Below are 60,948 nucleotides of genomic sequence, written 5' to 3'. Positions count from 1 at the left end.
CTTAAATCCACCTGTTTACCGTTCATCAACATTGCCCCCCCCCCCCACTCACATACAAGTACTCGGCTAGAGGTACCTGCCTCAGATTTTCATATTGGGGCATCATGGTCTTCCTGTTTGTTTAGATCCCATTATTTATTTAGCCCGACTGCTGCTTTCAGTACAGCTGGAGCTTGGCCAGGTACAGTGCCCACATTCTAGGAGAAGGCTGAGGAAGCTGCTATATCTGCTGTAGCATCCTTGCAGAATGAATGCAATCACAACCAGTGGGATGTGTCCTGTTGCATGAAATGCTTTTGTCACATTCAAAAACCACTTCCTGCCCCCGCCCCCCCCTCACATACACACCATTCACATCATCTTGACAGGGGTGGAGAAGTGGGTGGCAGAGGACTGTGTGAGAGATCAAAGATATGGTATTTGTTCTGTTTATTTAGGTTTCTAAAATGATTCATATGCATCTCGGAATTGATTGAATGTCCACTTGTTGTTTTATTTAACCAGAAAAGATTATGTTAGAGCTTTGAGTTTTCTTCTGTATTCAATCTTCAGCCCTCTTGAGACAGAGCAGAGTGAAAACATAATTTGTTCCATCACTTTTAGCGGGGAAAATTGGAAAAAGGCCTCTTGCGATTTGAATTTTTTAACAACCGTTCTATAAAGAGGAGGCCATCTGCAAGGTTTCATCCAAATGGATTGCTTTTTGGTTGACTGGCCTGATTTGCCCCTTGCCAGCTAGAGAGGCATGTTATTTTCCAAAGACAGAAGGTTTGATTTTGACAGGTTGACAATAAGTAAGTCACAAGTTGCATTGTGTATTGGATTGTTCCCTGCTTGGCTGTTAGCCTTGGCAGCAAGCAAGATTTTGTTGCCATTTTATACAAAAAGGTGCATTATGTTTATTTGGTGTATCCCTGACTTAGTTCAAAGCACAGTGATACCTTAAAAAGACTTACTCAATCAGTTCCGGTTGTATTTTAAGCTTACCGTTTTATGACAGGAGGATAGGGGGAACTTAAGAGCAATTTCCCTACCTTTGAATCTGAAACAGAGACTCTGTCATATTATATTGCAATCGTAACCTTTCCTTTCACACAGAGCTTTCTGATGCCTGTAACATCAATTGCAACAAAAATGTTTTCTGCATGAAAAAGCCAATTTACATATAAAAGGCATATACTTTGTACATCTGGAAATACAGTATGCACTTAGTAATGATGTGAAAGCAAACACTTTCACCCATAGGTGTCACAGAAACTAAACAATTCAGTCTTACAGCTTTGTCCTACATTTCCTTTGTAATATTATTGGCTCAGAAGGATAAGAAGAAGAAGAAGAAGAAGAAGAATACAAAATATCCCAAACTTAGAGTATTATTGTGTGGGTGGACTCATTTGTGTCCAAATGATATCAGAGGATGCAGTAGTGGATGGTATTTGGTGGATGTGTTGGAGAAGAGCAGAGAATGTTGATCCTCCTCTTTGGTTGCTGTCCAAGGTTCCCACTGTTGCCCAAAAGCCTAGTGTTCCTTCTGGACCTTGGCCAGAGTTGGCTTGGTCTGCAGACAGACACAAACCTTGTGAGTAATCAGCCCCAGTTTTGCACTACCATGCTGGATCCGTTAGGAATAAGAGAGAATTGGTGGACCAACCACATTACCTCAGCATGAGGACAGCAAAGTATATCTTTCCCATGGCTCTATGATTCTGTCCTATTTAGGAAACCACCACCGAACAGGCTGTATTTCATTAAATTCTTAGAATTGACGGCTATGTAATCTGAGCTACCTAATTATTGATCACAGTGTTAGCTGAAATTTTATGGGAACATAATCACTTGGAAAGCACTTTATCTTTTTCCTAAATATGCTGCCTTTCAATTTGTTGAATGTTCAGAGTTTTGACAAGCTATTCCTTTTTTGCAATATTTATATCCAACTTATTTTTCATAAGTTCCGCTTGATTACCTGATACGGTCAATAAATTATTTTATAGTTTGTCCCACATTGGCTTAATTCAGGCCTGACCAACCCTGTTCCTGGAAACCTACCATCCTGTGGGTTTTCTTTTCAACCCTAACTTGTTCTGTTAAATTGCTATTTTGGGCAGAGTAAGGGTAATGTTTGTATTAAGGGTAGGCACAATAAGCTCAGGCTTCAGCCTATACCTTTTTTTTTTGGTGCAGAGAATATTATGTTTTGATTTTGGTTTGTTTTGATATAATGACTTTTTACCATTATTTTACCATTTTTTTTCATAAATGTATGGTAAAATTGTTGTTAAGACTGAAAAAAAAAGAAAACTAACTAACTAACTAATTTGACACACCTGATTCTACTAATTAACAGCTCAAAGAGATTTCTGGCTGTTGAATGAGGTGTGCTTTATTAGGGTTGGTGTGAAAACCTACAGGAAGGTAGATCTCCTGGAACAGGGTTGAGCAGCTCTGGCTGAATGATTTTTGTGGGTTGTTTTATATTCCTTCTGAAATATGTCCTCTGTGAAATATCGTGGGGCATCCCGATAATGTACGGCTCTATAAAATGTAAAGATTTGACTGATTTAGGTGTCGTTTATTGCCTTCATCGACAGCTATAAAAAGCGGCTTGCTATGTTTTTAAGGAAGGCCTCAACCGATGCAGACATTTTGTGCTTTGTCTCTTGTCGCACCAAAACCGTCATGTCTGTCTGTAGCCTCTCAATCTATCTCGGCTTGAACACCCCTTTCACCTGATACAATATAACAGGTAAGGTGTCACAACCTTTACATTCTGAACACCGTAAAACCTTTTGGTTGATACAATCAGCTCAGGTGACTGTAGCAGAAAAGCACCAAATTATAGCAAAGTCCTGGACTCTCATGGTGGCAAGCAATATTCCAAGCTACATCCTCAATCATTGTGTGTGCATTGTTATGTTATGAGAAAAAGGGAAGAAACGAGGAGAAAATGGATAATAAAAGGAAATCAAACGTTTGTTCATATTACAATGAGAGTGGATGGAAGAAATGATAATAATCCGTCAGTTCTTAAAAAATGTATTGTATTAATGTCAGATTTGACAGCTTCAAAGTAGTAGTTATTGCAATTGCCTGCTTGTTATTGGTTCGCAGTTGTGCCTTGTGTCATTTTTTTCAAATTAAAAGTTTGCAAACCATTGTACGCAAGTGCTGCAAGATTCAGATACTCATTCAAATACTATTTCTAGACTTGATTTTACATCAAAAATAAAACACATCCACTTAAACTTCAGTTTAACTGCTGTTCATTGAAACCCTTAAAGACCTTTTTTATTTCTACTTTTTTACTTTTCACTTTTAATAAGCTGAAAAAAATATAAATACAACAGATGAATAGCTTTGTTCTTGAGGCAATCTAAATCTAAAATCAATTTTAAATAAAAACCTTTTACTATTTCGTGTATGTGATGTCCCATCACACCAGATAAATAAAAAAATATGAATAAAACTTGAAAAGTGTCAGAGCCATAACTTTTCTGATATATTACAATAGAAAATCCTTGATTGCAGGACAGGGTCGGCCCTAGGATTTTGGTGGCCCTAAGCAAATCTGTTCGAGCGGGGACGGGGGGGTGTGTGGGGGTGGGGGGGTGGTGCTGTCCGTGCAGACCGTGTCCCCCCCCCCCCAGCGGTTGTGGCCCTAAACAACCGCATAGACCGTTAATGCCACGGGCCGGCCCTGTTGCACAACGTACAATAGGTTTTTACATTACACCTCCTCCTCTTGACCTCCCAGTTCCTCCTGTTACGCTGAATGACCGTGCGGGATAGCCGTAAGTGCAGTAATATTTTCAGCAGTACTCTGACGGGGTCTTATACAGGGTCCAAATCGTATAAAATACATTCTTTTCAACTGTAAAATGTACTCAGTCAGAGTTGATTTAACAATGACTGTTTCGTTGGCATGCGCGGGGACTCAAGCAGACAGCACCGCTTCACACGTAGCTGAATCTGTGCATGCCATCGCACCCCAGCGGCTGCGCGAGGTCGGGACCTCAGGACAGGTGTGCTTACAGGCTGAGCGCGGCAGCCCCGTGGGATCTGCCGAAGAGATCTGAGCGCGCCGGGGAAGCTCTAATTACATTGTCTCTCCTGACGGGATGTCCTCTCAAACCCAGCTTCTCTTTCAGGTGCTGCCAACACCCCCGCCTTCACCCCCCTCCTACCTCTCCTCCAGCTCTGATCTGCAGTCCTAAACTTGCCCGCGCCGCGCTGGAACCCCCTCAGCCGCTAACGACGAGCGCTCACTTCCAAGCCCCGGGAGCCTGGCGCAGATGGAAGTTTGTGTATTGTTCTCCTAAGCCCGCCCTGGCGACGGCATGCGCGAGGGACTGCCATCCTGCGATTAGAGAGCCGGTCCTCGTGTGCAACAATGGCAATGTGTGCACGGTTCAGCGGTGGCTCGAGCCTCTGTTCTCTTCTGCTGTTCAGTTAAGAGGTAAACACTTAGCTCCGCGCATGTGTGTGCATATCTGCGCTTTTGCACGCATGTATTCACGGCTTCGTTGGCAAAACCACATGAAGCAGTGTACTGCGTAGCTTCTGGCACAAGTTAGCTGACTCTCAGAGGATCTTTGATCTCAGGTGATCCAAAGTTAATGGCAAAGGGAAGAACTTGCACAAGTGAAAATGAAAGTTACCTAGGAGTTCTCTAACAATCAAGAAGGAAAGTAAGGCAAAATAGGAATCCTAAAATGATCTTTAGTAATGTCTTGAGTGGTAATCTAATACAGGATGCCTCATTGTGCAGCATAATGACCAGACAGTCACTCTTAGCCACTCGTATTTTGAGGAAGAAGATTAAATAAGAATGGTCTATTCTCAGAAAAAAAAAAAAAAAATTCTTTCAAAGGGCTCGGAGATGAAAGGGGCAAGATAAAGACCTTTTAATTAATGTTCCCACGCTTATCCCCTGCTGTGTCACTATTACTGTGAGGCTCGGAGGGGCAGTGACTGGTGGGAGGAACCCTGTTCCCGAGAGCAGTCGGCTGCACAATCCCTGATTACAGAAAAAGAAACAGAAAGGAAGAATCGGGCTCTTCACAGTAGGCAGGGCATTTGATGGGGGCACTGATTCAAGATGCAGTGGCCCCTTAAAAGATTAATATACTTGTGCATGGCAGTGTCAGGGCCTTCACTGTCACCGTCTGCTTTAAAAAAAAAATTAATTACCAGGCAGACAAAGTTCTTCTCTGAGGGTGTGCATCCTTGGAGATGATTGACTTCACATTCTATTAGCTTCTGCATGGCAGCACGATTAACTGCAGTCTCAAGGCCGGTGAGCACATTAGAGAACTACAAGTGCATATGTAAGGAGGGGTTGTAGTCAGGTAGCACGGAAGATAAACGCATGAATATTTTCCTGCCGCGATGATACGCCAAGAGTGAAGCTTTAAGGAATATGCTTGCCCCGCATTCCACGCATGTTGATTTCTGAGAGATGGCTCTGAACTGACGAACGGTATCTTTATAACGGTGCCAGCGCAAATCCCCCTGGGGATCTCACTGAATTGGGTTTAATCTCTGAAAGCGGTCCTACAGCACATCTGTGTCTTTCGCGTCTCTTGTTCATTGACCTTTCGAGGTATAACTGGGCCAAACAACTTGACTCCATACAGGAGCTGAGTACGCATCCACTAAATATTTCATGGTGTGGGTCTGGCTGACTAAACTGCAGTCTCTTCATACCCACGGACCATAAGAGGGCAGCTATTTAAGTAAATGCTGTGGGAATTGTGGAGTACCATTGACCTCAGCGTTCGAGCACGAGAATATGAACCGGCTCCCCTCTTAATGATCCATGTCATGCGCGTTAGATCAGACACGAGATGGGTATCAACCTTAATTGGAAATTGAAAAGCCCACCGAGGCTTGGCATGGCATTCTTGATACGTCAGCACAGGAAACGAAATGAGAGGAGGTACGGTGGTACTTACTGGAAATGGCTGCCCGCACTGCTGTTGTAGCAAGCAGCTGCAAAAGCATAAGGCTGTTGACTGTAAAACCATTTAACTTGCTCTTCTTTTTCACGCACGCTGTGAACTAATAGCCTGCTTGATTAAGTGGCACAAAAATATACATCTCCATGAGAGAGCAGTAAACCTGCTCAGCATCTTTTTATAAAGTGTTTATTATTTTGCACATGTACTTATTTATTTATTTTTTTTACACAATAATCTCATTATAAAAAAAACATTACAGACTTTCATTTCAGTGACAATTCATATAATTCATTAAAAAATATCTATACATTTTTAAAGGGTGGGGGTCACTCGGGACAAAGAAACACTGTGTACACTGTGAAGTACAAAATGATTTTCATTTACTGTTCACTGCTATCTTCCACAGAACAGCAGTGTAGAGGGGCTTCAGCTGGTTTCAGAGTACTGTCCATGACGACATGATAGCAACCAATGTAACTGGGCACTGAGACTGCATTGGAGTATATTTGCATTGCATTCTTTTGTTAAACAGACGGAAAATAAGAGGTGAGCCATAATTTAAATGTTCTGGCCCAATCTCGCTACCAACACCTGAGGCTGCAGCATGGCTCATAATTCCATCTTTAGAAAGATCAGGCTTACGGCAACTAGGTGTAATCCATCAAACTGTCCGGAGCTTATAGCAGGTTGATTTCATGTTACAGACAGAGTGCACTGCGTGAATGTTTTAGTGGGCGCACTGGTAAGGTCACACCTTCAGAACATCCCCACCTGACCCAGTGGGATATGGCATTGTCCAACCGTTCTTTATAACCATTCGGACACCCAGTCAGCTTCTTAAATAGTTTTATAATTCCTCAGGTAAAATCCTTTCCTTTACTCCTGCATTTGTTATTGGTTCATTTGGTTCTGTTTTCAAGCTGTCAGAAGTCCGCATCCACTGCCGTGAAAGAATAGGCTTTTTCTATTTCTGAAATTAAGCAGACACAACAGTTCACTTACGTCCCACGCGATGCCATTGTGTTGCTTGCAGCAGCTTCTAAATTGCTGTTAGAAAATTCCTCATTGATAAAAAATGGAAACTGCTCCAGATTCTGAAATCCCATGTTCTTAATTGTAGTTTAGATTCACCGAAAAGAGATTTATTTATTTTTTTTGTCAAATTTCGATAGTTTCTTGATCCATCAAAAGGTATGGTGCAGGGGGAACTGAAAAATGCTGTCTGGTTTTTAGAAAAGAGGTAACCAAACCTGGCTGCTAACCAATTCTGAATTCCCCTATCTGAATAAAATAATAGTGAAGCTTTACCAGGCAGGTTTCTCAGCAGCCTTCTTTTGTCCTTTTTCAAATGAACTCACAAAAAAATCTAACTCTTCCGGTATAAGAGCTTCCAAGAACTTCTGCATGCGCAACAGAGAATCCTCTGCCCACTCAAAGTCCTCCTCAGAGGTGTCATTGAACAACATGAACTGTACCCATAGAGCAAAGACGGATTTGCATGTGCTGCAGAGACATGCTCTTAGGCATGAGAGCTGTCTGTATACCAGTACCTTTCCAGTTGCCTTGATGGAGGAAACTAGCGGAAAAGTACCTAGTTATTAAACAAATACATCTGCCTATTCACCGAACACTTCTTCGTTCTTCATATGCTTTTTAATTGGCTCCAACACTGTTGCATTTTTCTGCGATTTGTATGATTTTAATTGACATTTTTGAATGGTCTTTTTTGTATCTCACCTTCTTTTTGGATGAATGCTGCTCTTCCCACAGTACAGCTTCCACATTTCCGACAACCAGTTTATACATGGTGTTCATAGCAGGAAATCCATTGCGACTCTAATCTAGTTAAGGAGAAACCTCTATTCATTATGGATGGGCGGGAGATACAGGTGGTGATTCAGCATAATTTACCCTAAAGCTATTTCAGGGGGTGGTTTGATGGCTGCTTCACATAACCGCAGAAGCAATCACCGGAGTCTGTTTTCATCGGAAGGAGGAGAAAAATCTCTGAGATGGGCAAGCTCAGAGGACCATGGGATAGACAAGTTCTACGCATGAACCTCCTGTCTGCGGTCGATCTGGTGGACATACACTTTCTGTTTCAGTGAATCGTCGGAATATCCCCAAGCCAAGCTCCTGGTAGTGGTCTAGGACAAATGTATTCACTCTGGGGGGAAGAAATGAGACATCATACAATTAAAAACAATTACTGCAGTATGTGATGGTCTTGCAATTACAACTCTAATGACGAACATATGTGGAGTTAATTGAAGCAGCACAATATCAGAGTTTATTGCAGCAGCACAGAGAAATATACTAAAACAAATTAGCATTTGCAATTAGAAATATGATGAAGAACTACTAAGCTTCACATTTTTTCTCTGTCACTGTTTTAAGTTAAGGTGATTCAATCTAAGCCTGTAAACACTGGCAGAGGAGATAAACATATTCATTATTTGAATTCATTTTAAAAATATGAATCAACTTTGAGCAGATTCAATAAAAATAGTTCCATTCTGTCATTGGAATCTTGCTTACATTTCCTCTTATCTTAAATAGAACTACCTTAATGAATACTAATTAACACTGTACGCATTTGTTTTACAGTCCTCTCCTGCCAAGCATAAACATGTTTCCAGTTTGAAAAATGAATTTAATTTAAATTAGTTTAATCCTTGTGGTGTCCTCAGGGTCAAAAATGACGCTATACAGAGTTTAACACCACCGAAAACCCCTGCAATTAAAAATGTTCAGTGTGAAATGACTTTTCCTGGAGTGACCCAACCTTTTTGAAGTCATTTTTATATTTTTATTAAAGTGGTTCACCATCAGGGTACAAAGATTGTATTATTGAGCCTTTTTAACCTTGCGGTAATAAAATCAGAAGTCATATTGAAAGTTAAGTGCCATCTATTACAGCAAAAAAAATCAATTATGATGTGCGATTTGTAGTAAAAATGAGTGCTGTACAAGAAATAGTCTCTCTGGACTGTGAAGTAGGAAAACAGTTATTCACTAATTTATTGATAAGTGAAAGGTTATTTCTACGTGAAAAATATTGGTTTTGAAATTCAATGAAGAGGCTTCATCACAGGGACCGGGTGAGGGTGGGTCATTTTTGTCCCTGTGGACATGTGTATCATGCGTAATAAGAAGACAACACAGTGGTTGAATACAAATATAAATCATGACCATTTTCTCTTCCTTGCCATATATTTTGTATTCTTGCTGGAGGTAATAATGTGACATATTTCGCAGTTTGCCCCTTAGTTTACGCATATCCAATATAAAGGTGAGAAACTATGTATTAATATAATAATTTATATGTATGAAGAGCAATGACAGAAGGGATTTATTTTCCCCCAAAACCGTTCAACCCCTACACACCCTATAATATAATAACACAGGCATAGCAAACAAATAAATCCCTGCATATTACAGTCGGTTCAACTCCAATTATACTGCAGTGCATAGCACTACTCTGTGTTCACCTTGAGTGCACAGTTAAATTGTTGAATCTTAATGGTTATTTTTTGACTCAAATGCTGTGAGTGGTGAATTAATTTTTTAACAAAAGGCACAAAAATCCCCATAGAAACAAAAATAACAGATGAGGCTCATTCCAGAGGTTACTTCCTAGCATTTCATAATTATGCGATTTTTATTTCAACCGGAGAACAACAAAGCGCAGCAAAGCAAAACAAAACAAACAACAAAAAAAAAAAACCTGTGTGTCTAAGACACCTGGTATATTTGAGACAAATCTGATGGTAGGATGGTAGGAAGGTAATTGCAAATGTTAAAAGCTAGATATGCACAGCAAATAATGTACTGAGATCACAGCGCCAGCATTTCTTGCAAACCTTTGATCCCACAGAGCATAGTGCTCGAAATAAAATCTCATATACATATATCTTTGGAGGTCATTTCATGTTTTTAGAGGTTCTCTAAAGTAACAAAAGATGGGAGATTTCTGAAGCTGGGAAACTCCTTTAAAATAAACTAAACAGTATCATGAATTTAAAAAAAAAACTTATTTATACATGTTTTCTGCTTTCATGGAGTTATCTCACTGAAATGAACAGGATGCTTCAAGCATTTACATGTTACAATACACGGTTATTGCACTTGCTTTGGACCTTAAATGTGTCATATTGATGCCCTGTGGCAAATTACCACCTGTATTTTGACAGGAACCTCTTGGCAAGTAGTATATTCACACTTCCCATGGCAACGAAACTCTGATAATATGAGCACAGATGCAAGAATGACCTGCAGATAAGGGGACAGGCCCTTGAGATAAACACTCACTGCAATCAGCTCCCTGAAATCTATGTGAATTATCATAAAAGCATACAATATGGAAACCATATGTTTAGCTTCTGAGATATCGTTTTAGCCCAAGGTCCAATTTATCACCACATCTTGCAACATAAGTTCATCATCTGACTATACAGCTGTGCCAATTTCAAATCTGCTGGTTATTTCATGCACAATGCATTATAAGTAGCTACGTCTATGAACTTCCAAGATTATGAGACAATTCCACTACCCCCTCCGCCCCTACACTTTTTCAGAAGATATTTTTTAATATCTTCTGTGTTTTATACACAGTCCCCCCATTTCAGGTCACCGTAACGCTTGGGACAAATGACTTCACAGGTGTTCCTGATTAGTCATGTGTGTTAAATTGCGGCCTTAGTGCAGGTATAAGAGAGCTTTCAGTATCTAATCTTGATTACCTTTGTTGTCTGTTATTCGTGTAAATATGAGGACCAGACCTGTACCAATGAAAGTCATGGAAGCAGGAAGAGACATATGCTAAACCTTAGGCTTATCAAAATTAATTGTTTTGAACAACATTAAGACCACATAATGAACAAACCCCCCCAAACGCCTGTACAACAAATCAGAAACACTCTTCAGCAGGCATGCGTGTCACTGACTACTGTCCACAGAAGACTTCACAAATATAACTACAGAGGCTACACTGCAAGATGCAAACCACTAGTTAGCCGCAAAAGCAGGATGGATTGGGTACAGTTTGCTAAGAAGTACCTAAAAGAGCCTACAGAGTTCTGGAAGTGTGGAGGCCGCAAGGAACTGCACCAAGATCCAAAGCATCCCCGCCCCCCCACCTCATCTGGTGGGGGTGTTATGGTTTGGGCAAGTATGACCTCCAAAAGTGCTGCCTTTTCTTCATTGATGATGTAACTGCTGATAGAAGCAGAATGAATTCTAAAGTGTACAGAAGCATCTTATATGCTCAAGTTCCAGCAAATGCCTCCAAACTCACTGGACAGTGTTCCATCCTATAGGAAGACAATGATCCCAAACATACTGCAAAGCAATAAAGGCGTTTTGAAAAGCCAAAAATGGGAAAACTGTTGACTGGCCAAGTTATTCACCCAATTTGAATCAAGCAGGAGCTGAAGATGGCTACAGTACAGGCCTGGCAGAGCATCCTCATAAAAGCTGAGAATATACAACACGGTCCAGTATCTCCAATAGGTGTTCAATTGGGTTGAGATCTGTTGACTGCGAAGGCCATAGCATATGATTCACACAATGTCCATACTCATCAAACCATTCAGTGACCTCTCATGCCCTGTGAATGGGGGCACTGTCATCCTGGATGAGACTACTCCCATCAGGAGAGAAATGTTTCCTCGAAGTGGTCTCTTCCAGGATGACAGTGCCCCTTTCCACAGGGCATGAGAGGTCATTGAATGGTTTGATGAGTAGGAAAATTATGTGAATCATATGCTATGGCCTTCGCAGTCAATAGATCTCAACCCAATTGAACATCTATGGGCTCTCCACCACCATAATCAAACCACCAAATAAGGGAATATCTTTTGGAATAATGATGTCCCATCGCTCCAGTACAGTTCCAGAGACTTGTAGAATCTATGCCAAGGTGCACTGAAGCTATTCTGGCATCTTGTGGTGGCCCAACACCCTTACTAAGACACTTTTCCTTTAATTTGTCACCTGTCTGTGTGTGTGTATATATATATATATATATATATATATATACATATACACACACACATATGTAATGTAAGTAAACAAGCTACAATTAATTACTTTTCACTGTGAATTATGACAAAGCACCCATGAGGATGGCTGTGAAAGGTTAATGTCCCACAACGTTAATGTTCATTTCACCTTCATTAAGGAATGCTTCTCATAGGGGTGGCAAATACTGCAGTAGTTGAAATAAACAACAGATAAATTAATACATTAATAACAATGGATGGCAGCTATACATTTCCTTGTATCTCAGGATCTCAAAAAAAGGAAGGGGGTAGACATGCCTGAATTGGTGGAGAAGGATTATTGTTCATTTTGAACAGGAAAACATCCCATTGAAAGGTAATGGCAAACCTTGGATTTTATTAACTAGCCATTCAATAACCATCACTATTTTAATAACTCAGTGACAGTAACCACAATTCACTGATGTTATATTAATTACTTTTTCCGAAGAATTTTATTGTCACTTCATAGCTGACGTAAGTGCATTATTGCTAATCCATTCTTCTTTGTACATTTCCCCTGGCTTCATTTCACTGTCTTCTGACATGTTCTTCACACTAGGAGAACACTGTTTTATAATGAGTTTTTAACAGGCTCTTTTTTAGACAAACTCAAGGCAGTCGAGGGAAAGGGGGAAAACAAGGCTAAACACAGAAATTAAATGCCTTTTCTCTATCAGGAAGTTGTGAAGTATAGAAAAGAAGAATCTTTTTTTGCATACAACAATAGGTGAAAACAAGTATCAGTTATTGTCACGTGTGATGTGAATTACTGTCATATTGTTCTACTTTATATCAAAACTATTACTTTTCTGATACAATAATAACATATTGTAACATTTTAGTATAACAGTATTTATAATAACATGATTACATTTCTTCTAAGACAAAATCTACATACATTTTGAAAAGATATTGCATTAGTGATGTTGTGTGAATAAATTAGGCAGTGAACAGTTTTTTGCTTCAAAGCTCCAACATCATTTTTACCCCTGCTGTTTTTCTTTTAATATCGACACAATAGATTTGCGACCTGTCCAGGGTGTATTTCTGCCTGTTGCCCAATGCATGCTGGGATAAGCTCCAGCACCCCCCGCGACCCTGAGCAGGATAAGTGGGCATAGATAATGGATGGATGGATGGCTATCGACACATCACAACAAGATGTCTCCCATTGAAAAAACAGTGTTAGAAAGTATTGCCACAATATGATGGCACAGTTTAGACCACCGTGGCAAAACAACCTGCTCTTCCATTGTTTTTCTGCTTAGCCATTGCTTATAATCCCTTAAAATTGATTTTACAGTTGTTTTCACCACATATTCTTCAATTTTTTTTGGAATGCACCCATAGACAAAAAAATAAAATTCATTTCGAAAGGCAAGCACTAAAAGCATAAATGCACAGGTGCATAAATCTTCATTGCTAAAGTACCTCTCTTTGCTTGGACATTGAAATTACTCATGTTGAAATTCAGACTGAGAGACAAGGCACCCGACTGCTAACAACGCCATTAAACACATCAACAACAGCACTTCTAAAAGTTTTCACACAAATCTCTTTTACATTAAGCAGTCATGCTGCGAAATGTGAAGGGGGGAGAGGGACATAAATTGTTTGCATAAACACATGGGTAACTGACTGCCTCAGTAAGCCTGAATACCCAAACCATGTCGATTTGAAGGGTTTCAGCTATTTTTTCAAATTGCGGTGAAAATGACTGTACTGTATTTTTAAAAGAATATATCAAAAGCCATCTCACTGAGTGGTCTGCAGCCAGTGATGGATTGGGCAATAATGATGATTGATGATGATTATGAGGATGACGATGATGATGGATAGGTAATGGATGATATTATATGTAAGAAAGAAGAAGTAATGGCATTTTGGTGGAGTCATGGAGCTAGCTCATTAATGCACATGGAAAAAGATAATAGACATGCATAGACAAAAAAAAACGTACGTACTCTCTCTCATACTCGTGCATGCACATGAACATACCGTCTGCTGTGCTGATATTTAATGCCCATGGAGAAACAAAATACAGAGACCCTTATGGGAGTTTAACAAAGGACATTTTGGATGGAAGTAGGGACATATAAGATAAGCACACGAATGGGTGATGAATGAGTGGGGTTTGCAAGTATTATAGTTTCAATTCAGTAAAATGAACCAAATTATATCATATTTTTTAGAATAGCATGATGGAAATTGTGTGCACATGTTAATATGAAGCCTTAGGGTCATGTCTGCAAGTGACAAATGTGGATTCTGATGTGGTATCTTGTCCCTGATAAAACCAAACTAATGGAATATTCTCACTCAGTCCAAAGGAACACTATATTCCAAGAATCCGCAGCTGTGCTGCAAGGTTTAAATATTGAAATTCATAATAAAAAGCAAAATCATTCTAATCCACCCCACTGAGGCTAACAGTTTCATGCCACTGTTATTGTCATTTTTTGTACGAACTTCCTCTTTTCATTCACAGGGGCTTTCATTAACATTTTTTCTTCATTTTTTTATTGTTGGGCAAGGGCTCAAAGCAACTGCACAATTGTCTGGGTAACAGTAAACCACATCGTGTGCGCGTTTTATTGTATTTTTAGCCATTATAAAACATGTACACAGACATTTATTTTTATTTTTGTATTCTGCAAACCCTATCTAGTGTGTAAGGGAGATGAAGAGAGGCAGGGCAAGATTATGGGCATGTAGGTCAGGCTTGTGTTGGTGCTGCTTGACTGATGTGGCTAAAACTTACAGACAGGCAGCATGCAAATACATGCCCACAGGAAATGAAGCAAAATGTAGGTCTTGACAAACCCCCTCACATAGTAGCTTACACGGTACTTAAACAGGAACCCTGAGACATGTGATGAATAAGTAAAAAACAAGGACAATGACAGATGCGTTCCAAAGTGTTAACTTATGTGGACCCACAACCGTTACATGCACTTCACAGAAAAGGACCATTTACAATGCATGATAAATCCATTCCAATCCTTCAGCTTCTCTGTGAAGTGTGTGGTTATTAGATCCCAGTGTCACAGCGAGCTTTAATAAGTTACATAATTAAAATGGTCCCTGTTTTATAATTCATGCGGCTGGTGTTTTCAGTCCTCTTGCGCTGCTTGAGTAACGGAGCAGGCTAAACATTTCTCTTGTGTGCTGCGTATTAACCCTAACTGAACATGACCTTTGGAGGAAGCAAGATGGAATCCATCTGTCTGAAACTAATTTGAGTTTAGGTTAAAAGCCAGATTTAAGAGTCACGATCTAACACCACTGGCCATAACTTCTTTTCAGCTTAGAATTTTAGTGCAGTGAAATGGTTTAATGCATTTATTTTAAACAGAATATAGTCCATAGCAGGACCATAGATTTAAGCTTCCTGAAGGGACCTTAATTAAATTATGGCCTAAATTATTAGAACTGAGACTGTGATACATCAGATAGCACTGAGGTCTCAAGTACTGAAACTAGAACAAAGCTGCTTGGTTGTAGAGACAAAAGCGCTCAGATTGCGGAACTGGTACTCCTTCAGCCAGATTTGTTGCTGCTGATCAGTGGGCAGCGGACACACATTTTGTCTGAGGTCCAGCTCATCTGATTGAGTTGGATACCTCAACAACGTAAACAACCTTTCGCACCCTGGCATGGAAATGTTGTTTTTAATCAGTGCCTATCCCCCTTTGTGAATTCATTCCTGATCCACTGCCCAATTTAATTTCACTTGATGTCGTGGGGAGGCAGGCAAGATGGAAAGACAGAGAGAGAGAGAAAGAAAGGGAGGGGGGGCTTTTGAACAGAATGGGGGCCAGTGGGGCTTTTCTAATAAGAAAAGCGGCCTGCCCCCTGGAGGCCCCCCGTGAGCACGGTTGCTGTCGCCCGTGCCTCTCTCAGCTCCCGCGACTCTGTGGGAGTGCCTCCCTTCCAGATTGAGACGAGCCGTCGCAGCGCGGGGGAGGGGCGGCGTGTCACGAGCTCCAGCCAGTGCGCCGGGCGGGCCAGAAAGGAGAAGGTGAGCAATTAAGGGCTTTTGAAGCAGACGGGGGCTACCAGGCAGGTAAAATGGCGAGCGACACATCCGAGATCTCTCCCATTTGCTACGGCAGTGCGCGGCCGCAAGTCCGCCGTTTCCGGCTGTGCGGAACCTCTTGCCGAGGCACATCGGCTTTAAGGCCTGGAGCCTCTCGAAAAACGACATATTCCCATGTCTAATCTTGCCTAATTTTGCCTTCACTTGATGGACCAATGGCGGCAGCCGCAGCCGCTAATGAATCTAAATCAAGTTACGCGGTTTGCGTTCAGGATGCTAAGTGAGACATCACACGGGGGCCCCGCGGGCCCTAAGCTCCACTGCCTTCCTGACTTCAGCGAGAGCTTTGTGGAATGACAAGGCGCGGGCATTTGCATGGTGCCGTGATGTCTCTGTTTGACGGAGGCCTGAGTACAAATAAAAGGGGACAACAATAAAGAGCAGTATTTATTTCCCCCAGTTCTGAAGTTGGAATTGATTGTTTTAAACTGATAACAGTTTTATACTCTATATAAAAAATGCCTAATGCAACCTTGGGTTTCCAAATAGTAAAACAATCTCTTAACATTTAAGTAGCTGGTATTCCCACTCTCCCCCATAAAATAGAATAACTTTTCAGGGCTTTTTATGTCTTTAATGTATTAACAGCTTGCAAACTCAATGTTCTCCGCTGCCAGACCCTTCAGAAAATCTGATAAAGTTATTGTAAGCTACAAGCACATCTCAACAACCTTTTCATGGGTCTCAAGCAAAGCTCCCATATCAGTACAAACCCACAGAAAAATTAAATTGGACTGGATCAAATATTCATTACCAGGTCTCTATGGTAGGCACTTACACATTTAATGGCCAGTTACCATAAAGCTTACAAGAGGCTGTAGGGAGTGGATGGATAAATTGCTTTATTAAATGATATTCAAGGGAAATGAGATGTACAGGGAGGAATAACTGCAGGGCGTGCACAGTCTAGCCTGTGCTGAAAACATATGGAACCTCTGCAATTCTATAGGGGAAAGTCTGATTAGCCAAAGTGTAAAATGGAGGCTAAAAGCCTGGTGACAGACAAGTTCAGTGACTCAGCTTTTTAGATTTATATATCTGCAGATATATACAGATCTTTTCTGGTGGCACTGCTGGACGCCGGTTGTGGAGGATTGTTGTGAAACAAGCGTGCACGTTTTTTTAAGCTTATACAGCATTACACTGGCACATTTATCCCTGGACTTATTGCCTTTTCAAACAAGTATGAATAAACATTGCATTAATATATCAGCAAGTGACTAAAAAAATGACCTCTCAATTTTATTTAGATATACAATCATACTAATTTGATGTTCTGTACCTGAAGTTACAAAAGGGTCACTGCAAGGTCAGTATAGTTTTGAAATCGCCAGTAGCTGGGGTACAGCGTGAGTGGAATATTAATTGCCCTCGGGAGATAAATAATGGCTCAAATTTTATTTTATTTATTTATTTTTGCCGCGCAGTTTGCTTGTGCAGTCGTTCCTAAAATTAAGCACAGGCTGGCACTTTGATTTGCTGTTCTGACCTACACTTTCTAACAGCTGTCTCTTCTGTCACTACAGTATATCGCATAGGGCTTCAACATAGCTTTACACGGCTCCACTGGGAGATTGCATACAGCACTGCAACCGCAATCAAAAGGCCCAGAGATTGAAGTCTTCAATGGAATAATGCTCCCGTCAGGTTTTTATTGAGTTTATGTACCTTCCTAAATGATTTAATATTGCCAAATAAAGAAAACAGCTTTTTACCAAGCCCCCCAACTCACTCATCCAGCCGTCTCCTAACAGATGGCAGTACATCAAGATATTTAAAGTTTAAAGTTGAAGCACAGATTTATGCAGTTTTCATCGCATTTCCAATAACCTTATACTTTGCGAGGAATATTCACTTTCACTCATAACTTGCAAGACATTTATTCATGACGATTTGCAATCCCTAAAGATTTATTGTGTTATGAATTCTAATTAGTCAATTGTCCCCACCCCACCATATTCCTAAGCTAAACTTAAGTACTTGTAAAATGATATTAGCTGATATACTGTATGCCTTTAAGGAAGACACTAAAGAACTGAACAAGAGCCACTTAAATGAGGAGAATCATGCATTGATACAAATGAATTAAATTAGTCACGCACCAATATAAGGAAAAAAGACATGCCCTGCAGGTCTTGGAAGGGCTTTGCTGGTCAAAAAAGTCATTTTAATTAAGAGCTGGAAGGACTGAGGCATTTCATGAATTATTTAAGAATCAACTTTCTATAGTTCAAGTAAAACATTATATGCAACCTTATAATCAATGCAACTGAAAGCAAGGAGAGACAGGAGTCTTATCAAACCAAAATGACATTATGAATACAAGGCATTAAAACTTTGCAACTACTGTAAGACTAAAACGTGAATTACATATTGTGGCTCCAGTTAGCATGTCATGCATTTGAATTATTCAAGCAAACAGTTGGAGTCTTTGATGTCCTACTTTTTATTTTATGCAGAATAAGTAAATAAATAGATTATTTTAATCCGGATTTCAGCTGTTAAAAGCCTGTACTGCTTACCATAAATAATCCATTTTGATATTTCAGCAGGTGTCCATGTGTACACATTGATAAAAAAAATGCTATTTGGGGAAAATAAATGTGGGTTTTCAGATTAAACAGAAATGAACCAGAATTTTTATCCTTAGATAATTTATTTAATTGACTATTTGCTTCAACAACAAAAATGCTCCCCATTGTGACGGAAGATAACCCAGAATTTAAAATGGACAAATGGCTCACATTTCAAACACATATGATGTCTCTGTTATACTTTTATTACACAAAAACTAGGGGTGCATTCCAACTGCTTATTTTCTTACCTCCCTTTCATGTCATTCCCTTGTCTCACTTCCTACTATGGAAGGCCAAAAATACATTAAACTGACGTCTGGAATCACGCGTTATCAATGAGAGTGTGTTCCTAACCGCTTAATTTATTCATCCTTTGTCTCCAAGACATTCCAATCCATTAAATGCTCCTTCAGTGAGATAGGAGCTAGCAAGCTCCTGAAGAATTTTTGAGCAAGGAAACAAGAGTGCATCCTTTGCGGCATTATTTTTTTGGAACGCGTGACATATAATGACCGACCTGTGGTTCCACCTCTCCCCATCTGCCACATCTGTAACTGATGTGGCTACAAACTGACACTTGAAAGCAAAGATGTTCCAATTGCCTTATGCACGTTTCCTCGATTCCTTCTTCCTCACATCCTTTCCTTGCTTTCTTTCCTCAGTTGGGTGAGGTTAGGAGCAAGGAAAGGAAGCAAGTAGATTAAAAAAGCAAATGGATTGAGCCTACATTGACAATGCGTGTTTCCAGATGTCAATGTAACGCACTGTAATTTTGACCCCTATGGCCTTCCATACTAGAAAAGGAGGCAAGGAAAGGAAGCAAGGGGTGAAAAAATAAGCAGGTGGGATTTGCCCAAGATAAAACGGAATGTGGGATGTCAGAACCTTCGTTTTTCAGATGAGCACCCATGTAGCATTTTATGGGAAGCACATTACACCCTTATCATTGACTAGGGTAGGGAGACCTTTCTATGGGAGTTTTAGTCACTTGTATACATGGCTAATTCATGGACATAACTAGTGTGCTGATGTGTATGATGACCCATTCCACTACACTGTGACCTTGGCCAAAATGTTGAAGACTGTAGCATAATAGAATACAATGGACAAAGACATGTTTCATATGGGAGTCATACAGTATGGTCATTTACACTGTATTTTCTCTTATTTTTTCCACAGCTTTGCACATTTTTCTGCTGGTAAGACTTATCACTTTTCAAATTACAGTATCCAGAATTGAATGGTAAACAACAATATATGTTATTCCCCACGAGGGGAACACTAGTACAGATTTTTACAGTAATGATTTTTAGGTTAGTTCTTCCAACGTTTCCATATTCTCTTTGACACAAATATGTCATAGATTCAGTCCTCATAAGAATTGTTGGTGAAAAGGTTACAAAATTGAAAATAGTAGACCATAATAATTAATATTTAAAAAATTAGAAATTTCCAAATATAGAAACAATTCACTAATAAATCTGGGCAAGCAGTTCACATTGTACATTCCATAAACATACACAAGAAACAATAATAAGATCATTCCATCTCATATTTGTATCTGTGATTTTACATGTCAAATCTGGTTGAATTAAAAAATTTCAGTCTTTTTTTTTTTCTTTTCTCGTGTACAGTAAATGAGGTGCTCTGTATTATGGAAATAACTGACAATGACTGACCCTGTGCCCTCCCACCTAGCAAAATGTGTACATTGTACATATTATTACATTTTTAAAATACTTAATGAAGCTCTGAAACTGAAATACTTTATCACTAATTGCTGATATTCACTGAGGTTGTTTAGTGTTTATTTAGAAGAGTAATCTCAGAGATTACTCAGAGAATATGTTATATAATAATAATATTCAATTATTTAACTGGCTGGAATAATTTACAATTAAAGAAATGAAAAATTAGAGAGTTCATGTTCTGTGATTAATTCTGGCATAAGCAATGAAAGCAACATTATGCTAAACAAGCATCAACAGTGAAGTATCACCCTGTTTATGAGTATATGTTAATTCCATAAAGTGTATAGATGTTGAGTAATGTTTTAAATGTATTGCCATCACCTTGATTAAGTGATAATTATCATTTGTAAATCAACATACATGATAATCAATCATTCATGAATGACCAATTCATCAAACTGCCACCAAAACATTGAGTAAAATATTCAAAATCCATAGCCCTTATTTATTCAGAAAACATACACTTCATACATAGAAAGATCAATATGAAGTATATATGATCTCAGACATTTTATGAATGCCATTTACTTAAAAAAAATAAAATCTTGTAAAATCTAAACTAAGCTGCATGCATCATCTTGCCAATTTTCCAATTGCTGAAGATGAATCTAATTATAAACTTCATAACTCATTCTTTGTCTAGTCCATATAATTCAGAAGTCATATTTCTTCTTCGTAAATCTGCTTGAGCAGGTTGAATCTGCTCAATGAACTTTAATATAAAAACTGCCATGGGCTGTTTTGACCTCATTTAACTTTCTCCTTAATTGAAGAAATAAGTGCATTTGTTCATCCAGTGAAGATAATTATAGGAAGAGGCAAACCAAATACCTGATTTAGCACTTGTCAGAGAATACCAGGAGCAGAATTCAGTTTTAAGGTAAGTTAAAAATGTAAAAAAGTTGTCTGGATTACTTTAACTGATTTAACTTATATCACAGCAACATTTACTGACATTCTCTGTGCCTTACCACCTACCAGTAATTCCTCCACATTCAGTGACATGCAGCATGCTTAGAAATGATATCAAGGCAGAATGTTTGAAATATGTGGCGAATCACCAAAGTGCAGAGTCAGCTTGTATCTGTGCTTTAAAATGCAGCTTCTGTGCCTCTTCACATCACGGTTGTGCAGTGACTGCACCTTAGCAGATACATGCCGTGCAAAGCAGACATGCAAGGATGGCTCTCTAAGCCACTTTTCCTCTCCAAACGTTAGCACAGAAAATGGGGAAGTACATCAGGAGAAGATGACACAACATTGGACACAAAATGAGTCACATATGCACAGACTTAAACTAAAATCACATTCCAGTAAGAAAAAGGGTGGGGGGGGGGGGTGGTTGGTGGGGGGTTGTCTTAATAAGGGGTAGGCACACTTGATTCCAAGCATTCAATTTGTGAATTTTTATCAGCAAGATGGATTCAGTAATGAAGAAGCAATTAACTTGTTTTTATCACAACTGCTCAAATGGGACAGTCAAGAGTGCTTAGCCCTACTCTCAAATCAGTCTTACGGTACATTCCAAGAAAACATTTACCTCTCACTCCCAGCCGTAGAAAACGTTTTTAGAGATGGGTTTCGAAGGATCATACCTCACATTCTCTGGAGCCCGAGATGGTGCAAGTGCAGGAGCTCGTGCCATTGACCAGCACGTCCATGGTCTCAGAGTTTGTGGGGTTGTAACTCATGTAATACTCCTGCAGCTGGGAGTTGAGGTTAGGCTCAGACTCCTGCACCTTTTTCCTGCGCTTGCGGCCCATGGAGTGCTGCTGCAGCTGCCTCATGGTGTTGGGGTAGCGCTTCCACGACACGTAGATCACCAGCAGGATCAGGGACACAGACAGGAAGAGTGCCACGCTGCCTGCGATGATCTTGTGGAAGGACATATGTTCAAACTCTGGCTCTGGGGTGAAAGGGAGGTTGTCGGAGGAAGGGGGGGTAGCAGGCCGAGAATTCCTGGAGTCCATGTCTGCCAGATTGGGAATTATGGGCTGTGGAAGGAACCAGCGTTTCGATGAAGTTGAAGGAGATTGAGTTGTAGTGGTAGTGGGAGGTGGTGGAGGCTGAGTGGTAGCTGCAGCTGACGTAGGAGTTAGCCTCTGGGTCGGTGCGGGGGTTGGTGCTAAAGTGTGAGTCTCCTCGCAGATAGTGTAATTCCTCACTGCCTCCATTACTTTCTCTCCCTGCAGTGACTTTGGGCTGCTGCATATCATAGTGGTGTCCTTTGTGCCTCTGAAGTTCCTCAGCCAGGCCACCAGGGGGCAGATGCTGGGGCTGCAGTCCCAGACATTGCCTGCCAGGCTTATGGTGGTCAGGGAGATCCAGGCTGTCACTGTCTCCTGGGACACATTGCTGAGCTTGTTAGACTCGAGATTGAGTATTTGTAGATGCGGCAGGCACTGGAAAACAGCTGGGTCCAGGGCTTGGATCTCATTCCCAGAGAGGTCCAACTTCTGCAAGGTGTACCAGGTCCAGGGCAAACCCTGGTTCACAGTGCGGATGCGGTTCCACTGCAGGTAGAGTGCCCGCAGGTTTGACAGGCGCGGGAAGAGGAAAAAGTTGATCCTGGAGAACTGGTTGTGCTCCAGGTGCAGCTCCGTCAGCTTGAGCAGCCCCAGGAAGGTGGTGCGGGTGAGGGTGCGCAGGCGGTTGTATCCCAGGTCCAGGAACTCCAGGCTGCGACACTCGAGGAAGGCGCGTATGGGGATGCTCTTCAGGCTGTTGGAGCGCAGGTGCAGATTCTGGAGCTTACGCAGCCCGTGGAATTGGCCCGGCTGCAGGGCCTGCAGCTGGTTGTAGGACAGGTCCAGGTTGCGCAGGTTGGGCACGGCATGGAAAGTGCTGTTGTGGAGCTGCATGATCTTGTTGGAGCTCAGGATGAGCTCCTTGAGCCTCCGCACGCCCTGGAAGGCTTGGCCGTCCACGCCGCTGATGGCATTGTGGTCCAGGTAGAGCCAGATGAGCTGGTTGAGATGGGCAAACTGGTAAGGCAGCAGACTCAGCAGGCTGTTGTAGCGCAGGGACAGACCCTGGCACCCGGCAGAAATATTTTCTGGGATATCCTGGAAGGCACCGGACTCGCAGTAAACAATCTTCCCCTCACAGCGGCAGCTCGAAGGGCACATCCTCTCCCCTGTGCAAAGGAGCACCAGAACAGAAACCTGGAGAAGGAGACATACCAGGCGCCCTTCCCAAAGTAGGAACCCTGCAACAAGGAAAAGAACAAGACAAATAACATCACAGAATGCCCCACCTGAGCTTGCCCACACAAACAGGCATCAGTGATATTTACACTGTTTCATTTCATTCCATGCTTTTAATCCTCAATTATTTCCTTAAATGAAATAATTATAATAATAATTTAAAATGTGCTTAATTTCAATTAACAACAAAAATTCAATTTATTTTTAATGAAGGATTGACTGCTAATGGTAGATAATTTTTCTGATTTAGCCTCATAACACACAGTTACCTGTGTCTTCCCTATGTGATATCCTAGCATGTACTACTTAATCTTCAAACCAGTTTTATTTTTATTCTGTTTCACTCCTTTTGCTTTGTGTGAGCTTGCAGCATACCAGAATCACATCTCTAGTCATGTACAGACATTCCAAGGGAATTGCAATGTAGCACTATAAAATAAGACATTTGTAGGTGATTTATGTATGTTACAGCAGATAAAAATGCTATTAAATATGTATACAGTTACATTTTGTTGACTAGCAGCCTTCATTATCAGTATCAAACAGCAAACATTTCTTGCCGGTTATATAGCTTCTCCTGTTCACTCAAAAATTCCAATCTATTATACTGTGATGCTGCATCAAACTTAATTGTTCCCATTACCCTTAATTCTGTTCTGGCCAACTTTCTCCAAACTGACGTTACTGGCTTGATTTTCTCCATTAAACTCTATGGGCCTGATGAACCTGTGCTGTTTTTATGTATATAACCTCATGAAGATTTTGACATTAATTCCAATTCTTGATTACATGTGCATGTCCTTGGTGAAATCCACACACTTCAACCAAGAAGAGTGACTGGATTTACCATGTCAACTCTTAAAATATCGAGCTTCTTATTTCACGATGTCTGGGTTTGCCAGCTTTATCTGTCTCAACAACAAACCACATCAAAGCAACTTTTAACTCCAGATAGAAAACTGCATCGCTTTGAGAACGGTAATACGTACAATCTGAAGATAGCAAAGAGGTATGAAAACGAGGCCCAGAGGTTCAAGGTGATTTTTTCCCCGGCACTTTAAAAAGCAGAAGTGCACTAGAGAGAGGCTAGAACCAATCAGGCATGTGCAACAATTTACAGAGTCATCAGTTTTGCCCAACAGTAATCCTGTTGATACAGTTTGCGCGCACAACTCTGTGCCCGGAAATCACTCTCCACTTAATTCAGTTATATATCAGTGCAGCTACCCTTCGGAAACCTGCCCCACGAATGTGCGAATATTGAGAAAGGGGTTTAATGGATGCAAATGCATAGGTCTCGGTAAGAACCATGCACCCATATCTCACCGAGGGCAAATCCCAGCTCCCTCTACTTGATATCACGAGACACAATGATCAGTGCTCACCGACTTAATACCTGAGGTTCACTCGCTGAATCCAATATAGCGCTGCCATCGCTCACAAGAATTTACAATGGAACACATTCAAAACGTCTTATCAATTTCCTTGAGTGCTTTTTAAGTGTGAGGGAAGGAAGTGGCTCCCTCGGTCTCTGATTGATCTGCTCGTTGTCGCTGATTGTTAATGGAACATACTACTCAGTAGTGATGGGGACCGTTCCTTTCCTGTCCTTGGGTTGCTGTCTGCAATCTGTTTGATTTTGAATATCTTAAACCGCTGGAAATGCCATGCATGAACGTACTGACCATTTTTTAAATTTATTTTCTTTTTATAGATATTTTGCTTTTAAGCCTCCTTTGGCAATATTTGCTTTCTACAGCCTGTGATCCATTATGCAAAACACTGTAAAAATGCAATATATTTTGTTCATTAATCAATTTCATTACTTGGAAGAACTGCATACAAGCCAGGTTGGTTTCAAACCCTTTTATCTTAGCCTCAGCATCCTTTCATCCAAAGAACAGTGAAAATTCTAACATTACAAATGTTTACAGAATGTGAAAAATGAAGCCTGGACACCAACTGTACAAATATAGCTAGGATTCTGTTTTACAAGCATTTTACTGAACAAATGTGCACGGCAAGCCACATACACGGTGTTCTCCTTCCAAAAGAGAAATGTGAATTTTCTTTTGTTGCCATTACAGAAAATCACATCTATTATTCCTGGTGACATTTTTGCAGAAAGCACAGACACAGAGAGACACAAACACACACACACACACACACACGGACACGCACACGCACACACACAAAATTTACACAAAATTCACACAAAATTCACATACACACACACACACACACACACACAACTGTGATAAGCTGATGTCATTCCACACTGACCAGAAAGTTAACTTAATTTAAAAGTGACTAATTTCAATTCTCTCGCTTCAGAGGCAGTGGTGTTTAGCTCTGAGAAATCTTTGGCAGCTGCAGGGGAGTCAGCCACCACGTCCCTTGGCAGACTGACAAGTTTCGCCAAAAAAAGCGGGAAAAAAAAAAGATAATAAAAAAAGAGGACATGCTGCAGTGCTTTATTACACTGACACTAAGTGCATTAGTGCATTACCCCCAGAGGGCTCCCTAGGACATAATCAGGGACAACCTGCGTAAAGTTGTTTTTGCGGAAAGCTCGACAGCGACATTTCGAAATATACGAGTCAGATAAATGCCGCGGACAAACATCTCCCTGTTTCTGGTGGTGATGCGGGTGTAATTATCCTGTGATCTGTGACCCCCATAATGCAGTTCATCCTTGATGAAAACACACTTCCTCCCTGAACCCTTACGGGAGCCAAAAGAATCAAACCAAATCACTGCTCCGCAAACCATCTGCTGCAGTGAATGATCCAGACAGGTTAAATGAAACGAGAAAAAGTGCAAACGTTTTCTTACTGCTTATGTGGGTAGTGCTATCAGATCATGTGTGACTTTCCCATCGATGAAAGGTTCACCCCTTATATTTGCCAACGTTTTCTGGTCCACAAAGGGCACAGATTCATGGTTCAAGGTTCAGACAGGATTACAGTGCAGCAGGCCTGAGGCCATCCATGCCACAGCAATCTTGCTGTACCATATTCTTATATTTTTCTCACAATTTAGAATTCTCAAGTGCATTTGCAGGTCTGTTCCGTACCTCTGACCTCTTCTGTTGGTTCTTAGAGCACAGGTTAGCACGTAGCCAGCACCATTGCTTCTTTCCCCTCTGCAGTGAGTCAGCTGTATGGTGTGAAACCATTATGTCAGATGACTACACCACTAATAAGAAAATGAGAATGTTTGATGATAACCACACATTCGGCATCAGGGTAGTCCTTTTACACAGATAGACTATAGACACCTAATCAGCTTCAGTATCTGCTCTTGAGCATTGAGACAAGGAGTACTCCACTGACTGCAACACTCCCACCCTGGGCAATGTTATTATAACTGTGTGCCAACATTTGGGGGCGCCCGCCTCAGCTGTTATTGGCCCATTCAGGATTTGGATTTTGAATGCGAGGAGACAATTAATTTGTGCTTAACACATTACCATATAGCTTTTCTGACAATTACTAGACACAAACCTGGCTTGATTAAGACATTGCCCCACAGAACTTTTTTCCAATAAACATATACAACCTTGGGAGTGTAAATAAGATCAATTGTCAGCTCTCATATGTTAGAAAATGAACCAGAAAGCATGACTACTGTGCATTAATGTAATTCCATTAAGTGATTAACATAACTGATGACAGGAGAGTGAAAAGCATTAATGCTTCAGAAGTTAGTCAGTAAAAGTATGCCATCAGTTGACAGTCATTTTCTCACTGGCAGCTATGACTGCACACTTAAAAAGAAACAATGAGTTCTTGTCACTTTCAGGTTTTTGGCTATTTTCAATGGAAAAAATCCAATGCTTTAAACACACATTTTTAAAGAAGGATGATATCTAATTTACTGAAGGTACAATCCAAAAAACCCAGCTAAAGTAGTCTGCTTAATTGCTTTTTTCAAGAGAGTGGGAAAATCTCCATCCCAGAATGGTATTGGTACAACAACAGCACAATTCAGTGATGTTTTACACTTCCAGTGTAAAACAGTGCATGAGAAAGCTCTTTCACCATAAAATTGGAAATTAATGTAACCAGCCGAAGGAAGGTGGCTTCATACTGTAGATGACCATTATAAATGTCCCAAACCAGAAGCAGCAAATAGTCATCCTGCATAATAATGAAATAAAACCTGGTATTCATACAGGTACTTTCATCCATGGATGTGAAAGCATACAGCAGTGAAGGGGAAACTCAATTAATCCAAGAATTTAAGCATACAGTGTGTGGAACAACCAGGTCACTCAGTAGGTATAGGGCCCTAAGGCTACGTTCAAGCTTTAGCTTTCAATGACTGGGAGTTCAATGATTGGACACAACAGGCTTCGTCAAAACAGGAGTAGGATGACATTAAGTCAGCCAGATTTCCTTAGATTACTGCTGCCTTAGTATCTTCAAGTGATCCACCAAGTTCCCAAAGGTTACCATCAATAAGAAACACATCTAACCTAATTGCTGCAAGCTGAAGCAGTGAGAAGCTACACATGTACAAATGCATCAGAGCAATTAACATACACAAGCAGCAGCAGTCTTTGTGTCTGTGTAAGTCACACTGCAGGGAGCTGAGAGGCACAGGGCGGGTGTGCGTGTGTGTGTGGGTGGAGGGTTCTGGGTTATCACCAATGTTGTAATCAAACCAGCACCCCAGAATTTAAATAATAGGAGCCAAATAGAGAATTTTAAATAGTAGGCCGCTTTACTGAACTGGCAAATCCATACTGGAAAATGTTTAAAACAAGAAAATAGGGCCGTCATGTTCAAGTGCCATCTCGTTACAGTATTTACCCACTCATAATGGAATAAACAGCCTTCTTCAGGGCAAGACAGTTAAAGGCATTTCTTATTTTAATGTCAACATTCAATGAGAGGATGCAAATTACACCAGAGTCAGATAATCTGGATGGATTTTTCCTCTTTTTCCCACTGAAGAGAAATACCTCTAACCACTGCTATCTCCCCACAGGGAATGTCCTAAGACCTGTCCCAGGAAAGTGTATCTCCACCAGTTCTGGCCCAAATTATCACCTTCGCACACCATTTCTACCACTTCAAACTGAATTATTCTAATTTAAATGCAGCTGGATCTGGCTCTAAAATAAGTGTATAAACTTCAAGACATTGATTATCCGTAAAGAAAGTTGTAAAGAATACTGGTATAGTATACAATGCAACCAATTTCCTCAGGAACAATGAAAAGCTGTGAAGTGTTTTAAATGGCTTTTTACAATTACAAAATAGAACAAAACAGTAATTTTACTGATAAGAAATGTCAGTCACCCACCAGAGAGCTCAGGTGAAATTGGCAGAACAGCATAAAAACATCTAAATATACCACCGAGGGAGTGGTATAGCAAGCTCTAAGAACAAAAGCCACTTATAACATTCCATCATGAGACAGACCATAACTCAACTGTGACAATGGACACATCATGCCTTGGCACCTATGGTTGAAACTATGGTCATCCCAGAGGACACATTAGGATGAATGGGGGAAGGTTGTGATGGTGAGCAATATCCAGTGTTTCCCATTATCTTCAAGCAGACCACTGTTTTTTTTTGTCCAGCTGAGGATGGACTCCCCATCTATATTTGAGTTTCTCTCAACATTTTTTTCCACCAGGGATTTTTTGTTGTTGTTGTGTTTTTCCTTCCCAGGGTTTATTTTTTATTTTTTACCTCACTTGCTAGATTTTTTGGGGTTCAGACTTGTTCCTGCATAATTTTTCCTGTTAGTGTAAAGAGATAGTGTCTCTGTAAAAACCACTACATCTATACAAATAAAACTGAATTGAACTTTGATGAACTGAATTGAATGTTTTTATGCACTTTCTTTAGACATCACCTTAAGTCAAGAACCCTTTGGACGGTTAACTTGACATGGCTTTACAGACACTTATTTGAACACCAGACCAGTCAGCAATGCAAGACAATTCCCTGTCCTTTCAGCTTCTTGCCACCTAGTTGCATTTCATGAAAAGAAAAAAGAAACCTACAAAGAAAATACAGGCAGCTGAACATGTGTCACAGAATAAACATGTCTAACAGCAGTGGCTAACTCTTATCTCAGCATTAAGGCTGTTTAATGAACAAGAACAGATGATTCCAGGCATCCTTTAAATCAGAGCAAACATTCATCGTTGCTGTGTGCCAGCCTTTTTTATTCATTAGCCAGGAAGATCCAATGGCTCTAGATTGATCAGAAAGATGAAGACAGTTTGTCTCTGTGAAAACGGTATTACACAATGGAATTGCTGCTCTGAGATCAATTGGAGCTCTCTTTGAAGATGGCGACTGGACACGTATGTCCTTTCAGCCAAGAATGGCTTATTTTAGTATAGGTGAACCTTTCCTGTTACCTTCAAGTGCCACTCTAACACAAAAACTACACTGGCACAAAGTCTTAACAAAGCCGATGTACAGCACTGTGATGGGGCAGTAGCAAAGCAATCATTTGAAAAGGGATCTGAGAAACTTCACTGGTAACGTCAGGTTGTTGTCCCCCTCAGGTTCCTGGACATTAAGCAGCTGCTGTGATCAGTGCAAATGCAAGACCATCGTGCACCGCATGGCTGATAGTGAAGTACCCGTAACAACCAAGCTTCAACATGTTCTTTACCCTGGGTGCCATTTACATACTGTAACATGAATATCAATACCAATACTTCCTTCCTGGTTTTGGTAACAGTGACTAATACAACAAAAGCAAGCCTTAATAGGCTGTTAGCTTTTCTGTCTTTACCGTTACCTCGCTTCCAGTTTGTGATAAGAGGCTTAGAATATGTACGTGCTGTGCCTATGAAATGTTTTTTTCTCCTTTAATATTGCTAAGCCTTTCTACCATAGCCTGATTCACATTAGATTATACAACACATTTTGCTCAATGGACACTCTACCGATGAACAAGCACTATCATTTAATGTGCAGTGGAGTGGGTAACGCCATCGTCTGATAGGAACAGTAATGTAGTTGAGCATTTGCCAAGTAAAACAGCTTTCCTGCACATGCCCAATATGATATTGAATCCCTTTTCGAAAGAAAAACCCCATTGTGAAAGTTTCATCAATCATATTCTTTCATCACGCCATGACATCAATGGTTCTAGAAATTTGCATGATCACTACCTCAAGCATAAAGCCAGGAATGTTGGGATTGCTTACTGTGTGTCCTACAACCAAAATATAAACCATTAAATTGAAATATTGAAAACTGAAATAGTAAAAAAAAAAAGATACGTTGGATTAATTCCATTAATTTATATCAAAGTAACCTTTGAAGTGAAGGCCAGAAAATGCCACAGCATTACTCGCCACGTGATCTGAATTACATTAAAAGCAGAAAAGATGTCTCATGATGGTTTTCACCATCATTATACCCTCGATAGGAAAACTATCTTTGATACTATCTCCCACAGGCTGACAAAAAAAGAAGTCTTCAATACAAGTCTGTAAATATGCAAAATGTCCATCTGGTAGCATAACACATAGTACATCATGAATTGTTGTGGTTTTGATGCAAGTCTAATGCTTTTAATTTACTTGGTAAAACAGTATTATCGTGTTAAAATTACATTACATATGGACAGTAGCTACCTTTATTTAGACTACAGAGGTGGTTAGCCTGAAACTACAAAACCTCTCTCTCTCTCTCTCCCGCCTCTCTCTCTCTCTCTCTCTCTCTCTCCCCCCTCTCTCTCTCTCTCTCACACCTAACAAAAGTGAAATAAATCTGCATTGTTGTGTTTAACAACACTAACCATACAAAATCACAAAAGAAATTATATGTGTGAGAGCTGAGAGGCTTAACTTGAATTTTCCTGATCAAAAGAAACAATATCTATCAAAACATTTATATTTTGTTTATTTGGTTACTGTTCACCGAACAAAAAAATAAAATAAAACATAAGTCAAAAAAATGCCCCAGTTAACTACAAAGTTTTAAAAGGAAAACTTGAAATTTGCCCTTTGGCTTATTCGTATCAGAAAAGCACTTTTGCTTTAACAGACTATTCAGTTTAACTGCAAAACCACATGAATGGTGAGTGAATGGCCTGTGATAGATTGACAACCTGTCCAGGGTGCCTCTCGCCCAAGGCATGCTGGGATAGGCTCCAGCACCCCCTATGACCCTGATCAGGAATAAGCGGGTATAGATGATGGATGGATGGATGGATGGATGTATATAAAACCACATGCGCGTCTGTTGGCAAAAAAATGTTGGAAATAATCTCACAGTATGTTAGTGCAGTATTATAAAATAATAACATTTTACATTTATAATTCTTAACAATCATTATCTACACAAAGAAAATCCGCAGACACATTTTATCACCACCCCTGCTAACCAGTCTACAAATAACTTCAGTTTGCATGCCATTTTTCCAATTTTTACTTAATATTAGTTCTCGTCACTTGTTTTTGTTCATATTCCATCGGGGTTTATACCATTTTCTGATAATTATCACACATTATGGATCAGAACATAACACCTAAAAAACTATTTCTGGAATGGAAATCATACATAAAAAAAATCTGTCATTTTGTTTCTATTTCCCGATTTATAATTCTAAGAAAAATGTGTGAAAAATTCTAAAATTATTCAAAATATTACCACTCATTTTGAAGTGCCTCTTGTCCAGAAATGATAATAATAACAATTATTGTATCTGTGACAAGCTATTTTTTTTAAGGTATGTGTCTTTGATCCCATCTGTCCTGTATCAAGACCTACTGTGACATGTTATCATCTGTTGCTGAATATTCCTGTGGTTGGATTTCAATTGATCTAATATTAGTATTCTCATTGGTATTTAAGCAAAGATGTACCCAGACAGACAGGTAGGAGAAAGCAGGACACAACTAGCACAATGCATTTTCTCTACGCCTCGCAAGAAAAAACAACAAAAGCCTTTTTTCAGGACTCAGAGGTCATTTGCTACTGTCAACCACAACCTGAGCTTAGCTCCAAACAATATAAAAACTGATAACAGCACAAGACGTAACAGACCCTTTTCTCAGAAACTCGGGATTTAAATGGTGGTTATGACAGCTGGACAGAAAACATGAGTGCAACCTAGGAGTGCACTGGTATGGATGAGGTAGCCTACTGTAAAAAAGGAACATAACATCTTAATGGCATACCGGGCAGGCACAATTTCTGTGAAGAAAATGATTTAACCTTTTACAAAATCAACAAAAATAAGTTTAAAATAAGTATCCGTAAGTTGGATTTACCCAATCAAGGCAGAAAACAGGGCAAGCACTTCTGTGCTGTCATTTGCTTCCATACTTGATTTAGCACCCTAACCACTCACTTGAGAATTTCATGGCTACTCAGCTGTGCTCACTCCACACTGGGAATGACAGAATTGACAAAAATTACTGAGCACATTGCCCGGAACTATACTTTTGAAATGATGTCTACAGCAGCAGAACCAATGTCTTTATGTTGATAAGCTGAATATAATATATAAATTAATGAACAAACGAATGAATATGTTCAATACATCTTGTAGCTGAATCGAAACATCTACTAATGTAAGTGGATTTTTCTCCTACTGTTTTTCACTGTTGAATCCCCAGAGTCAGAGATAAAGTTTTAGGCTTTAACGGAGAGTGAGCTTGTATGGTGCTTTATATGGAGGGAGTACCATGTCACCACACTGTAAAATACTGAAATACTATACTGTAAATACATCCTAGCTGAGACTATATACACTGTCTGCAGTCTGAAAAAATAGGCTAATTCCAAACATTGCAAATATAGGATGAAATAATGCTTATACAGATAGTTAAACATCCATTTTGCACTCACAATATTAGTACAGAATAATACTGCGTCAGTGGCTACTGTCCGACATATCAATCTTATAACGATAAGTTACAGTATATATCAGGATGTGCAGCGACTACACTACTGTTTCTATGCTCTGAACATCTTTAGATAACAAAAAGAAGTACCACAAGCTACCACACGCTTTTTGGAAATATAGTTGAGCAAGGAATTCATGCAGTTCTGCTACTCCCCAACACTGTCACCTATAATGTGGAACATATACATTTATGAAACAAGATCTCTCCTCAAAAACCTAATCTGCCGTTTCTTCTCAGTCCATAGTCCAGACGTTTGTACAGACACTTATTTGGAGGACAACAATTCATTTGTAGCCCATGCAAGCAAGCTATGAGTGCCTGACTGATAAGAGCAATTTGCCAGAGAATGACGAATCACAAACGTACAGCCAACTGATGTTCCTGCCCGCGGCCAAAGCTAATCATGTGCTTCTTTGCCAGGTTGCCATCCACAGCTGGCACTGACATGATCCAGAATGTAGGACCCGTCCACAGCGGCTTTACAGGATAAGCCACTCAACAGCTCCTTGTTCAACATATTTTAAGAGACCAGATGGTACAAAACAAATAATTTGGGAACACAGAAGAACCTCCATTTTCAAACACATGGCACATTGCAACATAGTTTCAAATTACGATCTGTGCAATCTGTGCTATATATATATATATATATATATATATGCAAAAGTATTGGGACATTGAAATAATTTTTGTTGTTTTGGCTCTGTACTCCAGCACATTGAATCTGAAATAAAACTATAAATATGAGGCTAAAGACTGTCAGATTTAATTTTATTCTCCACTAGCCAAGTGCAATCACCCATCCTGAATCCAACTGAACATGTGTTTCACTTGCTGAAGACAAGGCTGAAGATGGCTGCAGTACAGGCCTGGCAGAGCATCAGGAGGGAAAATACCCAGTGCCTGGTGATGTCGATGGGTCGCAGATCCATACAGTAAGCTCAACAATGTTTGGAATTGGATTTGGCTCTAAACTCCACAATTTTAGATTTGTAATCAAACAATTCACACGTGTTGAAGTTACAGCTTTTATTAAAGGGTGTCTTCATACATTAGGTTTCATCATTACAGTACTTTTTATACCTAGTCCCTCCTTTTCAGGTAAACATAATGTTAGATACAGATGGCTTCACAGATGTTTCTGATTAGTCAGGTGTATTCAACAAGTTTTTCGAAGGCAAAAACTGGAAAATTCTTGATTGGCCAAGTCATTTACCCAATCTGAATCCAGCTGTTCATATGCTGAAGAGAAAACTTAAGACTTGCCCCCGAAACAAGCAGGAGCTAAAGATGGCTGCAGTACAGACCAGAGTACTTCACCAGAGAAGATACTGAGCACCTGGTGATGTCTATGGGTCACAGAATTCACAAAGTTATGGCATTCAAATGATATGTGACAAAGTACTAAACATGACTGCTTTCATTTACATAACATTAACATATGTCCCAAAAAATGAGCAGTGGTGGGGTGGTGGGGACCATGTAAAAAAAAAACTGCTGTAATCTCGACGTGGTGAATCCAAGGTTTCTAATACATATCCTTAAATACAATCTGAGATCTTGCAAATTGCAATTACACTGACAGCAATAGAAGTGGCTGCAATAATGGTAAAAAAAACAGTAATATCAGTGAATCTAAAGATTTGCCCCAGCAAGACCTTTTCAGCTCCTTATTGCTGTGGAAACTACCATGATAGACCTTCACAAATTTTCCTTAGGTTTTTATGATTCTCTCATCAAACACAGAAGAAGATAAGCCTCAGAAAGAAGTTCTCTCACAGTATGTGTTATTTTGATTTGAAAAATGAAAAAGTATTCTGGTCTGATTATATTAACTTTTCCTCAATTTTTCTCATCTGCCAATTCATTATTTGGTCATTCATATCATTAATTGTCACTGCATAATGTACATTATTATTCTACAGGAGGTTGCACCTGTAGAGTTTTGATTCTTGTGAAAATAAAGATGCATGAAAGAGCAAAAATATTCTGCTTGTCCACAGCCATTGTACCAAAATGGCCAGCGTTAATTCAACTCTAACAGAGTACATACGTGTCTAGTAGGGACCATATGTACTCTGTAAGGGTTGATTTAACACTGATAATTTTACTATTTCGCTTTGAGGTTGAACTACTGTAAGTCAGCTCATACAATGATGTAGCATGATACAAGCATAAGACATCCTGGGATCTCAACTGTCACTCTCTCTATGGGTTCATCCTGTTGTTAGAATGTTCTTGGAGGATCATGTGTCACCATTTGCACTGTGTAACTTATTTCACTATAACCTTCTGGTACGATGACAGTGCATATAACAGTTAAGCTTTTGAAGTCTGTGATTGCCAGACTGGAGCTCTGCTGAATAACTGCGGCATCGCTTGCAATGATGTATCTCAGCCTCAAATACCATGCAGTGAAAAGGCTCAAGCTTACTCAGATTCTATGAGTGGAATGCAAACGGAATCAAGCAAAAAAACTTCCACAACCTGCTATGACACATGATTATGAAGCATGCAGCTGTGTCATTTCTAATCGTGACCATAAATGCATTTTGTGTTGCTATAAAACATGGTTAATGACAAATGGTAATAACTGGCACAATCAAAAGATGAATGCAAATGCACATCCTATAAGAGAGATAACTTTGATTGTGGTTATGCTTGATAGGTTTCAAATAATGGCATCAGAATACCAGACTACACCACTGAAAAACTGTCAAAAGTCAGAAGGAATACATAGTGTCTGCCTGATATAATTATGTAAGACAATGTGTTACAATTATATATTTACATTAGTACAATTATAATTTGTTGTAACTGCCTGCCAATATTACAGTACAGATGAAGGGCTATACTGTGCTTATATATATATATATATATATATATCTAGTTTAGCCCTTCATCTGCACTGTAATATTATATATACATACACTCAATAGCCACTTCATCAGGTACACTTTCTCATTAATGCAAAGAGCCCGCTCCTCCCAACTCCAAACAGCAAATCACGTGGCTGTAGACATGGTGAAGAGGTTTACTCTTTTGTTTGACCAAATATTAGAATGGGCAAGATGTGTGATCTAAGTGACTTTGACTGTTGGAATAATTGTTGGTGCCCGACGTGGTTGTTCTAGAATCTCAGACATGGCTGCCCTCCTGGGATTTTCATGCACTACATGCACTTTCTGTTGAGCTTACAGAAAATGGTGCAATAAACAAAAAAACATCAAATGAGTGGCAGCTCTGAGGCCAGAAACAACTTGTTAATGACAGAGGTCACAAGCAAATGGGCATAATTACTCAAGCTAACAGGAAAGGTCACAAATGTACAAAAAACAGCTGTTTACAACAGTGGTGTGCACGATGGGAATCCCTGAATGCACAACACATCAAACCTTGAAGCAGATGGGCTACAGCAGCAGAAGGCCAAGCCAGGTTCCACTCCTGTCAGCTAAGAATAGGAAGATGAGGCTGCAGTTGGCACGTGATCACAAAAAATAGACGACTGAGATTGGAAAAATGTTGCCTGGTCTTACGAATCTTGATTTCGAAAACCATGGGTCCATCCTGCCTTGTGTTAATAGTGCAGGCCGCTGGTGGTGGTGTAATGGTTTGGAGAATGTTTCCTTGACACATATTAGCCTCTCAATACTGACTGAGCATCATTTTAATGCCACAGCTAAGCATTGTTGCTAACCATGTGATTCATTTCATGACTATGGTCTACCCTTCTACAAATGGATACTTCCTTCAGGATAATGTGCCATGTCACAAAGCACACATCATCTCAAGCTGGTTCCACAAACATGACAGTGACTTCAGTTTACTCCAATGGCCTGCACAGTCCCCATATCTCAATCCAATAGAGCACCTTTTGGATGAGGGGGAACAGAAGGTTCGCAGCATGAATGTTTGGTTCACAAATCTGCAGGAACTGTGTGATGCTATCAAGTCAGCATGGACCAGAATCCCTAAGGAATGTTTGTAGGATCTTGTTGAATCCTTGCCATGAAGAATTTAGGCTCTTCTGGAAGCACACGGCGGTCCTACCCAGTACTAGGTAGGTGTACCTATTAAAGTGGCCGGAAAGTATATATATATATATATATATACACACACACTGTATATAGCTTACCCATATCCTACTATATTAAGCTTCTGGTGAAAGAAAAATGCAACCATTTTATTCTAAGCATCCTGCCAGTATTCTCCTTTCAGCTACCAGTATTGTGTGCATATTGAAAACTGAAAAAGAAAAAATAATAAAAATATATATGTTATGGCTCAGTCCAACACTGCTCTGTATTATATAAATTATTTATTATGATATTAAATCTAATAATCTAATTTGTTCTAATTTCAATTACTTACTGCACACATAAAATAGAAAACATTCACACTAAATTGTCAACCTGTTTCGTCTTATTAACAAAGCCTTATTGAAGAAGAACGTTTGCTTCCCCCTGTGCATCGTAGAGAGGAGGACCATTTATCCTCTTAAGTACTAGCACTGCTTGTTCATTTCACTGCTTACTCATGTAGAAGATATCTGTAATGTTCAACCAATACCACTGGCTTAATTTGAACGATTCCCAGAATGATTGTCTGTATAAAATCCGGTATTGACAGAGCGGGAGAAGCAGCGGTAAGGTAAGGTAGCCTACTTATTCAACAGCCCACCTGATTGTGATCTAGTAAAGGAATAAAATGCACATTGGACGTTTAATACCCTCAAGTGGAGACCCTTTTGAGAAAGGATGTAGTTTACTGTAATGTGGCAACGGGAAGACACCGTTAACAATCTTGTCACTGATGTCATCTGCCCACGTCTTTGCCTACAACGGTAACTTGCTGCAGAAGCACAATAAACATTATCAGGACAATGCATGAGCTACCGTTTGGCCACAGAGACATACAATAATTTTTACAAGCACACTGCAGGTCATGTTACACAAACGACCGAACGCAAGCAACCAAATCACAACTAATTACGATACTTATTCAAACCACAGTGTTACCATAGCAATACTGCATTCAAGCAACAATTGTCAATATGCTGTTGCATTTTTGCCCTTATCTGAATATATCAGATATGTGCGGTATGCCTATGTTCATGCCTACCAAAAGTAGGAGGGCACGATTTGCCAGACTTGCATACAGTAATTATCTGCACCTTGCCTGCGATCAGCGTGTCATTAGAGCACTAGCTAGCACTTAGTTAATTGGCAGCCATGTTCAATGATGCATAGATATGCAGCTGGTACAGTGCATGACACCAGGCAGACACACTTAAATTAAACCACTGTCAGAGAAATACATGGGATACCATAGGAAGTCTGTAACTGTCTACACATCTGCCGTTCCGTTGTCTCTTGCCGTAACGTAGTTAGTTCATAGACCAATTTTGAATAATGTGAAAACAGGCTTTACAACCCAGCAATTAATAAATGTATTTATAGCTGCAAATAATGTTGAGTATAACACCAAACCACTTCAAACCATTCGAATGAGCATGTTTCCCTTTCCCCCCGGGCACGCATCAACTTACTGCAAACAATTAAAATAACCTATACAGTAAATATTCCAAACGATTCATTGAAGTAACCATGTGTCCTGAATTATCTGGCATAGACACATTCGTGAACTGAACACTGACAGCCAGTTTTTTGATTTGTTAGTGCCCGATTTACTGAAAACATTTATTGCGCATACCATGTAGCATTACGTGTACTTACCCATGTCGCGCGTCCAGTTGTTTCTCTGTGCAAACACCCCAGAAAAGAAGAAAAAACAAGAAGAAACCCTTTAAAATTCTTGAAAACTGCACAAAGCTTTGTTTTCTAAAATTCGTCTTCGAGCCAAACTGTGCCAGCCGCTCAACCGGTAGCACAGATCGGGACGCAGCTGTCCTTCCTTGCGACAAAGGAAATGGGTAAGATAAAGAAGAAGTGTGTATCAACGACACCTCAATTTAATTTTAACCCCAAACACCTTGCTGGACCTTCTATTCACCCAGTTTCCTCAACATGTAGGCGACACAATTTAATGTTCTACGACCGTGAATGATCACAAATGGGTAATTTTAAAACGGGAACAAAATTATTATCCTCTCGTCCTGTCGGGTGTTCTTAAATTGAAATTCGTAGTACACCACAGTACCACCAAAATAAAGCTTTCAAAAAAGTTAATGAAATGCCAATAAATATACAATTTTTACCCTAGAATATTCTGCCTGTAACGTCCATTCAACTCATATAGAGGCAATGCGACAGTCAGCACTGAAGAAAAAGCAAAAATAGCAGCCTTGAGTAATTCTGTAGGTTGGCAGTGAGTGAATGAGAGTAGGTACCGCGTTGGGACTGCTCTGCCTGTGCTGTATGTTCAGTGTGAAACAGCCGTGGAGAAACAGCAGCAGTGCTGAAGCTGTGGCAGAGTGCAATCTCCAGGCTACTTAGCCTACTCCTCTCTCTCTCTCTCTCTCTCTCTCTCTCTCTCTCTCTCTCTCTGCACATGTATGGAACATTTGAAATAATAACTATCCATTGATATAGTTATATATCCTATGGATATAGTTAAAATTTAATGCTTATTTTCTCGCTGTGTTTGACTCTCGAATTGGAATTTAAGTTTAGAAATGTCACAACCCAATCATGAATCTATGCTCATCAGTGACTCTACTTTTGAACAATACATAGGCTAAGACCACCAGCTATAGTAGTAGTAGTAGTAGTAGTAGTAGTAATAATAATAATAATAATAATAATAATAATAATAATAATAATAATAATAATGTCACAAAGTGAGAGATTATTTTACCTTTATACAATTTAATGTTGCATGAGCTAAAAAATCTGAAGATGAGACCACATCTAGTCTTCAATATGTAAGTCTTATTCAGGGATGGCTGATTTTATGTTCTGAGTGTCCTATTCAGAATTCAATCACTGATTTTTGAACCACTGGAAGCCTTAATGTTGTTTCTGTAGATATAGTTGCAACATTAATACGCTTCTGCTTCTGATATCCTGATTTGGGTATTTAGAGAGGCCCACAAGTACTCACTGTAACTCCAGTTCAAGCAGCTGTTACTATGGGAGCTAATCCCACTAGGGATAAAAGGTTCCTAATAGCATCATGTCGTCTTGTTTTCACATAAAAGGTTTACATGCAGGTAATCCTGGGACTATGCATTCTGAATTCAGACCTCAAATTAAAGGTAAGAGAGATACTTGTTCAAGAGATAGTCTTTCCACACACTGTTGACATTGGAGTAAAATACAAGTGAGAGCCATCTCATCAAGTACTCTATATTGTTTTTGCTTCCGTATGAGGCGAGTAAACGGTTTGACTGGCATCCGTCAGCTACATTAGCAGCAGCCCCCGAGTAAGATTGCTCTCTGTCGGTGCTTAAAAGATAACTCCCTTAAAATATTCAGAATTTCAGTTTGGAATCACACCGTGTCGGGAAAATCCACATGTTCCCCTGTAGCAGATCCTATCTGTTTCAATCCTGTCACAGCCGCTAATGCCTGTTAGGCCAATTTGGAAACTCTATGTGACTATCTGACCGAAAATCTCTATCTTTGTAGGGTCAAAAAAATCCTAAACAGTGCAGTATGTTAGCGCAATGGAATGGAATGCAAAACTGATCATTAATAAGCAACTTCTGTTAATTCATTCATTTTGGGTGTCATAGTGCCGAAAATGCTAAAATGAAACCCTGCACCCACACCGACCCTTTTCCGATAGGATTGGGCACCCCTGGTCTATAGCATTAGATGTTAACTAGCCTGTGATGCAAGTGATTTGCATGTAGATATTATGGGGATGTGGGGTGGGGTGGGGTGGGGGGTGGGGGGTGGGGGTGTTGGGCTTGCCCACCTCTCCCCCCACAAAATGGCAGAGGTACACATTAAATTATGTGGAAGTTGATCGTGATGACCCTGAACCCCTCTCCCAATCCACCCCCTCAAATGCAAATGCACCTACCAGATACTGGAAAACTGGAGAAAAAAATGTGTGAATTGATTGGAAGAAAACTTAAAAAGTACGCCACCTCCACCAATTTTGTCTGTTCTGAAGTTCTTCAGTTTGTCAAAGCCCAGTATGTTTGTATTTCAACCTCCCCCACAGCCCCAAAAGGAGCTCTTGGCTTTGCTGCTATGCCTGAGTGACTGCATATGAGTGTGAATGACACTTAAATCTCTGGGGAAAATTCAATAAACCAAAGACAGGGAAGATGATCCAAGAGGAATGTTTACTTTTAAGTCTATAGTAAGAACCCCTGTCACTGTGCAGAAGTACTGGCTGGCAGTATGACTTGTTTTAGACTTTGGATGATAGCAAAAGAAAAAAAAAAGAAAAAGTCCTGGACTATAATGACAACATTTTTTTTAACAACAAGCAGAACTAAGGAGTAATTCTAAGACCAGAATAGTTTTAAGCAAACTGTTTAAATTAGCATTTGTTTGCTCCTCTATGCCAGTCTGATTTTTGGCAGTAAAGCTGGCATGAATCTCAGACTTTGCATTCATGTCAAATGTAATTATACTACAACGCTCTCATCATCCACTGAAATCAGCATCTGCTGTGGCTTTTCTGGTAAATAAGAGATAAGTGGCTTTATTAGCATCAGGCTTTTTAAACTCCAACATCTAAAATCTGTACCATGTGACAACAACAAGTAATATTTTCATAATTTAGAGTTGTTGCTACAGTTGTATTTTATTATTCATGGTGTGCTTTACTTCAAAAACCATTAGGTAGCTATTTACATTCTGTCAATACACAAGTTTTTGTAAATATGTGAGAGTAGTAATTGGTTTTGTATATATTTTGGATTCTTAACTTTTTCTGGAGTGATGAGTTCCATTGAGCGATGTAGAACAAATTAGGTTGATCATTCTGCAGTCAATATAAATGAGAAAACATGTTTTGCAAGTGAGACAGAATGTCAGATTTTATTTTCTTGATAGATAGTTTCTGTACACATTTTTATATATGCCTTGTGATATCCTCCTAAGAATAAAACATATTAGAAGTGCTTCACTGTTGATGGTAAGGAAGCTCATGGCCAAATACATTACTGATTCTAGATGATGAGAGAGCACTCAATTGAAAAACCTGTTAACCACCATGGAAGGATATAGGTATATATAGTTTTATGAAGTAAACAACATTTAAAGAAAAATGAAGAAAGTAGCTCAGATAGCTAAATAGTTCTGTTAAAACAACAGCATTTTTGTTTACAAAAATGGATTTGCAACCCCCCCCCCCCCCCAAATGAAGCTTTGCATACAGCTTTTTTATTTGTGTGGGCCAGTGCAATGCTGCTCAGGCCACATTGCCCCTCTGTAGGCATAATTCCAATGCTAAATGCCAGGAACTAAACAGACTTTGCCCTGTAGGGCTTGAACCTGGCTAACAGAGGCAGTGAGACAGTCCAGCAAGCCAGAGCAAGTGAAAGTTTTAAAGTGCTCTATTGCTGATTGTTTGTCAGTTGTCTGAGCTCATGTTCTCATTTTAGATGTGTTTCTTTGTATGCTGAAAGAGTGTGGTCGTCATTACTTACCAAATCCATTTACTAGCCTTGAGAAACTTTTGAACCGATGAGTAAAAGTTCTTGAATTTTATATTTCTGGTATGTTTTAGCTCCAGGAGGTTGTCTTTAATCATAAGCTTGGGACCATACATAATGAGGAAAAGGTTCCTTAAGTTCCAGGCCAGGATAGGCACCTCACTTATCACACACTAACTCACCAAAAGGTTGGGACAAACTGGTTTATTTCCAATCCGCAGAGCACAAACAGCCTGTTACCGGACATCATTCTGAATCCAGAAAGCTAGGCTGGATTTCCCAGCCAAAAAAAGATGCTAACAATGACCGTAGTCAGACCTGGTCACCTCTAGCAATGCCCACAAAACCGGCATGCTGCAAACACAAATCACACTCCTGGAGGTGTGGCTGTACATGTTCTGTTTGGGTAAAAAAGGGTAATCTTCACAGCCTGTTTGTCAGCACAAGTGACAAATGAAAGTGCACACTAATTGCCTTTTGCTGTTTTCTGTCTCATTTGTATTGATCAAGTGAATGCAGTGGCTTTCTTCTTATTACTCTCTATGCTCTTTTTTGATGGCTGTTGTACAGATGGGAAGGGAGATGGGGAAAAAAGAACCAACAGAATCAAAGCTTTTAGCCAATGGCAAATGGAAATCAAGACAATAAAACATACACAAATAACTGTCACCTAACAGACAATTAAATGTTAATGAAAGTCTGGTGTAGCAACTGAAAGCATTGTTCAAGAATGTCTTCATAATTAAAGGCAATTGTAGCAGCATTGCTGTTGTAAATGTGAAGTGATGCTGAATTACTTTCGGTTGGTCTCTTAAGACAATAGTTTAAGTGTTTATTTTGGGTTTACTGTAAGTTTCAGGACACTTTCCAGATAAGTGCTAATAATTACCTTGCTGTGATGGGACTGAAGTTTTAAAGGATTAACCTGCTGTTTTTCTCATTTGCTGGAGTCTTATTTGGTCAAGAATGTGTTTTTCTTGGTGCAATTACTGTAAGATGGTTTTAAAAAGTAGCCATGTCTTAAGGTATATGTTCACTAGAAAAGGTCAATAGCTATGAAACGCTGAAATAATTCACACAAATATGAGAAAAACCTGAAGATAAATCTGAAAACTAATAGGCAATAGATTGGAGGAGGAAGTTTAATCAAGATTTTGGCCTGATAAAAACCGGCGATAGTGTCAATTGTGTCTCAAACAACATTTCCTGCCACTATTTATCACATTAAAAATTAACCATAATTGAAGAATTATATCACGTATACTGCTAACACACAGAATTCTGCCTGGATGCAAAATGATACAGACAACAGCTGTGGCCCATGAGATCTCTCTATGTATAGCTACGGAAGACAACAAACATCATGTTACTTGACAAGAGAGAAGCGGTGTTCGTACTTTGTAATGCAGTTGTAGATCACATCATATGTTACATTATTCATGCTAATGAGAAACCAACAAATGTTATATTTTAAGCCATTGCAATCCGCCACCCCAGCCCACACCCAGCGGACTGCAAAAATACTGCAAACATGTCATACTCATTGTGACACAGAGCCGCATTAAGAGCGCGATAAATAAGTTAAGTGGGAACTGTACAGCATTGTCGGTTCGTAATGTTACAGTTATGTAACTCAGAAGCATTGACTCTCAGTGACAGCTTGAAAGACTGCGGATTTCTGACTGAAGAAGACTTCTTGCATTTACTCGATTTTGAAATAAAATTTCATTAAAGTGAATGCTCTCTGTTTCCTGATAACATATGCATTAATATTGCAGAAAGGGGAAACGTTCCCAGGTCCTTCTGGAGTCTGGATATCCACTTACATGATTGCATAAGTCTCTGGGGGATTAAAATGTTGGTGCACAGTGTTTTTAGGCACTGAGTATGGCACTGATGTGACTTCAGAAAAATGTGTGTCCTTGAACATATTCACAAGCAAAAATGGATTGGTCATTGTTTATTCTTACTAGTTTTTTTTAGTTGTTGACAAGAATCAACCGTGAAATGCATCCTTGTGAGTGTGTGTACATATGTGCTTACACACATATGTACACACATATACAGTATAATAGTGGCTTTATACAACCACAGGAATGTATGAGAACAACACCAACAATAAAGGAAAATCAAGGAGTCAAAACAGAGGGTACTGGAAAAAATGAACCATAATCCAACGATTACAGATGTTACAAGAAATATCTGATGCAGCACAAACACGCACACACACACACACACACACAATAACAGCAATAAGAAAGAGGAACCTTCTCATTCAATGTTCAAAGGAAACTAAAGCTGAGCATTATGAATAAATCCATGCCACCATTTATTGTGATGCATATTTCCAATAATCTCATTTATTCCTTTTAGTGTGTTCTTAATAGTCTCAATGTGTGTGTGTGTGTGTGTGTGTGTGTGTGTGTGTGTGTGTGTGTGTGTGTGTGTGTGTGTGTGTGAATGACTTCTGATGTATATACCTTGGGCCAGGCTGTTTGCTTTCATTTTATTTCTTAATTTTAGCAGCCTTTACCTAAATTATGCAGATATTACTCAAAGAAGTGACACTTAAATTACAGTCTTAATTATTTAACAGGAATAAAAATATGTTCTAAACCTTTCATTTATAAATATATATTATCACTGAATATGGGTTAGCTGAGTCCAATTACTGACCAGAAGCACTTTCTCTCAGGTTTCATCACCAAGTAATTAGTAAATATGTGTTTCAAGGCAAGTTCATTTATGATGTGATGTCTTTCAGAGGTAAATATTAATCATTTAAATTTACTACAGCTAGCTAAAATATAAACACATTTACTCAATCAAAATAGAATTTCTCAAAAGATGAGTGTGTGTGTATATACAATCACAGAATATTGCTAACATACATTTGGCGTGAAAAATTTATCAGTCCAGTTATTTACAGATTAAAGTTTTTACAGCTGAGGAATGCCATTGTAGCCTTGAGTAAGATACTTGAGATAACCTGAGTGGGTTCATTAAATATCCATGTGGCTGTATTAATGGATTGTATCTTAAAGAAAAGTAAGATGTGTAAGTTACTCTGGATAAGAGTCTACTAAATAATTATGTCCAGTGCACAATTTAGTCCATACATTTTAAGTAAACATTTCAAGTAAATAATGCGAGCTGCATCAGATCCAAAACCAAGCTAATTAATTAAACAGAACATTCAAATTCTTGCTGCTGAAGATGTGTTCAGACTGTTTTCCTTTAACTACTCCCTTACTCAAGCCAACATATGATAATTTTGATGATCAAAATGAAATTTCTATCATGTGCATTTCAGTAGCAAAATGAAAAAGTGTGATGCACTTACCTACACCTGTCATTTTAATAAAACATTAAATATTCACATTAGAATTCTCAGATAATTGGTGTTTCATAACGTGAAACATGACTGATTTTGTATTTCATGTCTTATTAATGATATTATCATGAAAAAGGAAAATGCACTTCAATTCAGAACTGACAAATGTGATATTCCCTCTTAATTGCAATATAGCCAGTCTAATTATCTATTTCATATTCAGATCACCTTTTATCCTATATGCAATGCATTGACCTCATAATGAACGTATTTACAATTAATTAAAACTATTTTGTACAGCAAAAAATAAATTCTGGATTTGTTTGCCTGAAAATTGTTTTGAATACTTTCATTGCTTTGAGAAGAAAAATTTAGAAATGTTTCCTTGGTGCATTTTATGCATTTCAGTACAATTTATTTTCGTTTAGTTTTTATTTGCTAACTTGCAGAAGTTATTTAATGAGGGTAAATTGTTGAAATAATATATATTTTTACATTGCATGTGCTCAGATTTTAATAGGGATACTTGTACAAATGTACATACGTGACTGTGTCACAGATAACTAAAGAGGGACATTTTAATTTCATATCCTGGGAAAAATATACTTTTTAGGAAAGAGAGGGAAGAACAATATGACAAAAACCAAGCTTAAATATTAATTTCAGCTAAGACCGAAGAACATTGTAGACAGAGTGATTAAAGACATGAATTTAGAAAATGTTTAAGCGAGATTTTTATTGCTGAACCATTTTCACGAGACAGAAATCTGTTTTGCTGGCTCATGTAATTAACAAAAGTATTTACCAAAGCAAAGTGCTGACTTCTGTATTTCAGGTTTTGAAGCAAATTTTTTAATCCGAAAAAAAAAAAAATTGGCCAACTTGCATTCTCGGGGAAGAAAGGTAATAGACCCAGAGGATACTTCAAAATACAGCAATAAAAAGACAGCATGGCACTTATATTAAATGTTATTTCTTGCTACTTTATTTCATGGCTGAAGAGACTTGCTACTCCCAGTGCTTTATTGCAACACTGATTTAGGTGACATACATTGGAAATTCTGCTGCAATTGTTTATTTCTCATTTAATTATTCCGGGATTACAATTTGCTTTCTCCTGGATATTATATGGGGACTTTCTCCTGACAGGCAGTGTAATAATAGGTTTTAGAATTTTACAAATAAATAAATAAATAATAATAAATAAATAAATTAAAAGCTTATTTTGGCAAACCAACCATCTTTGGATTATAATAGAGACCCCTGTTTTGATGTGGATAATAACATGGCATTAAAACCTGAAACAACAGGCTTTGCATGTATCCAAATTATTGCACACTGACTGTATAGTTATAAGAAATCAAACACAGTGAATTTTTCCGCCTTGTGGAATTAAGGTTAGTAATATCTGTTATAAGCCCATGCTAGCCATCTGCTGTTGGGTTGTATAAGAAATTAAGCACAGCTCAGATCAGCATCTGCATAATGCAAATGTAAGCCAGCCGCAGGCCTTTGTAAGTAACTGAAGTGAGACGGTGAATCCTCGTTGGCTGCTTCAGTTAGCCGAGGAACGTACTGTAGGAGCAGAGCTGAAAAGACTGTTCATAAATATCAGCCCTCCATGATGCTACTTCTGGGCTGTGTCGCCAGTCAATCATCTTGATTTTTTTTAACGTAAAGGGAAAAGTTCAGGGTTCAAGTTGCCAACAAACAGATCCAACCTCTATGGGTTCGGAATGACTCATTTCTGATGATAATTATATATATATATTTTTAAAATGGAGGGCTGGTGTTCAATCTATATTCTATGGGCTCTATTTTAAGGATGTAAAAGTGGTTGGCAAATGCGGGCATAAGCACCAGTGCTTATTATAAGGAGGCATGACTAAATCAATTTTAGTTATTTAAAAGAGCTTGTGCACATTTAGCAAGGTGAAAACGGTCTATGAATAACTTTAATCAATTGAGGTTCTGGCAAAGGCATGATTTAGCAGTGACTATGCAAATATTTAATTAATATTTGCATCTCTGCTGTCATTTCTCCATGTATTCGGTACAATGCACATTCATTCTTAATCACTTTGTATAATATTAAATATCCATTATGCTTCTAGTATAGAATTAAATCACTTTAATATTTCTACACAGGCATTCCGATTTCCAGAAAAAGCTTGTTCATTAACATTCCATTGAAAATGTGCAATTATGTAGTGCTATGCCTGCTAATTTATTTTTAAAAAGCTTAAATGGTAAACCTTACAAATCCATAACACCATAATTATGACCTATCCAACCTCTGAAATGCACATGTTCGCATGAGCATTTTCAGTACCGCCTCAACACAATGCACCACTGACAGCCACTTACTGAAAGCTTGATGTCTTGAAGTTGTGGATTAAATTAATTCTGTTTCTTTATTGGCAGCCACCTGTCCCTCTGGAATTTTGTAGAGGACAAAGAAGTCATGAGCAGGCCAAGGATAACTGGTGAATAATGTGTTACATGGCATTTTGAATTAGTGCACTGGCAGAGTGGCCGTCAAGGGAAATGAAGCTTGTTCCTGTATTCAGTTTTTGTCATGTTTAAATACGTTACTCAGATAATAGTGTGTTTTTTTTTAATACCTGCATTTTCTCAATTTGAATTTGCTTGTCCGAGATGAGTCATACTACATCTATCAATTTTGGAGCAAGGACTCTCCTGAAAAAAAAATGTTATGCCAAGCTATTATATGTTTTCGCCTTGTGGTACGTTGGTTAAGCTCACCGGGACGTTGAGTTGGAGGAGGACACTGGGCACCCAACTGCCCAGAGGAGGGCACTGGTGCTTAAAGTGCTCCCTCTGGGGGTGTTACGGACTGCCATTCCACTCACCACTAACAGTGCCTTAACAGAATGAGCCACACAGCAATGCTTAGATATTAGATTTCCGCATAGATCCTGCTATTGTTGAACCTGCTATTGACACTATTGCTCTCCCTTCATACATTACCTATTGCAGTTGTGGATTGGGATTGCAGGATTACATTGATGTGACTGAATTATTGAAATGGGGGGTAAATGATGAACGCACAGTAAATAATAATCCACAGTAAATCATTCACCATTCTATTAAAAAAAATATATAATATAATATATAATCACAATTATTTATGCTGCTGTAACAGATTTATATATAGCTGTTGCTGCTATGGAGGTGTCTGAGTGTGGACACCTGCCATCATTATCACCCCAATTAAATTTTCTAGCTGGGTTTTTCTCATGTGGCATGACCATTAAAATAATACGGAACAGTGGATTTTTGGCAACCAACAAGCGAACCAGCCCTCATCAGATAATGCAACTGTCATTTTTGGATTTGCACAGCTTCGAAATATCAGAATTTCACCACCCAACTGCATTGCCCACTCTGTAAAAATGTTGCGGTATCCTAATTATCTTTGAGAAAAAAAATTGGAGCTGTTATATGTAACTGTTATTCTTATGCTATCCATTTAATTAATTCCAGTGTCTGGCAAAGTCATTATGTTATTCAGGCAGGGTAACACTGTCTATCAATGACCCTTCACTGGAACAGCCTTTATTCAATCTAATAATTGAATGAAGGCTGGCCATGTTTGGAGTCTTACATATGTGGCTCAATTCAGATTATTCTTCAAACTGATCTGATTTGTTTCTGATTGTCCATACTATATCTCATAATAAACTCATAATGCAGCCCTGTGTGTTACTATATTGCCCCCTGAAACTGTGTGCATGAATGCAATGAAGAAGCAAACAGTACACAGGGAGAATGACGTTTGTCATGGACAAAGAATTTCAAAGCAAGGATTTCCAATCTGAGTGTCCATACAAAGGTCACATTCACAGAATCGGAACTGAATCAGAATTGAATACTCCATAAAATTTTTGTTAAACTGACATTTGAAAAGGTCGACATCCATGTGTTTTTGCCATTTATTCATTAAATGAGTTTCATAACCAATTTAACTCAAATCTATGATCAGATAATCTTAACGGTCTAAACGTATCCTACGTAAATATTCACAAATGCACAAATAGCCATATGGGGTCCTGTTTTAACAGTCAAGGCACCGTTGTCAATCACTAGTCCTAACAGGTGCTGACGAAACTACCATTCCTGGTGCAGAAGACAAATATTCTGTTTGCGGGATACAAAACTAGCAATTCCACGTGCACCCAAGTGCGTTTGCACTTACGTTGTCACGAAAGTAGGTTCCATGGTGTGTTGTGAGTGAGAACACTCATCCAACGAGTGACAAGAACATGCCATGCCTAGTGACACTATATGGATATTTGCAGTTATTGACATTATATATTTTGAATGTCTTTGTAATGTTTATGCTATTGCTATGTAGTGCTTATGAAGGCTTTACATGGCTCTAATGAACATTCATGTGCTGTTGTAAATGTACAGTTAGTGCCACATTATTCCAATCTCTGTTCTGTTAGTAAAACAAGAAAATGTACAGTATTATGAAATGGCACTGGTGGTGTAAGAATAATAATGTGACAGATTGGTCATCCTCCTTGCAACCTGTTAAAATCATTTATTTTTTTAACTCTAGCCTTACCCTCTCTGATCGTTTCAGCTCAGATTTTATTAGGTTGACTGTCTAAGCACAATCTTTCGTTTCAGTTTTTAATTTTTTTATGTTACATATATTAAACCAGGAATATATTATCTCGTTGAATGTTCATCCCCCCTGTTTCCCTCTTTGTCAACTGCAAAGCTGGTCTTAGATTCGCCACAGCAACGCAAGGCACATCAGGGGCATAGCATTATGAGATGTACATCCACGAGCAAAAAAGGCCAAGTCTGGGGGAAATTGGCATGACATGAAGGATGGAAATGGGGAGAGTTGATCTGAGACAGAAGGACTAGCCTGACCTGAAAATTGAATGCGAGGGAAGAGTTTGATAATCAGGAAATTGATGCTCGGTCACTGGCATGAAATCACCTCCAAGCCATGTCTAGAGGAGCAGTAAACTGCATAGTTTGATGCTGGAATGCAAGTGGAAAAAGAAACTCACAAACAGCGGGGAAAAAGTATCTAGGCTGAGAATTAAAACAGGCTAAATAGGAATTCTGGGTAGAGGCTGCAAGGCCTACGTCAATTCATGTCGAAAAAAAGGGTATGTCAGAGGTAGGATAGAAGATGGCAAGGCAAGGGTGTCAAACTGTTGGGCATAGGTGAAACTGATATGAGACAATTGATTCTGATATTGCTTGCTGATAGCCTTGAATGAGACATGGACCTGCGGTGAAGATACAATCGAACAGGTGCGATAGATGTGCGTGACTTTAAAACAGAGAAATTATAATCTTAGGCTACAGGTTGACTGCAGTTTCATATTCAGAAGGGCCAAAAATCCAGGACAGTGGTGATAAGTTCCTCTAAAGAAAACAGGCAGAAAATATACATAAAATTATGAAACACTTACAGGGTTGACTAAAGCGTATATAACGCCCTGTTGAAATGGCTGTCAAGGTCGGCTACAGGGATTCAAGTCCTGGTGAATACAGTTTGTGCAGATATTCTTTTCATTTTCTAGTTCCCTACTCATATGATCTACCAACTTAGCCTCTTGTCTCTACTTGAGCTCGATGGAACAGCACATGAAGATTCTGAAATGTTACTCATGACACTCATAAGCATTTGGCTTGCTTTCTCACTACCACCTTGCATACTTCAAGGGTTGCAATCAGTTCTGTGGGTGTAGCAACTTGGAAGATGTGTATCTAGGTGCTGAATGTGGAGCTGCCGATTCTCGGTAATTAAATGCTGGTGAACTCATGACAGCATCAGTCCCTGAACAGGTGGCACATTAGCCGCAGTGCTAGTTTTATCGCAATGGACAATAGGCTAGGAGTGACATGTATTACATTCACCTGATTAGACCACATAAACCATTTCTAACCACATTAATGTGTATTCATAGGCATCTGCGTGGGGGATCCTGAAAACTTTTTATATATACAAATTAACTTCAAAAACTGAAAATGAACAAACGATTGTGTGACTTGCGAGGTTTCGAGAGAGTGTACCCGGAAAGTACAGAAAGGTCCAGAAGCGAACGCCCTCATATAAATAAAAGCCCCACGCACTGAAAACCAGTGCAGCTGAGCTGGTAAGCAACATAAAAGCCATATTCACATTAAAAGGAAATTATTTTTTTGCTCAACATGAATCTGCTCAAATGGTTTGTCTTGAACAAATTTAAATTATTTTCTAGACTGGAATTGGAGGTTACATTGGAGGTTTCCTTCACACACTGCTTGCATAGTCTTTCTTTTTTATTATCACTGGTGCAAAAATGATTTTAAAAAAGTGAGATTACATGTTTTATCATTAATACTGACAAATACAATGTGGGAAAGTAAATAGTATTAAGAAAGGCCAGAACAAAACCAAACAGTTCACAAATTGGTCCAAAGATAGCAAATTACTGAAAAGGAGTTCTATCATTCAGATGGCAAACACAGAAATAATTATGTTCTAACTATTGGATAATCTCCAAGTACAAGTGAGTTATTAACTGTAACCTAGGTTTATTGAAAAATCTATTAAAACTAAAGATAACACTAGACTATATGCCAGTTCCAGATGTTGGGTATTCACCAAAAGTTAATAATTTCTTGTATACTCTTCACATCAGGATGCATTTTCACAACTGTATCTCAAATAAGGTATGATACATACCTTTGTAAATTCTAGCCCCTGCATTTTAGTATGTTATTGCAACACCATGACCAATCAACAAAATATTTGTTCAGTGACCAGAAATGAGTTCTGTGATGGGTGAGGGAATAACTGCCCCTTTTTGTGGTAGGATATGTCTTGGCATGTCACAGACAAGGGAGTCTGGGTAACTATAAATAAACTGTTAACATCTCACTATTGTAACCAATCAGATGTTATCTTATAGTATTCATGGATATCAACTATATGGCATTGGCAATATTGTTTCATTACTTTCATGCCAATATAACTGTTTGGATTTGAATTGAATTAATTTGACTGTAAGCTTACTGTACATGCAAGGATAATTTTGTTCTACAAAGGATAGCATGGTACAGTGATTTCAGCAAATTAAATTTCTTTTCGTACATAACCACCCATGCCTACAATAAATATTGAGCTGTTTAGCTATACTGTAGGTTTTGGCATGATGGCTACCCAAGCATCAGATGTGTGTGGTTTAAAAAGGACACAGAGACTTGAAAAACTACTGAAAACATTTAAACATCTGCGCAAATTGAGGTAACTGACCCAAACTTTGTAGACAGCGTAACTACATGTGAAGTGACTAAAACCCTACATTGAAAACATTTCGTTTTTAACTGGTAGTAGAACGGGCAATACTGCAAACGGATTTCTCAGGTCCACATATTGGCTACTTTTGTCTTTCCCTTCCATTCAGTCACAAGAGCATTAGTGAGGTTGAGCACTGGTGTTGGGCATATTGTAAAGCCTGTCGGCTTTCAAATTCATCCCAAAGGCGTTTGATGGGATTGAGATCAGGGCTCTGTGGAGGCCAGTCAAATTCTTCCCCACCAAACTTTTTGTAGAACTTGCTTTGTGTACGGGGGCATTATCATGCTGAAACAGGAAAGGGCCTACCCCAAACTGTTGCCAAAAAGTTGAAAGGGCACAATTCTCTAGAATGTCATTGTATGCTGTAGCATTAAGATTTCCCTTCGCTGGAACTAAGGGGCCTTGCCCCAACCATTAAAAACAGTCCCAGACCATTATTCCTCCGTCACCAAACTTTACATTTGGCCAGTACAGTTGGCACTATGCATTCCACCAAACCCAGATCCATCTGTTAGCCTGGCAGATAGTGAAGTGTGATTCGTCACTTCAGAGAACGCAGTACCACTGCTCCAGAGTCCCATGGAGGTGTGCTTTACACCACTCCAGCCAATGCTTGGCATTGCACATGGTAATATTAGGGAAACCCATTTCATGAAGCTCTTGATGAACAGTTGTGCTGACGTTGTTTTTGGAGGTAGTCTATAGTGAGCGTTGCAACCAAGGATAGATGATTTCCACACGCTACACACTTCAGCACTTGGCAGTCCCATTCTGTGAGCTTGTGTGGCCTACCACTTTGCGGCTGAGCTGTTGTTGCTCCTATGTTTCCACTTCACAATAAAAGCACTTACACTTGACTAGGGAAGCTCTAGCAGGGCAGAAATTTGACAAACTGACTTGTTGGAAAGGTGGCATTCTATGACAGTGCCACATTGAAAGTCACTGAGCTTTTCAGTATGATCCATTCTGCTGCCAATGTTTGTCAATGGAGATTGCATGGCTGTATGTTTGATTTTATGCACCTGCTAGCAACAAGTATGGCCAAAACCACTAAATAGAAGGGGTGTCCACATACCTTGGGAAATGTAGTGTATATTAAATTTCTAATCAGTAAAGTATATTAGGATTCCAATCAGTAATCACTTTTAAAGTTACTAGCAATTATTAGGGAACGAGAGCTGTAATTGTGACTCAGATTTTCTGATCAAGTTTAGTTTATCATATTTGACAAATGGCATTTGAGTCCATACCTGCATGTTAAAATCAAAAATGAAATTACGACAAATTCAAAGATCAAATTACAGTTTAATTAGAAGACTAAATATGGAAACTGGTTGGAAAGCAAAAAAGAAAGTAATAAAACCCAGCAATAGCCTAGACCATTGACAGGGTGTTTCTAGAACTAGTTTGTGCATAAATTCCTGCCACTGTAATAGGTTACATCTGTGAACAAGCAAGCCCATTGAGAACCCTTATCATATTTTCATTATATATTCATGTAACACAAGTGGAATTACTGTCTGTGTATGTGGGCCAGCACACTTAATGTCCATCAAATCCATAGACCATACAGTTCTGCAATGTGTTTTTAAATTTAAATGCTTGTGTGTGTGTGCATGTGCGTCATGCAAGTGTGCAGGTGTATGTGTGTGGAAAGGTGTTAAAAGCAGAGTAAGTTATTTTTGATGCAGATGATAAGCAGCAGTGGTTAGATATGGCATTTCCACTGATTGTCTCCAGTTGATTTCCTTCATGTCGATAAACAGAATTATGTAGTTTGTGTCATAATTGACCAGCTTTATATTGTGTCAGATAGTTAGCTGACATTAAATTGTGTCAGATAATTATTTAGCTTTATATAGAGTTCTGTGCTTTATATAGAATTGTTCCATTTTTACTAGCTTATGCATGAAATGCTACAACACATGATGTTCATTATTTTAATAAGAAAACACAAAATCCCCCCCCCAAAAAAAATAAATAAATAAATAGATAAATAAAATAAAAACACATTCTTGTCATTCTGAACATGGCATATTATTACTGGCTGATTACAGGAAACACTGTCAACCAGCAACCCTTTCTTGTGTTAGCACACTGTGTTATGGATGGGCAATTTGAAACAATATTTCAAGTAAGATACAAGGGTACTGTATCTACTGTGCCAACTCTTTCTCAGAGAAAGAAACTACAGTAGTTAGTTTCAGAATTGTCTTGAGAAGTTTCTAAATGTCACCATGTATTCTATTCCCATTGCTCCTGAGATGGAGCTGGATGGCATTCAGAATCATTTAGAGAAACTATTTACAGACACATGCAGACTAGATAGAAACAGTGTGTTCCACTGATTATTTGTGCACTACCTAGTTACCAGTGATTCCATTGTTATTACTGAGATTTTCAAGGCATTTAATGATTACTGGTTTAGAGAACGTTTTGAGAGGAACCAATGGAAAAGACGGGCTGCGGCTGCTCGGTGAGAAAAGCAACCACTGTTAGCCAGTATATGCTGGGGCCAGCCCTAGGGCTTCCACATAGTACGTCTCTTTCTTTCCTGGGGAGGGACACTCGGGCAAATGCTGGCTGCCAGGAAATGACTGCTCGCTAGGCAGCAGCAGCTGTCAGCTCTCACTCCCTCCTCCTTCCTTCCAATAATGATTGATTGCATTGAAAAGTCACAGGTTCGCCACTAGTGGCGATTGAGAAATAAAGTTGTTTGGGTGGGGTAGGGGGTTCTGAGAACTGGCTAAATGTAGTGAAAAAAATTAATCAAGTAGAGAACTCAACAAGAGATATGCCAGTAACAAATACAACTAACTAATGTAACTAATTAAGCATACTGCCCTCTGCTGGGGGCAGGAAGGTAGTCTGCTTAATGCTGCACTTATCCCATGCTCTTGATGCCTGTCCATCTGCTCCGGTCTAAAAGTCTAAACATGTCCCACGCCCACAACAATTGTGTCAAGTTCAGCAGGATCCCAATCCTGTTGAAGGCTCTTAGTCACCTCTTCTGTAACTTCTTTTTGCACCACCACAGGACATCCTGTCAAAAATGACTGGCTGGACAACGCATTTTCTAAAACCTTAACATTTAGGTCCTTTATTCTAAGTGCTAACGCATCCAAAACAAAGCAGTAATTTAGAATTTCATAATGAACAAGCATTCATAATGATCTATTATGATGTAGAAATGGAGAATATGTATTTTCGGTGTACATGTGTGTAGCACAGAGAGACAGTGAGCGAGTGGCGGAGACAGTTTGGCAGCAGGCAGACGCGATCGTACTGACGGAAAGCGATGACAAAGACAGATCTCACGGGAAGCCATGTGAAAATAAATTCATATTTTCAACAAGTCCATGCCTGCTGTGTGTATCACTATTGTTGATAACATTTGCGCCTCACAGTCTTGTACAAGCTGCATTTATGCATGACTTGCCTGCACACATTCAGCCTTCCTCTTAAAAGCTCTGCCTCCTTTTGTCGTGGCTTTCATACTGGAGCCCCAGGGCATTAATCTTGTCAAAGGAATGGTGTGAATTGTGAACATATTAACTAATTCCCACATATTAGACTGAAGCTATGTGTGAAGATCCTAATAGATTAATGCGGAAGCCTCCATTTTGTAAGTGTTTTGCAAGAACATCTTTTATAATCAAGTTCCTTCAGTTCAAAAGAAGTTAAAAGGACAATGCCTCAGCTTTGTATGTTATGATTCGCATAGGTGTTTTTCATACACCAAAGGGCATCATTGCTCTTTTAGGGGCTGTGTGACACTTGACAGTTGTAATTTCTGTGCATCGTATAAATTTCTGAACATCAAAGGGCACCTTTTATTGCTTCAGGACAGTCGGAAAGAACCAATTATGAGACCGTCCTATACTTTCAAAAGACTATCTACAGATTCATGCCCCCATCTCCCATCCCCTTGTCTGCCAACGTCTGTTCTGTAGGCAGCTGCATTACAGTAATGTCAAGCAGGGCGCTGTGCTGGAACGGTGGTCCTCCGGGTCATACTTATGGCTTTGGGACAAAACAATCCCATTGTTAATTTCATGGTCTTAATTGACATTTTAGTTGATATAAAAATGCAAAGAAGCTACATATATCTTAACTGACAAATTAGATTAGAATACTGCTTCTATCCTTTACCATCTGGCATGATGACACAATTTAGTTATCTATACCTTAGCTAAAAAAGCCAGGTAGCATTGATAGCTGCCTTGTATAGAGATTCAGTCCACTCAATGAGGACAAGATGCATGCACTTAAAGCTCCACAACCAGATCTGGAAAAAATAGGCATGTATGCAGTCAAGCAAATGCTTCACCTTTGGGAGTAAATTGCAGAATTGTTTGGACCAGTGGTCCAGTGCAAAATCTTTCCTTATTGTGAAATGGCGGGAAGGATCCATTAACTAAAGATGAGTGCATGCAGAGGCATCTACACATATATACACTTTTATGCAGCAGTGAGCCTTGATGTTTGCATTATTTTCTCTCATAATGATAGTTCCACTGATGTACTCATTTAATCATTGAATAACTAGAAGCTTGGACAGCAGAGTATATAATTCCTTATTACTTTTTATAGTAACATGATTGTGTGTGTGTGTGTGTGTGTGGGTGTGCATAATATGATGTCAATATGACTATCCATTTTTATGTTTGTATCTGTAAAAATATAAGAAAAGAGACTAAAAGTATGGTGGGAGAAGAGCATACAGTCTAATGTAGTTATTAGTGTAATCAAGGATCTCCTCCAAGGTTCTGTGTGAAATAATATAACGTATGCATACAGAAATCCATAGGGATAATCTGATGGATAAAATTCCTCAGAGATTGATACATATTGTTCCACACTGTGGTCCAGTTCCTACAGCACCAATGGCTGTCATTCTTCAATTACTGAGAATCATTCTTTCATGTATTATAGTAATGACTCAAGAAAGCTTACATCACCTTTCTATTATTCTGTTGTATATATTTAGAATTCTTCTAAAATGTTGGTGTTTATCAGTGCTTATCAAAAGCAAAAAAAGGCGAATAATAACATTACTTAAGTGAAGTGAACAACGAACACATTTTATTTTCCTCATAATCCATTTGCATTTGAATTCATAAGCAGTTGTATGCACCAAGTAAAAATGTGAACCAAATACATTTATGTGTGTGTGTGTGTGTGTCTCTCTCTTTCTTTTACATACCTAAGAAAATGTTGAAATCTCCCATTTACTGAACCATGGGGGAATAGACATGTCTCATAGTAACAGGTGAACAATGTATTCAAATGTTGGCTGTACCGTTGGGAAATACGGTAAACCTGGAAAAAACAAATTGATAGAGGATAAAACAAATTTCTTACAATTGCTTACACACATTGTTCTATCTATTTACCTTTCAACACAATAACTATTTAATTAAAAGTTGTCTTTAACAGACTGACCTCTATCTGTCATTTTCTTTTAGAATTCAGCCTGTCCAATGTTTATGAATTATGAATTTGTTACATTTAATTATGAATGAAGCCTTTTTAAACATTATTTTCACTTACACTTACATCTGAAACATAGGAAAAATATTGACAAAAAATTAAATTCAAGCTGTGAGCCATGTATCTTTTGGCGAATGTATAATACAGTATGGCATACTCCTCCAGACGACCTCATACCTACCTTTCTCAATGATAAATCCTCTTCACAATTGTGCATAAGTACTGACCCATTAAAAGCCTATAAGCAATAAATAATGCTTCAATGAATCTGGAAGGTAGTATGCTGTCCGCTCTCAGGAACCCTCTCTTGCCTGCAATGTAAGGCCATCTGTCCCTTTTGGAAGTGCAACTGTACTTGGCCTGAGCCAAAATTTTGATACAGAGGAGAGTTCCATGCAGGCAGTATGCCTGGACGCTCCTGGGATGCGACGGGGACATTACACCGCGCAGACAAACTCCACCCGTCTCCTGCTGCTGCCAGAGGAATTCAGAGGCTATGCACGGACAGCGTTCATGAATTTTCATATTCGGTCTGTGTGTACGCGTGTGTATTCGTGTGAGAAAATGGCTGTGTGCGTGTCCGCGTGCAGCCATGCGTGTGGGGAGGGAGATGAGAGGCTTATCAGTTTCAGTCAATTGGTTTTCACCATTGTGTAAGAACGTTTTCAATATGTTATACAGGAGACTGCAAAACCAGTTTTCTTGAAAGCGTAATGGAATTCATCCATTGACCCCTCTGAGTCAATGTGGATAGATCTAAATCCTAAGGTACATAGGACTCTCCTTTTGTTCTCTTCCAAGCTTGTTTGCTTGTGTACCTGCAGAATTGGATCATACATTCAGCCTCAAGCTTTTTAGAAAACACTGAAAAGCAGTCCCACACAATACATGACATGAAAACAGGGAAGAAATTATCTGATTAATATCGTGAGCTAAAAGAGTGGGTGTACAGAAATAAATCAATTTGGCATTTTTTTTTGTACTTAGAGTAAGAAGCCCTGTTAACAAGATCTCCATTCGCCTTTTGACTTTGCGAGCAGACTTTCATTTTCAGATACGTGAAAAAGCTATTTGGTAATACGAATTGGTGAAGCTGTTTAAGCATTTTGGGGTAGATTTTGGGTTGCCCTTAAAACACAAAACAACAAAAAAAAGAAATACTAATTCATCTATTCAAGCTGCATTATTTATGCAAAGCTTCTTCAGTCGCTACCACCAGCTGTGTACACGCGGCCCTGGTTTTTCTATTGCAGTGTGGCAGCCAAGGGGATACAACTGCGCAACAAATTTGCATTTGAATTAATTTTAGATGCCCATTTCAATGGCGACTTTTGTAGAAGAAGTGGCTCATGAAACACTCAGGCCACATACCTTCAGGCTTTCTTATACATTTGTAACAAGGGTTTAGTTTCCCATCCTTCCTTTTTCCCCAGCCCACATCTCTCTATCCCTTTTCTCTCTGTCTGTGCTCTAGGTGCCAGCACAGCCACCGTGTCAGTAGTTCAATGTATCTGACACCAAGATTAATGCCTTGCTCATTCTGAGGTAAGTGTCCTTGTGCAGACTACCTGGCCACACAAGAACCATTCAGTGGTCCCACAACTACTCTGCCAACTGAGCAACAACACTAGTCTCGTCTAGGATTAGAGAGTCAATGAACTGAGCAAT

At 39.2% G+C, this 60,948-nt stretch overlaps 1 protein-coding gene across 2 annotated transcripts; it reads right to left on the bottom strand.

Moving 5' to 3' along the window:
• Positions 1 to 6,830: 6,830 nt before the first annotated feature.
• lrrtm4l2 (leucine rich repeat transmembrane neuronal 4 like 2) lies at positions 6,831 to 39,964 on the bottom strand. 2 transcript variants are annotated; one of them, XM_064347549.1, is made up of 4 exons: positions 39,755 to 39,964; positions 39,273 to 39,297; positions 22,026 to 23,638; positions 6,831 to 8,127 (listed from the first exon to the last, which is right to left on the bottom strand). In XM_064347549.1, exons 2-4 carry the CDS (start codon positions 39,274 to 39,276, stop codon positions 8,062 to 8,064), a joined length of 1,683 nt encoding a protein of 560 aa, XP_064203619.1. In that variant the 5' UTR covers positions 39,277 to 39,297; positions 39,755 to 39,964; the 3' UTR covers positions 6,831 to 8,061. The 2 variants fall into 2 exon arrangements, with proteins under 2 accessions (XP_064203619.1, XP_064203620.1); XM_064347550.1 differs by having other exon boundaries at positions 21,971 to 23,638; positions 39,273 to 39,964.
• Between the last annotated feature and the right edge of the window lie 20,984 nt (positions 39,965 to 60,948).

This window comes from Anguilla rostrata, chromosome 8 (genome assembly GCF_018555375.3).
Source record: "Anguilla rostrata isolate EN2019 chromosome 8, ASM1855537v3, whole genome shotgun sequence".
NCBI lineage: Eukaryota > Metazoa > Chordata > Actinopteri > Anguilliformes > Anguillidae > Anguilla > Anguilla rostrata.
This window is presented reverse-complemented; position numbering and strand designations above follow the sequence as displayed.

Excerpts from the sequence above, each read along its gene's own strand:
- lrrtm4l2 (XM_064347549.1), bottom strand. Across the intron at positions 8,128-22,025 it reads CGGGCTCCAGAGAATGTGAG|AGTGAATACATTTGTCCTAG; the intron begins GTATGATCCTTC and ends TCTTCCCCCCAG.